The sequence below is a fragment of the Aphelocoma coerulescens genome, chromosome 20 (genome assembly GCF_041296385.1).
Source record: "Aphelocoma coerulescens isolate FSJ_1873_10779 chromosome 20, UR_Acoe_1.0, whole genome shotgun sequence".
Lineage (NCBI taxonomy): Eukaryota > Metazoa > Chordata > Aves > Passeriformes > Corvidae > Aphelocoma > Aphelocoma coerulescens.
In genome coordinates this window covers 5,751,122-5,823,210 of record NC_091033.1, presented here as the reverse complement: position 1 = coordinate 5,823,210, position 72,089 = coordinate 5,751,122, and the positions used below count along the sequence as shown (strand labels likewise).

At 42.6% G+C, this 72,089-nt stretch overlaps 2 long non-coding RNA genes across 6 annotated transcripts; one reads left to right on the top strand and one right to left on the bottom strand.

Moving 5' to 3' along the window:
• Positions 1-19,416: 19,416 nt before the first annotated feature.
• On the top strand, positions 19,417-23,228 carry LOC138120925 (uncharacterized). Its single transcript, XR_011155991.1, has 3 exons — positions 19,417-19,482; positions 21,253-21,345; positions 23,098-23,228. It is a non-coding gene; the product is annotated as an uncharacterized lncRNA (long non-coding RNA).
• Positions 23,229-49,616: 26,388 nt separating this feature from the next.
• Positions 49,617-71,444, bottom strand: LOC138120948 (uncharacterized). Of its 5 annotated transcripts, XR_011156006.1 has the most exons (5): positions 71,217-71,444; positions 71,001-71,111; positions 70,743-70,898; positions 60,374-60,569; positions 49,617-49,680 (listed from the first exon to the last, which is right to left on the bottom strand). It is a non-coding gene; the product is annotated as an uncharacterized lncRNA (long non-coding RNA). The 5 variants fall into 5 exon arrangements; XR_011156007.1 differs by lacking the exons at positions 49,617-49,680; positions 60,374-60,569 and adding an exon at positions 69,347-70,286 and having other exon boundaries at positions 70,981-71,111; XR_011156008.1 differs by lacking the exons at positions 49,617-49,680; positions 60,374-60,569 and adding an exon at positions 69,347-70,289.
• Between the last annotated feature and the right edge of the window lie 645 nt (positions 71,445-72,089).

Sequence of the window (72,089 nt, the reverse complement as noted above, 5' to 3'; positions counted from 1 at the left end):
TTCCTCAAGAGCAGCTCCAAAGTCATCCCAGAGCTGGGTGGCTCCTTTCCTTTCCTGACCTTAATCTAAACAGATTAATGAGCCTGCATGTGGTAGAACTTGCTCCCCAGTGCTTGCAGATAGGAAGAGGGAAAGGTAACAGGCCCATTTGTATCCAGCCTCTAGCTAGAAGCTCAAAGCTGGAAATCTGAGCTCGAAGCTACATCAGCCTCAAGATAGAAATTCTTGAGTTTTGAGCAGCCTTGTAAGTAGATGCCTCTCCTATCCTTCATACTTTACAGTTTTATACCAGCTGTCATATTCATGCTTAGCTGAATATAGAAATTGGGAATCCCCTTACATGTTATGTCTCTCCACACACAGAAATGGTGGTGGGTGACCACAGGAGTCCCCTTGGAGAGAGGCAGAGCTTCATCACTGCTCTATCATCTCAGGTGGACTGACAGAAGTCTTGGTAAGCTTTCCTGGAGAACTTAAATTTAAATTTAATGCTAAATTAAATGATAATTAAGTGTGTAATGCCCCCAAAGGTCTTGTTTCAGGCTCCTGGAAGATGTGGTCACCTGCTTCATGCTCTGATCAGCAACTTGCAAGGAAGGTGAGATACTTTTTTTCTTCAAACAAATGAAATTATTCGAGTTAACATTTATCCTTCTCAGGGCATCCTTGGGTATGGCCTCCCTTGCTTCTGCTTTAATCTCTCCCTCTAAGCAGTCTCTGTCTCCACAAGGAATTTTCTCGGTGTTGGTTTCTATCTAGGAGTTGTACCTTGTCTAGCAGTTTTCTAGTTCAGGTACTGTATATTTTTTCTCATAATGGGTGCCATGGAGCTCCCACCATAAACAAAATGCAAAATAATTTGTAAAGTTTCTGGTGCTTCAGTACTCAGAACTGCGCCTAGAATCCTTGATTTGGCCAGGGACATGGGTGTTAAATCTCAGCCTAAAAATAATGCACTCAAGAGCTCAGCTGGAATATCCCTTCATGAGACCATCTGTCATAGCTGAGCTCGGAGCACTCTGGTACATTGCTGATCTGTCTCAGCGTGCTGTTGTTTTCGTCTCCCCACTGGTGAGGCACATTCTTCTCGTTCTCTTAATTTGTTTCTCTCGGAGCGTTTTTATTCAGCAGTTGTCACCAAGTCAGTGTGACACAGAGCAGGAGGGAGGAGAGGGACGAGTTGTGCCTGACCCATTCAGTGTCTGCGCTGCTGGGGCTGCCCAGCGTGGCTGTGGCCCATTCCTGTGCCCATCCTGCTGCTGTTTCTGTGCTCCCACTGCAGCCCCTGCTGTCTGCCTGCTTGGAGATGAATCAAATCATGACAATGCCTGTTGACAGTGGCTGAAATTTTGTTCCCTTTTCCATTGCTGGTGACTACTGGAGCCCTTCCAGCCCTGTTAGTGAGCAGTTTCATCCAGGGGGTTGCATTTTCCCAAAGCCCTGCTGATCCTTGAACAGCCCTCACTGCAGAACATTGCTGGTATGGAGCTACCTGGAATGGGTTGTACATAAACACACATTTCAGCACCCCTGCATTCACCACTCCATTCCTCCTTTCAAATCCTCCTGTCCTTTCCCCCCCCCTTCTCTGCTCCCTGTATGTCTTGTTATACCTTGTTTCTACATGCCTAAGTCATGCTTTAAATAACAGCTGTCTGATTCTTTGCTTCTTCTCATACCCAGCTAATTATTTTCAATTTATTGATTTTCCACATGGAGATTAATGGGTTATTCAGCTCTCAAAGCCTATATCCACACAGCTGTGAGCTAATGCATGGGTAGGGGAAGGGGTAGAGGGGTATGTGTTTATGTGGCTGATCACCTTTCTGATGAACTTGTGTACCAAACCAAAGGGATTTTTCTCTTCCTTACTCATTATAAAAAGCTTCAAAATCTTACCAAAGAATAATCACATTTCACAGGGAGTAAAAAGTAATAAATAAAAACCTGACAAGTCTGCAGTAAGAAAATTGTTAACACGTGTTTTTCCTGTATCTTTAATTGCACTGGCTAATGTATTCTGGGTGTGAAAGAGCCAGCCAGGCACAGTGGCAAAGTACTACAGCCTAGATGTGGGGTGAGAAGCTCCCCCAGGACCCCTCCTCTGGTTCCACACCTCTGTCACAGCTATTTCTGCTTCTTTGTGTGGCTGCATCAGCCGGTGGGGTGCAAACACACCCTTTTCTTGTTTTTTTCTAACCAAAATAATGTCAGTGATCCAGTGATCCAGCGCAGCAGTTGCACCACGCACTCAGGGTAGGCACAGGCAGCAATGAATTCACTGCTGATGGAAAAGTATCATGGAAGCTTAACCTCTGTGTATGGAACAGTGACTCTGATCTTACTGGTTTATCTGACCAGCGAAAAGCCATGGAATTATGCTAATATAAGGCTGTGGATTTGAGCCTCTTTATAATTAATTAGTAATTTGAGGGGTGGGAACTTTTAAAGGGTTTTGTTAACTCCTCTATTGGCAGTTTTCACACCATTTTATGTTGTCAAGTCAGGTGTGAGTGTGACCAGGCTCGATTTGTAAGACAGTAATTGCCAAGGGACTTGGGGGAGACGTGGCAATAAATGGCTAAGAAACGCAATCAGCAGTTAAAGAAAAAATAAACAGAAACATTGGCAAAGTGATTATTATTTTGCAAGTCTGGGCTCAATATTTCCTGCTTTCCTGGAGCCTATCAAAATGGTAGCCCAGATTCTCTGCCTCATTAGGATCCCTGGCTTGTTGGGCCCTGAGCTGCACATTTATAGTCGATAGCTGAACGTTGCAGATTTCACTATTTTCAAGGCACATTCAGAACTCTTCAAAAATCAACCCACTTATGTATGGTTTGAGATGTTCAGCTTAAAAAAAAAAAAAAATTGCCTCAGTGAAGTCCTTTTTAAACCTCTGACCTTGACTTTTATTCTTACTCCAGTAACACCAAGGCAAAAATTACTTCTGGACCTGACCTTCCTCTTGCCAAGGCTGGATGGATCAGCTGGGTTCTGGGCAAGGAGTTCCTCCCTAATCTGCTACGGCTTTCTTGTGGCCACTGCTCTGAGAGGCCTATGTGTATTAAAATTGGCATGTCCCTGTTAGAACCACTGGGGAGATTTGACTGGAATAAGCTAGAAACAGGGATAAGGATGCTGGTTTAAAGCCAAGATTCAGGAATGAGGGGCTTAAACACAGGAGATTTGAGGCAGAGCACGGAGTAGTTCGGACGAGGGAAACATGGCTGAAGAGCAAGACAGAGCTAGACACGGGTGCTTACTTTTATATGAACCAGTTCAAAAAGGTGGGACAGCTGAAATGTGTCAAAATAATATTCATTTTTTCCCCAGTTAATTCCCAACACAAATTAACCTCAGTCATTTTCCTCTTCCCTCTTAGACACACTCTATTTGTCAAGCCATGTTGCCTTAACACTTCCCAGCCATCTGGGATAAATTTAGCCTGCCCAAGAAAAAAGTGCAACATGGCAGCCCTTGGATGGAGGAGCAGGCAAGTCTCTTGCTGACTGCAGCCTCTTGTAGGTCATTGCAGCACACGTGTGTCCCTCTCCTCTTATGACTTTTGTTGAAAATGGCTCAAGGTACAAAAAACTGAAGCTTCCTGTTGGGCTAGGAATGGATCAGTGTGGGTAAGGTAGCGTGGGCAGGAAGGCATGCGAGCATCTGGTTTGAATAGCTCCACACATGTAAGATCAGCCAACTTTCTCTAGGTTTCACGGGTTTTGGGTTTTTATCCCAGAGCAGTGGTGGACCCCACCCTTCCCTGCACCTCCCAGGAAGATTGTGGGGAGCTCATGGACAGGGGGTCAGCCCCTTCAATTGCAGGAGCCACTGACGTTAGAAATAAACCCGAAAAGCTCGGATGTGCTCCGGAAGGTCAAGTGTCTCCTGTGACACTCGGGAGGCAGGAGGACCTGGTGCCTTGATGTGCTTCTGATGGGAAAGCAACATGTGAGAAGACAGGCAACCGAGTGGCCTGCAGGATACACATTCCTAAATGTCACTTAGCCATACAACCTGCGAGGGCGGAAGCGTGGGCAGATGGAGAAATAATATTTTCATTGAAAATTCTCTACCTCTAAAATATTTCCTGTCAGGTTCCTTCCAAGGAGAGCTGGAGCAAGGAAGGAGGGGGGCTGAGGTGGGATGTGTGGCAGTGGATACAAGTTTGTGATTCCTCAAGCCTCTCCATTTTGAGAGCATTTGACTCAATCCCCTTTCTTCTCCCCCTCCTTGAGAAAAGGATCATCCTAAACATTGCTGGAGCCGGAGGCAGTTTGGGAAGTGAAATAAACACCTGACTGTTAAATGCTAAATGTTTACTCAACCAAAAATAAAAATAGTTCTGGTTTCCTCCACGACACTCTAGAGTTACGTTCACCAGTGCACATGAGCTGGAGGTTTGCAAAGGGGGAGTCTTGGAAGGTTGAAACTCTTTGGAGGGGAGAAATTTGGAGGCAGTAAGACAGGCCTCCCTCTGTCCTGTGAGAGCTCTTCTGCCATGGAGAAAATGCTGCAGCTGTTTGCCTGGTGCAACTTAAAAATAAACTCCCTCCTCCTTTCCTAGCTGCTCGTATCAGTTTCATGGGTGCCATCCCAAACCCTACATGTCAAGTGCAAAGGGTCAGAGTCCAAGGGTGGGCACAGACCCCTCTGTGGGATTTGATGAACAGGAGGGAGATGTGCCTTGGCGCCTCAGAGGAAATCTCCAGGAGTTCAGAGCTGCAGTCACAGCAGCCTCTGGGTGCTCAGGAACTGCAAGTGCAAATGGTGCAAATGGTGCAAATGGCAAACCCTTCAGCTGGGCAGTGAGGATGTGCCTGTGTGTGGATGATCCCAAGACAGCAGAGCAAAAATTATGGTGCAGACAGTGACATTAGGAATTCTCACTGGAATGTTCCTTCCCCTAGCTCTCCCCATCGAGTTGCAGACATCACGTTGCAATGGGTGCAAAATTATTCTGCTTACACTTCACCTCCAAAATCCAAGATGGAAAATGCTATGTATTACCAGAGATATTTATTGGGCTTGATTATATATGACACATACATTTGCAATATGTTTCCTTCAGTCAGGTCATCCATAGATGGACTAGGAAATAGCATTTAACACGCATGAAATAGAGCAGATTCCTTCCCTGAACGATGACTACTTGCTGATTCCCAAAGCTTGCCAACTTGTAAAGTAGCCCAGAAGGGCTATATATGAACTAAGCCATCCTTCAGTAGCTACTGCACTGTCTTATGCAGACATTCTCTTTCAGGTAGCAAAATAGATTATGACAACTGGAGAAAAGGACACCCATTTCACACATATTCAGATGGGGGAGGAAAATAGGGTGATCAATGGGAGTTCAAACCAGCATCTCTATTCAAGCCAACACCAATTGCTTGCTGAAAGAAGTCCCCATCTTTCCCTTTCTTAACTGAGAGGAAGCAAATTCATGGGGTCCTAAATGATTTAGGACTCCCACATAGGTAAGCTGAATTGGAATTACAAGACTCCCAAACTTGAATTTGGTCCTGAGAACAATTTCTTTGGAAACACAAAGAGCAAAACACCCAACCTGAGCTGAGGTAAAGGTGGATTAGCATAGAATTACTGTTGCTAAAATGAAATTTGCTATAGTTAACCAGAAAGTGTTAGGATAAAAAAATTATAGAACAATTTGGGCAAAGAAAAACTAGAGCCACCTGTTTAAAGTTAGCCTTTAACCTATTCCCTCTGCCTTCCCTTTTGCTTTCTCTCTCTTTCAAATTTTCCCAGTATCTCCTCTTTCCATAGAAGCAAATCTTCCCCAGGGAAAGTCAATTCTGAAGGCAATTTTCCAAAAACCATTTGGCAGAATTGGCCGGTGCTTCAACTGCAAACATGAAAAGGCATTTATTCCACTAACTCAAATGTAGTTTGGAAGAGACATTACTGAACTTGTTTTAGGAATATACTTTGACTGCATCAGTTTTATTGCTTCTTGTATAAATGTCAAAGTCAATTTGCCTTAAAGCAGAAAAAAAGTACATGGTAATGTATATATTACATACAAAAAATGGGGGGGGGAAAGTGTTGTCTCCATGGTAAACTCAAGCCTATTCCATGTTAATTGTGCTCATCAGATGCACTCAGTACCTCATCAGTGGTGAGAAGAAGGAGTGGGTGTGATCCAAGACTGTGTGTGTAGTATTGTTGTAAACTGGCCAGCTAATAAAGGATCCTGAATTTCTATTAATTCTTATATTTTGGTTGCTTAATTTTGTGGCCTAAAACTTTCTTGTTCATCCCTTAAAAGGGTTGCTTTCTTGTTGTGAAAAGAACTTGTGCACCATCAGCAGCATTTAGGCTTGCACTGTTAGCACATCAGCTAACACACATCACATTTGAGATCCAGGACACCCAGCAGCAAAGGATTTTTTTCTTGGAAAGGGGGGAAGAAAAGAGCAAGGCTTCCAAAATCCTATTTCAATCAGCACTCATTGCCAAATTTTCTAGCGAGAAGCGAATTGGCTATTTCAGAACACTTTGTCTCAGCAAAACTATAGTTGGAATTTCTTGGGGGCTAAGGAAAAAAACACATCTTTAATCCAAGAGTTGTCCCCCTGCTGAATTTCAAAGACTTGCTGCAGACAATGTGGGATACAGAGCTTCCAGGAGAAAAAGATTGGATTTTCTTTTATAGTAAACAAAAGGTATTAAGCCACCTAAATTATCTGCTTTCTGCCCTTTTATTGTACAACATGATTTGCAGTAATTTTAGGTATTAGAATGGGCTACATATTAGGTGCTGCCATTCTTAAAATATTACTGGGAACACACTGGATTTTGCAGTGTTTTCATTTGCATTTTAAGGTCTGATCCTGCAAAACCATAACTTTCCTCACACGAGGAGCTGCAGTGGCATCAGCAGTGCTTCTTATCTACATAAACTTAATGTCTTGCACAATTATTTTCAGGATCAGGACATAAGGCTGAAAATGCAATTACTTTGTGAGTTACAAAAAAGAAAATGCTCTTTGGAATGATAGGTGAGATTCTCTGCTGGAGTAAATGATAAAGGACCATTGAATTCAACGGAGCTATCCTGATTCACACCCGCTGATATGGCCCATTAATTTTAGTGTATGAAAATGAATCTCTGCTCTAAAAATACCAATTAGTAATAAGCTTTGAGAAAGGAGAAAAAAAATCAATTTAAATTCATTTTGTGTAATGCACATTTTCTGATGCTATTTTAGTTAAATTATTATTATGCATAATAATGGCAGGGCAATAGGTGCTGTCACCTTAGGAATTTGCAGCTGTGATGTGTAGTATAAAAGTTAGTGATAGGGAAATTTCAGAAAAGCCCATCAATTGAGTACAATTGTCATCATTATGATTTGGATTAGGGTACTGTGAACACATAAAAAGACATTGCACCAGCTCAAAATAATTTACAGTCTAACTAGAAAAATAGAGCAGAGAGGAAGGAGGGAAACTGAGGCTACAGAGCTTCCATGAGTGACTGAGCTTGAAGTCAACCTCCTGCCTCCTGCCTGATGGCCAGGTGTGCTATTCAGCACACCAGGCTGATCCTCAGGAAGGTTGTTTTTTTTTTTTGAAGGGCATGTGCAAAAGTGAATATGTACTTTGGCACCGAGCCAGTTTCAGCATTCAAATTCCCTGGAGATAGGCATGCGAGCAGGATCCTGTGTGAACACCCAGCTCTGCAGGCATTGAAACACCAGTTGGTGCATGGGGTGATTTGCATGCTCATTTTGCTTCTATTCAGCACTCATCCCACATGCATTTGTGCAAAGAAGATCACACTCCTGCGCCGGAAAGTTAAGTGTTGTCTCTGTGTATTGCCATTCAGCGTTGGTTTTTCATGAACAATAAAAGCCTTTTGGGATAAGTGGCTCTCAAAAGAGGATTCAAGACCGGTTTCCTCATATTCCAAGCAATCCTGCCATACTAATGAATCGTAGTCATAGCTGGATTACTCACTGTTACTCATAAGAGTTGAAATTAAAGGGAAAAAAAAGTTTTGGTTCATGCAGTGGATTATTGAGGGGTGAAACTCACATCTGAAAGTACCAGTTGGTTTAGAAAGTGATTTAAATCCCAGAGGACAGACACAGCAGTGACCATTAGACATTATTTTTGCTAGCTGCAGATGAGTAGAAGTGGGGAGGATGTGCTGAGGGGATCAATACTCCCAGCTTGCCTTGTTCATACTGACTTTCCTCTGCCATGTGCAAGCCAGTACTGGGCACAGGACCATCATTTCACCCTGGTACAGCTGAATAAGGCCACAGGTTGGAGTTTACCCCAGCCCCTGTGGTTATGACAGCCAAAGCCCAGTGCCCACCACAGCATTCCAGGAAATTTAAAGCTGTAGATATTCCAATATGGAGGGGTATTTTTTGTAAGTAAGGCAGTAAAAGCAAATCACACGAGTGTATCCACTCTGCATTCTCATGGAGTTTTCCAGGGGCTGCTTTGGAAACCTACTGCTCTGTGTCTGTGAGTGTACTGACTTAGCAGAGTTAAATCCATTTAGCACTTCTTGGGATGACGTTAAAGTCATATCACAACAACCAAGAGTTCAGGGTCCAAAGCACAGTTAGCTGCTTCCTACAACCTGGGGGTGCTCAGACCCTCCAGATATGAACCCTAAGATGTGGAAAATTGTTATTCCATCTAATCTTCAGCAGCTGTGAGATCAACAGCAGCAGTTCACAGAGCCAAGTCATCCTCAGAACAGCTCCCTTCCTTCTCTCCCACCAGCCCCTGTTAGTAGTTTCACCTTGTTCTGCAGTTATAAAGTTGTTTCTCAATGGCAGAGACAGGAAAAACACCCACCCTCAACATTTCTTCCTCTAAGAAACCTATTGACAGGCAGATCCTGTGGATTCCTCCTAGTACAGCTATCTTTGAACTGAGGACTTCTTAGTGAAGTTGGGAAGTTTCCTGGGGTTTTACTGTTTTTTTCCTAAATTGATTGTGGAATTTTTAAACAAGATTGGTGCCTCTGATCTTTTTCTCAGCAGCTGCAGAATCTGTTTCTCCCCCCACAACTTGTTCCACAGAAACCAGGTATTGGGAAAATTAAAGGGGGAAGGACAGCAGCACCATTTGCAGAGCCAACTCAATTGAAACAAGGATCATCTCTATTGCTTTGTGAACAATAAAATATCCAAAAGGGCTTTGATGAAGTTCTGGGCTTATAATATTTGTGAATTAAGGATAACTGCAAAAGTTGACTCTAGATTTTGATTTGAATATTGGACACTCCTACAGATCATTAATCCCCACTGTTTGCTTCAGATGTCCACTGTGAAACACAGATTTCTTGTTATTTCTTGTGTGCAGACTTTATTTTTCTAAGCTTTCAACAAGAAAATGTCATTTGTAGCTTTCCAGTTTTTTCAGTGTGTTTTCCATATGCTGTTCTATATGTTTTCATTATAAGGATGCTGACCTCACTTGCACAACACTGTCTGATTTCAGTGAAGTATCACTGGACCTGGCCCGGGATGTTTAATGTTGGTCTGTCTATAGTTACACACAGTGCAATTACGTTGCTGTGAGTATAAACCCTTTCCCAGGCTGGAAAACCCAGTCAAGTGTGGCCATAAGAATGAGAGAAACCTGGGATAAAACAACTGCCAGATGCAGAATGGGACATTTTTTGGAGTTATATTAAAGAAAGAGGGGTAAAAACATATGCACACGCACGCAATTTAATTTTGGGATGTGTTATATTGTGTTTCTTGCTAGAACAAGCAAAAAAATCCAGATGAAAAGTTTGTCTTAAGAAATTGCCATCTTTCTCAAAATCAGCGAAGTGATGAAAATCTATGTAAAAGTGTAGCCTATGCAGGGTTCTAAACTCAGTTTGGCTGCCTTAGGACAGCCTGATAAAGCAAGGATCAGCATCCAAGTACTTAGGTGGCTTTTTACTCCAATCCGTTTGAGGGACGTCTACACCAACCCAATCCCATTTATTTTATGCTCAACCTTTCCAAATAATGTTGGAACCAGAAAGTTATTTATGTGACCTGCTTAATTGAAAGAGCATTTTCTGTCAGTGATCAAATAAACTATTATTGATCTTCAGCATTGGAGGCTACTCACACGGAGCATTCTGGTACGTATTTTTCATTAAGTCACTTTTCAGAAAAAAAAAAAAAGATCAGAACGCAAGTGCAGCAAAAAAAAAAAAATATTCCTGTAGGGTACTGAGAGAAAAAAATCAAAGAGGTTTGAGAGTGACTCCAGAGAAAAGAAACTGCAAAGCACAAAATAGCAACACCACCAATGGTTGCACAGAAATGTGAAGGCTCCAACACACACAACATCCTGCTCTGAACTCCCAATTCTTCACAAGAAAAACTATTTTAAATCACAGCAGAACATCTTGGCCCTTTGTTTGGGAAAAAAAATGAGTCACAGAACTGCAGGATGGGTAAGGCTGGAAGGGAGAGCAGTGGTCATGTGGTCCAAACTCCCTGCTCAAGCAGGATCATCCTAGACTATAAGAATCCAGGCTTTGTGTTCATGCCTTGGTGCTTTTACTTAGCAGTACAGATGTAGGATGTAACAGTCTTCACACTCCAGCACTTGGAGCTTTTCCACCTTTTTGAATTTGAAAGTAGAGACTGAGACACAAGGGGTGGTTATTTACAAAGCCCCTTCTGATCCAAAGGTGGTGTATAACTGAAGAAATCCCTAAATGGTTAATTACTAGATGGTGAAAAGTTATCATTCCACACAGTGGAATGAAGCTTAAGATATATTTCAATTGTGACTAATTCTGTGACAAAGCTGTTGCTTACATCATGTCTGAAGACAGGGAAATACTTGTCCTACTTTTACAGCTGAGACCAGAGGCTTCTGCTGTGTTTTACTTCTTACAACTTCTGATTGTGCTTGGGAAAAAAAAATGCTTAGAACTATGAAGGCATCAAGGTCAGAATTATCTTTCTCTCAAACTATGAAGGCGTTCACAGCACTGGAGAGCTGCTGAGCTAATTATTTTACCCATCTTAGGCTGACTATTCACCAGGCTGTAGATAGGGTGTAATTTTGCCATTCTCAGGGGGTGGGGTGGGGAATGGGTGGGGTGTTCTATTTTTAAGCAGAGTCTTATTCAAACTTCATTTTTCAGCAGGATTTTTTCAGTCTCTCAGATCAACATACTTCGTATTCTTCTTACTCTGTTATTAAAAAAAAAAAGAGATCAAATCATGACTACACTCTCTGACTACAGCCATTTTACTGGTAGAATTACACAGCTCTAAAATATAAGGCTTATAATGGAAACACTAACACAGTCTTGACTCTGCTCTAATATAACTGAACTTCCTTTGGGGGTGAAGCTTTGCCTCAGGAACCTTAATTATCTGATGTGGTCAATTACTCCAAGATAATGATGATTTTATCAGGTATTACTGCTCAAATATTTTACGATAGACAGGCTATTTAATTGCATTTCTGACCTACCAAAATGCTTACAGATGACTCAATTAAACACTAAGAAGAGGTAGGGGGAAGGGAGGGAGGGAGGAACAACACTTAAAATATTGGCTTATAGTTCATTTGGAGAATTTTGTTCCTCTTGAAAATCCATCCATCCATCCATCCATCCATCCATCCATCCATCCATCCATCCATCCATCCATCCATCCATCCAGGTTGCCCAGGCATTGCCTGGACAGGAGGCTTAGATAAACAAGCTCAATATTAAAGTACAAATAGGAAAGCATGTCCAGTCTCTCTCCTACTGAGGGATTAGGATTGGATCCTGAACAATCCCTGTGCTGGATTAGCAAAGGCATTTTAACCTCCCCAAGCATCCCAGAGCACGATGAAATACATTTTCCACCACATTCAGGTAAAATAGAGTTTTAAAGACAATGAGGAAATGTCTTTATTGCAGCAGTCTCTGAGGATAATCTCAGCTCCTGCAAATCCCTCAGCTGCCCAAGTGCAATTCACCCTGGAGTTGGCTGGTCCATTTTTCTCTCCCTCAGCCTGGCATTCCTGGTGCTGGGCTGGCATTTGCCTGGCAGGTTGAGGTCACCCTGAGGACTGCTTTAATTGGCATCTCTGCTCCAGTGGCCCTAATGGGCTGTTTCCCAGGCACAGAACTGCCCTGCCTTAAGAATGCTTTGGCTGCACAGCCTCAGCCCTGGGTCCAACCCTGCCCTGGATGCTCCTGTTCGGGTGGCTCGGACCTGGGAGCCCTCATGCCCTGAGCAGAGCAGGGAGCTCCTCCCAGTGCCCCCAGACAGGGAAAGAGGGGGATATTTCTCCTGCCAAGCAATCAATTTGTTGCTGGTGAAATGGGAACTGTGAGCAAGATTTTGAGGGTAGATTATTTTTCCCTGCTGCTTACAATAATGTTACTGTAAGATTTTCAGCAACTGTGTCAAGGACTCAGCCAAGATCCTGAGAACAATGGCCAGGCTGCCCTTCCTTTCATGGCTGCTGGAATTCTGCTGCATTTCTCCACAAAAGTCCATTTTTCTTTCCATTCTGGAAATAAAGTGTATTGTTGCACTATTGTTGGAAAAACTGGCAGCAAATCCTCCTGGGCAAGGAATGTGGTTACCCACTATTGCGTGAGGCTAACAGGAGGAGAGATGACATTTTATGGGGTTTTACTCAGAAAACTTTTCATGAAAATATTATTACTATTTTATGGGATTTCTCAACAGAATTTTCATGGCCAGCATTTTGATCACTTTCTGTTATGTTTTCAGCCTCACTAATACTCTTTTCAGTCACATTCCAAAGCACAGCATCCACAAATATTCCCAAATAGATCCTAAATTGCCCAGGAAGGAAACAATTTTTCTTTCTGAAATTAGAGAAAAATATGATTCTGAAATGTCAAATTTTAGCAATCCCAACTGCTGCAGCAATTGGTTTGGATAAGTGAAAACAGTTCAGTTTGACTTTTAAAAATATTACTATCATTAGTTCTCATATCAAGATGAAAAGCCATATTGAAACTACTGTAATTCTTTCATTATGAAAAAGAGTGGCTACAGTCAAAGAAGAAGAAAAGGCAGCAAAAATCTTAAGCATCGTGTAATCCACCATGATTTTGTTCAATATTATGTAAGCAATTGCAATTTTTGGTGGGTGAAATGGTGCCTGATGACATCCCCATCCCCTGCACAAACCCAGACCCCTCTGAGCTAAGTCACTTTCTTGCACCAGTTTCTGTAAAACCAACCTCCCCCAGAACTTATTCCAAATACTGCAAATCAAATTTTTATGCCTGCAATGCTCGAGCTCCTTTTTACAGTACATACATATTTCAGACTTACCACTTAATACAATTATAGTTCATTTAGCCAGCAATTACAGTAATAGGAAGACTGGCAACCACTGTCATTCAGACTGGAAAATCGATGTTGCACAGAGGTACTTTTATTCATTCTATGGAGTGCCTCCTTCATTAGATGCACGAACTCTGGAATCACAGGGAAACTTTCAGATCCCTCTAGTTTTTATTATTTTTTTTAAACTTATCCATATACTATTGGGTTTCTAGACTGAAATATAGTGAATGACATCCTGAGGCCCTCTACTACCTGATTTATTCTATGATTCTGTGAATTATTGGTCCTGTTCTTTCAGCAGATCCATTTTCTGTTGCATTTCACCTGACAGAGGACCTTTGACAATCCATTTCTTAGCAGAGGCTCAAATTATGATTGTCCATGGGCAGTGAAACAGATTCTTTGGAGTTTTTCTTAAACCTTTAGTACAATGTTTGCTTTTAGTCCAGATTCCATAAACTCATGTCCAGGAAGGCATTTAAATAGGTGTTTCAGTTAATCCTTAATTTAACAGAGTTCTGAAGAATCCACGTAAACATATGGCTACAGTTAAGCATATGTGCACTAGACAGGAATGAAGTGCTGAATTACAGATGTAGTGCTTCCAAGAGAAAGCTAAGACTATAACCATGTGTCCTGAGTTTTAAAACCTCTCTCAGTCACTTAACCATGCTGCAGCAAACCTACTTTGGACTGATGGTTTAAATAGCTGTTATATTTGCATTTCATTATGTGAAAAATTAGGACTTGCAGAGGACAAAAAGGATCTGTAATTTTACCTGGAATGCTCAGTCCCAAAAACGGTGGCTAGCAATGGGAGGCTGCCTTCATTGTTCGAAAAGGAAAATCTTTAAATCACTGCCATTACTGCAAGGAGTTGTTTCAGCAAGGAAAATAATGATATTTTTGCAGGTTGCCAAACTTTTGCTGTAGAAAACCTCTTGGCAGCAGATCCACTTGATTGGATGAGCATTACTGAATTTCCTCGTTGATCTGTTTGTCCCTGCATGGTGCCATCTTTTGACGGTGTTACATTATAGCCCCTTGTACTTATGATAAATTATTTTAATCCATCACCAGAGCACACTCTTGCTCTGATGATGGATTAGTGCTATGCATCATCAGGGCGAGGAGCATTGATAATGCACCATACAAACCCCCACTGACAGTGGAAAAATCTGCCAAAAGAATTAGTTTGCACTGCACCAAACTAAGACCAGAGATGAAGACACCATTACATCCCACAGTGAAAATTCCATAACTGGGATAAAGATTCCCAAAGGTCTAGGAGTGCTATGTGGGTTCAGTGTCCCTAAATGGTGCCAGAGCAACTCATTCTGATGCACAGAGTATGGGGAGACCTGAATTCTTTTAGGGATATACAGGAAGCTTATAGAAACATAGAAACTCAGGATGTTTTGGGTTGGAAGGGACCTTAAAGATTATCTATTTCCAACTAGATGCCATGGGCAGGGACACCTTCCACTATCCCAGGTTGCTCCAAGTCCCATCCAACCTGGCCTTGGACATTTCCAGGGATCAGGGGCAGCCACAGCTACTCTGGGCACCCTGTGCCAGGGCCTTCCTGTCCTCACAGAGAAGAATTTCTTCCTCATATCTGATCTGACCCTACTCTCTTTTAGTTGAAAGCTTGTTCTACTTCTACATGCCCTTATCCAAAATCCTTCCCTCCTTCTCTTGGAGACCCTTTAGGTACTGGGAGGTGCTATAAAGCCTCCCCAGAGCCTTTTCTTCTCCAGGCTGAATCTCCCCAGCTGTCTCAGCCTTTCCTTATAGGAGAGGTGCTCCAGACCATGGACCATCTTCATGGCTTCCTCTGGACTTGTTTCAACACCCTGCTTACATCCAGGGCTCCAGACAGCCTGAAACTCTGCTGCCTGCCTCACAGGTAGGTGCAAATCCTTGGTGCAGATAGCCCCCATTGAGCTCCTTACTTGTAAAGCCATACCTTGTGTAAGGGCTGTGATGATAAACATCAAGAAGACATTGAACATTAAAGAAAACACACAAGAAATTGAGCAGACTATCACTCACCTTCAGGTAAATCCATAATACAGAACATTAAACAATATTGGCATCATCAGAGGCTGGGCTCAACTCATCCTGTAATTTCAGCAATAAAAGTGAGTGAGCCTATTGGCACCTGGGTTCTCCAGGGACTGCTCTGCACAGCACATCCAAAAGTGTCTGTAAGTGCCTGAAGATTGTTCTCAAACAGAGAATTTTCCACACTTTTAAAGTCAAACCACAGAACCCAAGAACGGGAGTTGAATTTGTGACCCCTGTACATGAGGCTGGTACTTTTGGATCCAGCCATCTGCTTGTCTCTGTCTAAACTGTCACATTTGCTCTCCATTCCAGCTCAGCTATGTCAGCATTTTGCCTACCCAGTTTTTCTAAGGGAGGTGGAAGAAACTCTATAAACAAGCAGTGATGGAGAAATCCGCTACGATTTGCCAGATTTGGGAATGGGATTAGTGTTTTAGAAGGAGTTTTGGCAGGGAAAGGCATGTCCTGATGAACAGGACTACTAAACAAGTAGTTCTGCATTAAAGCTAATGATTTGCTGTGGTTTTGGAGGAAGAAAGGCTTTCTTCTCATTAACTAACTGTGGCACATGGGTTAGCCAGCCCATGGAGGTTACTGAAGCAGGGAAGTGTGAGAAGAGCAGCTGTTGGTGTAAAACCCCTGTTCCCAAGCTGCTTGTCTCAAGCAGATATTGAGGATTTGGGACCACTGATGACATTGAGACATTGTCATCAGCTTTGCTGAGCATTTCCTCAACTTACTGAATCAGCACTGTGTGTTCATCCCATGTCACTTTTGGGTTGTGCGGAGAATGATCCCAGGCAAGTACCAGGATTGCAATCAATTATTCATGTAGTGCACTAATGGATAGTTGGTATAGGAACTAAACTTCCTGAAGTATATAATAATAACTATTATATTTTAGTGCATCCTTTGTAGAACAAGTCTGAGCACATCTCCTGTCTGGCATTTCATCTGTAGTTAGTTCCTCACTGCTGCCTTTGACCTGACACCTGGAGAGGATCCAGAGGGAGATTTGACCACGAAGGGGAGTATGACATGGAATCTTCTTGACTTCTGATTGAAACCCCTGTGCCAGCCATCCCGGGAGTATGCCCCAATGGCTGTGATTTATTGCTGTGTTATCATGCCTGTCTGCCTCATTACAGACTATGAATTTTATCAGGCAGCTTGTCCTCCAGTGTCTGGTAACCAATTACTGTGGTCTGCAAAGAAGCCTGAGGTACTTTGCCAAACACTACTAATAAACTGGGAAAGAGCCTGAGCACAGCTTCAGGTTGCCTTAAGGAAATTCCAGGGAGCACTTTCCACTTTATTGTCTAGTTCACAGTATGAACTGGGAATTATCTCAAGGAGTCATTCTTCACACAGAACTAAACTCCCCTTTAAAGACCGTGCCACACTGGATTACTGCACATGGACTTGCCTGCCTCCAAAGACTGCTGAACTCAGTAGGAGTCTTTCAAATGACAACAGTGAGAGCAGGACTCAGCCCACAGTCTGAACCAGACAGTTCAGAAGAAAATGAAAAAAAAAAAAATAATAATACTTTATTCCTTTTTCTGATACTGTAGCTAAAGCTGGAAGGAAAAATCATAATGGTCAAGTGCCTGCACTACAAGGGCAACATGAACCTGTTGCTTCACACTTGTGAAAAAAATTAAATCTTAATGGATAAAATAATTAATAGTGCTTTTTGCAAGTCCTCTGCAAGAAAGTGAATGTCACATGAATCCCTAACATGTGCTTTGCTATACATATTTTAATATTTTCTTTTGAGGCTGGATTGCCCTTCCAAGGAGGAATGTGCTGACATCCATCCTGCAGAAGTGACCACCAGCCACCCTCCCATGGACACAAAAATTCTCTTAGTCCTGCTTATTTCTCCAGCACTCTAAAGGGTTTCACCTGTGGTCTGGCTGCTTCAAATGGCTTTGGTGTAAAAGGTGAGCAGATTGGGAGCCCTGCTCTCTGAGAGGGCTGCTGGGAGCTGCAGACTGCCCTGCTCACATCCCCATGGATACACACACACACACACACACACACACACACACACACACACACACACACACACACACAGAGTTTCTCTCTCTCTCTAATTTTTACTGCAGGGCAGTTTTCTAAAAAGTTTTTTTCTTGGTTGTAAAAGATCAATTCCATAAAGGAATGGCTTAGTGCTACAATGACATGATTTGTGGCTTCCAGGCTCCAAAGCTGTAATTTATTCAGACAATTAGCAGCAGCCCTGTATTCTTGACAAATTCTTCACTTGTGTGCAGCTACTACACAACAAGGTGCTTTTAAGAACTGTGCCTTATGGATTAAAAGACTCCCCCCTCCTTTTTCCTCCTTATTTGACAAGTTCTTTTCACAGTCAATGGAAATTAATACAGCAGGTTAGAGAGGTGATATACAATAATCCAGCCAGCCAAGAAAGCATTGTCCAAAAAGAGCAAGTAGAGAGCCTACAGGAATGTTCAATACACAAAAGGGAACGCTCCAGCATTTGCCTTTTGGTGAAGTTATTTCACTCTGTCTCACGTAATCCTCCAGAGTTACTGTACCAGATGTCACCGTGCTGCTGTTAATAAGTGTAAATGGCATTTAAGTGTGGGTTAGCTGTCCAAAATCACACAGCTGAACGTCTGCCCCAGCACTCAGGTGGCTTTACCTGGCCCATAAAGCAGCCAGAGCATCAGCTGGCTGAGCTCAACGTGCCTGAGCAGAGCCCCCCACACTGCGATGCTGAGACTCACAGAGGGGCAGTATAAATCCATCCAGAGCCTTTCTCACACGCAAGCCTGAAGTCAAACCAGAGTTATAAAATCCAGCCCCAGCTCTAAATCCTGCCCTCCTCCAGCACTGCTGAAGGCCAGCCTGGCTGGATGAAGGGGTTGGGTCAAGGTCCAAATCCTGTTCAAGCTGGGACCTTGTCTTTCAAGAGCAACAACCCTGCTGGAACCAGGGCTGTACTTCCAGGCACAGTGTGCACTATATTTTTTCTGAGGGTCTGTTAAAGCTACCACATTACTGGCAGGATGAGCAGCCTCTCCTCCAGCTCATTCTGACACCAACCTCCTTCAGCAAAATGAGGACAAAACCAATCAGATCATGGTGGACTTGGGCAGAAACTCTTTCTGTTCATTGCAGGGGAAAATCCTGAGCTGATACTTGGACTAGTTTTTGGGGTGATATTCTCTCGCTCATCTCACTCCAAAAAAGTTAGATGTGCAGTGAGACCTCTGCAGAGGGCTCTTCCCAGCCTGCCTTGTGCTGTGGCACAGATGGGAAATGACATTAATGATCTATACTACCAATTTCACATTATGCTATATAAATGCCAACAACTTGTTAAAAAATGAGGCTTTGGCCAGACTGAAATTTGTTAGCATGAAATTTTGAGCAAAGTGCAAGATGATAACAGATTTTTTTCACTGACTGTGGGCAGAGAAAAGGAGGTTTAACAGGCCAAATATTCATAATAACTGATTCATCTGGAGCTCAGTTGCTGGTGTGAATGGGTACCTTAGAAATATTTGGAAGGTTACAGAGATGTCCATAAAATCTGTAAGACTTGGCCCACTCTTGCTTTTTCTGTGAGTTACAGAGCATTCAGCTCAGTAACAGCAGAGCTTCACTCCACAGCACAGGAAAATTCAAAGTATTTGGCCTCATGTGGCAACACAAAGTGTTTGTTCAGCGGAACTAACTTAGGCAAATTCCTCTTAATTAATAAACAGATGTATTTTCTTTCAACAAAAGAGAGATTCTATTGAAATATAATGAAGATCTTTTTAAAGATCTTGTCTTGTTTAGGAACGGATTTTTTTTTCACTACACTAAAAGGAAAAAGATACAATAGAACAATGATTGAGTCAATAGATCTGTTAATTGCAAATAATTTGTAGTAGTGAGTCAAGATACATTTTGGAAGATTGCATCAGTAAGTTGAAAGAATGAATGGTAAAAAGAGACACCTGTGGAAAGAACAGCTCATTGATGCAGTAGGCTCTGGTGCTTGTCCTGCCTTTACCACCTCCCAGGGATGTGTGCTGTCCCTGGACCTGGACCTTGTGTAAGTGGCTGTAGTTACACTGATTTTAGGGGAGTTGTGCTGATTGATGCCTGCTGGTGATACAACACCTCGGTGTGTAACCCTCAGATGTTAACGAGGCTCACAAAGGAAAAACAAGCCATTTTCCTTGCAAAGTTAATTTGTAAAGCCACCAGGATACAGGATTTCAAAGTGTTTGTTATTTGTTTAGGAGCCCACCTAAATTGGCTTCCCTTTTCTTTTCTCTTTTATTTTCTTAAAGAACAAGTTTCCTCTCTCCTGTTTCATTGTCTCCTGTCTTAGCTACCACCTTATTTCGGGTTAATTTCCCTAAACAGAGACATAAATACCATATCAGATTTTCCCTTTCTTGGCTGTGAGTCAGGCCTGCTGTGCTGTGAGTGCTTGCTGGAGTTGCAGAACCTGTCTCTGCAACAGCAGCTGCACTTTGCATTTAGAAAAGGAGGCAGGAAAGACATACCTTTTTTTTAAATTTTTTTCCCCTCCAACCCTTCATTAATCTTATAGCTTAATCGGGAGAAAAAAATTAAAAAAAGGTAAAACAAATTAAGAAACCAACCAAAGGGAAGGGAGGGATGGGATGAGCACTTCTCATTTCTTCTAGCTTACAACATGTCTTTATTCTCTCCAGTGAAAAAGCCACCAAAGAGCAGGAATGTATGTTAGAGAGAAAAATCTTAAAAGACTGCTGTGACAGAAGTCTATAGAAGATCTATCCATTATCAGCCCAGATTTCTGGTGGGACTACCAAGGAGTGGAGTACAGGGTTTTTTTTCTTTTCAGGCACTGGCAGGACCCTCTGGGCAGCATTTGCCAGGAAATAGGGAAAGGGGATCTTATTCAGGAATATTTTTGGCATGCATTACTAAAGCAGAGAACATTTCATCCGCCTCTGCTTTCCCCCAAAAAGGCAGTAGAGCCCCTACAGTGAGGACTGTTTATTTTCTGCTCAGTTGGAAAGCAAAGGTCCCATTACCATTACAGGGAGTTACAAGTATTCATCAAAGAAAGAAATGACCCATAAAGGCAGTTAAGTTAGTTTTATTCCTGCTGCATAAGTCAAGCTCTTTTCTATATATAAAATGATGGGGTTAGAAAAGGATATTCATCAGGCAGTCCACTGATTTGATTGGCTGCACTTCCCCTAGTAGTTTATAATTTGCAGTTATAAATAAAGATGTTTTTAATAATCAATTGGTATTTAAATAACATACAATAACTGTCTTATTAAATCCCACTTTTTAGAATGAATAAGCAGTTAGACATTAAAGACATGGGTACCAAACAGCCACAGGATTTCAGACCATTTTCTTTTTTATATACAAGCCATAAATATCACTATGGAATTAGCTGGTTAGCCAAGGCCCTGGATGAAGCCAGCAGATGACCCAGCTCTCTGATGCTGCCTTTAAGTGATCATATACTTTTCTGGTACGATAACTTTTTAAACAATAACCACACGTTATTTTCTTTGGCCACCTCTTACAGTTTGAAAAGGGCGGCCTCAGACTCCAGAGCTGAGGTAAAGTAATATATCCTCAAACCAGAGCCCCAAAAGCATCTAATAGCAGGTTTGAGATGCTTGGTCTCAGCTGGGTCTGCACTATTTCCAGCAGTGAAGTTCATGCATTGCCTCAGGAGGGGGAAAAACTTTTCTTAATCACTAAAAGAAGTCCTACATACACAAAAGTGGTTGGCTTTGTCTTTCTTTGATGAGGACACACATAAATACAATCACAATCTTTTCCCTTGATGTTGCTTTTATTTTAGATTTCAGAAGGAACTATTGTGTGCTGACTGGTGTCAAGTCCTGCTGTTCCGTCGAGGATTTGTCTGAAATGGGAATGCAGAGCCAGGAGCAGGGTAAAGCAAACCTACCCTGGTTTGGTATGGGGGCACCTGGCCCTGGGTCAGCTGCAGCACCTGAGTCCATCAGCGCTGGCTTTCTCTGAGGAAGGGAGGTCCCCCACAGGGCTTTATCCCTGAAATACCACCTTTTTCCCTGGATCCCTGCTGGAGACAGACACCATCCTGCACAGGATATCCCTCAGGAAGCAGCTGCCACCATCGTGGTGGTGAAGTAATTTCTGTGTTTCAGGCTGTCTCAGCCACCCCAACTCCCAAACATCATCATCTACCTCCAGCCCCTCAAATCCCTTCATGTGCCACAGGAATAGGCTGAGGTGGGGTCTTGGCATGGGCTCTGCAGGTGCAAACTGGGGGAGAAATCCAGCATGTCTGAGAGGAATCTTTGTAGTTTGACCTCTTCTTGGTCAGAGAAAAGCACAGTCAGTGTTGTGAATTGGAACAGTACCCTACTCCCATTCCCAAACTTCATTCTCTCTCCCTACATTCAGCAGAGGATGGTGCAGGTCTTTCAGGGCAGGCAGATGCCAGCACCTAAAAACCCCTGTTTCAAGGTGCACCTGAATCTGGTTGGGAAGAGATGCACTTTTTGGTGGTTGTGAAGGGGCAGGTGTGAATACAATGGCAGTGGGTCCTGGGGGCAGATGTCCATGCAGGACAGGCCATCCCACGAGTGCTCCTGGCCCTAACCTGCAGTCAGTCCCTCACATCTCCTGCTTCAAGCAGCTCACCTGGCCCTTGCCCTCTTCTTCTTTCCTTTTTTGTTTTGTTTTATTTTGTTTTGGTGGTTTTTCTTTTCCTTTTAAGCCCCTGCCTGAGCTGAGATTAACTCCCTGGCACAGAGCCCTTCTGGAATTTATCATCACTTCACCATACAGTCAACCAAGGCTCTGGGGCTGTACCACTGGTGGTTCCATGCTGGACCATGCTCTGCCAGCTCTCACATCACCTGAGTCCCCAACAGCCTGGCCCAGCAAACCTGCACGGCTCCCAGCCACCTCATCCTCCCTCCAGAAGACACAACCAGATCACAGATAAAGTTTACCAGCATTCTTGCTCCAATAACTTTTCCCATCACACTTTTTTTCCCCAGTTATTATTTTTTCAGCCCCCTCCCATCCCCTTCCCCCCCTCCTTATTTTATTTTAGGCGCCTCTGAGAGTTCAACTGTCGCCTGAGGCTTCAAACTAATTTTCTCTTCAGAAATGATTGCAGAAAGCCGCATGCATAATAAATCCCGTTATTGCTCTTGTTATTAAAATAGGTTGTTAGGGATGTGGACTTGGAGGCCTTTTTGTCTGATGACAGCAGTTCTTCTTAGCTCGGTGCTTATGGCTTATTGACTAAGGCTGCCAGGTTCAAAAAAAAAAAAGAATAAGAAACGAAAATCAAAAAGAGAAGAAGCTGCAGCTGCTGTTTAATAGTGAGAAAGTTGGGATGATTTGAGGCAGTTCTTTTAATCATGTCCATGGGCCCTGTTTGAAAGACAGGGAACTTCCAGCAGCTCCGAGGCTGTACCGAGGGCCCACAGACAGTGTCTGTGGTGAGCTGTTTTCTGGAGCAATGATTAATTAATATTTCTTTGACATGATTTTTTGGAATGATTAATTAATATCCTGTGACAGCCAGGACTGCAAACCCTCACCATGCTGGCCCAGTGAGAACCAGAGCCTCTGATGAAGAATCTGAAGGGATGAACAGGCTGAGGGACTGCAAGGGAAAATGAATAAGACTGTTCTCCTTTTTCAGGTGAGGAGCTGACATGCAAGGCAGCAAAGTGACATGATCAAGGGCACCCAAAGTATCAGGACTACTAATTGAAGAAACCCTTGTAAGTTCCTGCATGGCATGTTGACCATCAGCTTCCTCACCTTGTTCCAACAAACAACACATTTATCCAGCAACCTGGAAGCTTTAGCAAACCAGACCAGAGCCCCTTTAAAAAGAAAACGCCTGTGAAAACATATTCTTAAAACAATAAAAGGTTTTCAAGCAGGTTTGATAAAGGAAAGTACACTGCCCAATCATTAAATGGAAACATTTTCTGGTCACCACATGAAAATATGCTTCATAAATCACTGTTGCCCTGTGAAACAAAAATCTAATCATAGATGAGGCCGTGCACTTAGCAAGTTTCTTATGCATGGAAACTATGAAGCAGAGTGTGTTCCTACCCAGGGAAACCAAACATGTCACATCCCTAGGGGAGCCTGTGCCCGGATTGGCAGGAGTCTCACAGGGAAACTTTTTGCTGGAGGCACAGGGGATGCACACACTGCCTGCACAGGAGCACAGCATTTCCAATGTACTTCCAGTGCAGACCTGGAAAGCAAAGTGCACTGCTCTGAGACCTGAAGAACAGTGCATTGCTCTGGGCTGTCTCCTCTGCAGGAGCCACTGGCATGGGGTGAACAGAGGGGACATATCCCACAGACAGTTTGGTGTCTGCCTGGCCTTCGCTCCCAAAAGGAGGACACTGCTTCACTGTCAGTGCTGACTCTGACATCTCCCCTTTAATGTATGTATAGATGATGTTATGCACAGTTTGACAATTAATTATTATTTTATCATCAGAGAAATATGGGTGGTTTAAATAATTTTTTCATGCCCAGGATCAGGATAGCTTTTATGCAGTAGCACTCCAAAGAGGAACCTCTGGACATTTTGCTGTCAAAACTGTGATACCATGGTACTCCAGGCCTTGCTCCCGGTTTCAAGTAGTGGGAGATATCCATTCAATCAGTGACCTCACCCTCTGCAGCAGATGATTCCCCAGTCAGCACAGAGAGCAGCCCCAGGCACACCATAGGTACCAGCTCACGTGTCCTTGGAAAAACCAGATCAGGTCCTTTGGCTCTGAGATATGGAACCACACTGCAAGCTCTAGGGAATGAGGATTTACCATCTCATTTTCTGGTGCCAATGGGCAAAGATTTTGCTGGGGACTTCAGTGGAGCTGGGACTTGGCCTGCTCTTTTCAAGAACCATGTCACTGTTTAGGTTACTCTAAAAATAGGCGCTATAGACTAATAAGAAAACTGAATGTAACAGCACAGAGGAAGGAAAAAAGCTAAATCTAGGAAACACTGTTACCCAGAGAAGAAATATGGTCATTCAAAATCTGTCAAGACTAGCTAAATTCAAAGACTCCTGTAGAAAATAGAGTCCGAGAAAATACAGACGCAATTGCATATTTAACAAATTGAGAGCCCCGATTTGTAGTTCTAGATCAATTAATTTAGGTTATCCATTTGAGTGTGGAAGCTGGCAGTAGATGTGAGTAAATGAAGTTGGACATTAATACTTGAAATGCCCTAATTGAAAACAACATGCTTGGCTTCACTGAGGAGAAAGAAAACCATGCAGAGCTTCCTCGCCCGTGTTCCATTCCTAGGTGGGTTTTAAAGAATGCAATTCATGCCCCAGCAATACAGAAGCAATTACAGAAATGGAAAATGACCAAGTCATTCTCAGGTATTCATAGAAAATTGGCATCTCCTGAATATTGAATTGTACTGGTCCCAGCTTTCTATAAATACAGAAGATCAATAATTATCAGGGAAATGCTTTGCTAACGTCTCAAAGCTGGCAGGACTGAAATAAGAAATGCCATTTACGTGCTACTGCCTGAAAGAGAGAAATAGTCTTTCCCGTTCTCTTGATGAATACTCCACTTGGCCTCGTGATGAGGAATAATTATGGGCTGCTCCATTTGCACACTCAGAAAAGGAGAGAATGAACAAATGTTGGCTACAGCTGACTCGTTCTCCATGATGAACATTACAGAGCTCCCAGCCTTGAGGGCCTGCAGGGCTGCTCCACCACACACCTTCATGGGGAGATGGTGTGCTAAGAACAGCTGCTCTTGAGAACTGCTTGGAGAGTCACTGAATAACAGAAATGTTTATTGCTAACCATCCAAAGGTCTTGGGGCACTTTTCAAGGCAGATAACATCACCAACCTTATTATATAGGGAAAGAACTCACTGAAGCTCTTAGGAACAGGGCAGGATGTGAATTAGTGTTGATGCCTCTGGACTCTCAGCTTCAGATTCCTGCCTCTTTACTTTCTTTGCTTCTTTCCTGCACCTTTCCCTCCTGGGAATACTGCAAAGGCAGCTGTGCAGTCCAAGGAGTGTAAGTTCCCCCTTCCCAAACACCAACATCTTTGAGTTTTCTTCACAGCAGCAGACTTTAGAGTTTGGGAAAATAAAGGCAGAAGGGAATAAATAAGCTAGAAAACATATCATCATCATTACAAACATAAAAAGCTACAAATCTGTCACACTGCAGAAACTCTCACTTCATTGTTACTGTGATTTATTGGGGAGCTAATTTTAAACAAGTTTTCTTTTCCAAAACCACAACACAAAAACAAACTGAATAAGCAAGCCAGAGGACAGAAGCTAGTTGCTACCGGACAATTTAAGCAATAATCTCATTTGCTTTGTAGTATAAAAAGCAATAAAGGGCTGTTTACTGAGTGAATAAACACTGAATGAATCACAAAAAGCTCTTTATTGCGATTATACTCCAAGGCAGAGGAGATTATTGTTATTACACAAGAAGGCACAATGTGAAAATTTAACTCAATGCGCCAGATTTTCAGACCGTTTCAGTGGTACAATTGTGTTCGGGGAGTACATTGTGTCTAATCTTAGCAGGCTGTTTTGACAATTCTGCATGCAAATCAGGTGGTGGGGTACAAATGCATTTAATTAACCATTTACAGCCAATTTATGCAAGCCTGGTGGCTGGACGCGTGTTTTGCACAAGCAATGGCATGTGAACTGGGTCGAGAATCAGCTGCCCTGTGTGATACATTCAGCCCTGCAGAGGACCCATGGGTGTTCTGCAGTGAGGAGCCTCCGACATGTTCAGCCTCAAGGTGTCCTCCTCATGGGGCCAACCTGCACAGCTCCAACGTAAAATAAGTTTTAAGGAGGTGGACAAGGGCAGTGTAAGCTGTAAGAGCTACACTGATGAGTAGAGTGTCTTTCTCTTCTTTTCTTATCATGTGTTCTTAATATGTTTTCTTTTTTTTCTAGTCAGTAGTTCTGACTTGCAGTCCTGATAATGTGGCTGTGCTGAGAAAAGTTAAGTTAATCCATGCAGAGTTTTTTTTCCCCCTAATTTCCCCTACTATATTCTCCTCCTACTGTAAGATCAGTAAAAATGGAAAGAACTCTGAAAATCTGACCTCTGTCAGGGACAAACTGGTGCAGTTGAGATGTGCAGTGCTTGGTGCTGCAGGAGCCACCAGCCTTTGAACGTCTGTGTGCCAGGTGTGTGCTCACACTACAGGGACATTGCTCAACCTCTTGATGTGCCCTCATGTCTTCTGGTGCACTAATGTCCTCTCAGCTCACACAATGGACATCATCTCCTTCAAATAATGACCTTTGGGTGATGGGGTTCCCTAATTCTCCACTGGAGCCCTTTGTGTCCTCATCCTACAGAAGGATTTGGTGAGACATGATCTTTCATTGCTGCCTCGTATTCCAGTGGAACCTGCAGCCGTGGCAAAGGCATTGGCATCTGCACTGGGAAATAGCAGGAGAAGATACTCCCAATTACAGAATATGCTCTCAATTAGAGAAGTTTTTCCTGCTGGGACTGTTCCAGATTGAAAACTTGTACAGCTCATGCACAGAGCTGGATTATTAGCACTTGATCACCAGCTAGTTGTTGTTGAGTGAGAAAAGTGGGTTAAGCCCTGATGATATGATGACTCAAAGCTTTATTCTCCTTTTATATGTAGCTGGGAAGCTGCTGGGAATCATCTCCAGTATGGCCTGGCTGGCATGAGAACTAGTTAGGTAGATATTTGAATTCGCCTTTTTTTCCTCTTGGTTCCCATTTTTAAGGTGCTCTGGTGTTTAGGACTAGCTGTAGCCACTTGTGGGCATGGAAGAAAACCTAAGTAATGCAGGGGCCTTCCTGTTATGTATTCATTAAAAAAAAAGAGAAAAGGCCCATAGCAAAAATAATATACTTTGTTAGAGAGGAGACACAGTTAAAACATCAGGCTGCAACTCCCTTTAAAAATATGCTTAAAAAGGTCATTATGGATTTCTTGTTTGTTTTTAATTGCTCTTGGTTTTTGTTTCCTCCTCCTCCCTACCTCCCATTTGGAATGCTTCAGCCACACAAGGAGGGAACAGAAACAACATAATGTGATATTGGCAATCAGTCTCATCAGACAATAATAATCAAATCCAACTATTTGGATGCAGCAGAAAAGCCTCATGATTTTTTCTGGAATTGTAGGTCTGCTCTGTATATTTGGTCTGATTTCTGAACTATCCAGTAAGCAAGGAATGAGCTAAACTCACAAGAGCAATTTGGAGCAAATAGTTCAGATTTGCTGTGGTGTTTGTCCAGTTTAGGGGGCAATTAAATAGATCCCAGGAATTTGTTTTTTTTTTAATTTTCTAATGAAACTTAAACAGCCTCCTGATGCCACCCTTTGTGAAGCTCAAGTTGAGCTAATAGCACACGTAGCAGGCACTGTAGAAACAGTCTTAGTGCTGATATTTGAAAATATGGCCTTTTGGGTCTTTTTTAAGCCAAACCTCCCATGTGGAAAAGAGGCATCAATTGGGACCACTCAGGTAAAGAGGAGGCGTGTAGGAGGTTTTGTCATCAGCATTTCCTCACCTTGCCTATCTTATTACCAATATAAGTAAAAAGCAAGAGCTGTAATTGCCAGCAAGAGCAAATGATGGTTAAAGTAAAACAACAAAAGGAAAAAGAAAATATAGAATATTATGGAAAGTGTACATGGAAAAATAACACCACAGACCTTAAAAATATCCATCGCCTGAGCTCAAAGCAATGGATTTATTTTTTAAATTGTTAAATAAACATGGGACAGGAATGGAGGAGGCTGTCATGGATGAGAATAAAAAGTATTTTGTTGCTGATAGTTCTAAATCTCCTTTGAAGGTTTATTTTGCAAAGGCCAAAGCTTTCAAGATCCTGAATTCAATTCCTTTGGGCTCCTGGCCTCTGTAAACACTTTCATGGACTACCAGTGCAGAGAGAGGAGCTCTGGCCCTGGAGAACAAAGCCTTCATGTTCAAGACACGATTTCTCTGAGTAAGATGTGGTTTTTGCTGTTCTGTTGAAACCACTTACACCTGGTTTACTTCAGCAGTGCTGGGCAGGATATGGTAAAAGACCTGGAGTGTTAGGACCAAGCATACCAGATGTTCCTGCACACACATTCCCTGTTGCTGGAAACTCCCAGCAACAGCCCTGTGCCCTTTTTCATTCCCTTGACCACAATTCAACAGTCTAAACAAAACATTATTTTTGAAGTATACATATTTTTCTTCTTCCCCCCTCTGATTGCCATCACCCTTCTGGCCGTGTCAAAGTTAGCTTTAACTCTCCTTAGCAGTAGGGCTCCTGTGTTTTTAGCATTTGCTACGTTGGATAACTCCTGGAATATTTTTGCATCCAGACCAAGAGTTCTCTTCTGACAAAAGTCCGGGATAAATGTTGGCCACCCGGTTTTCCAGTGGTGACAGGTGGGTGTGACAACCCTTCTGGGAAGGTCATCACAAGTAGGGCCTTGCTTGTCTGGGCTCCCACCAGGACATACGAACATGGATAAAAGTGATGAGCAGGGGAGGAAGGATTTGCATTTCTGAATAAAACCCTGTCAGGTTAAGTAGGGAAAAAGCTAACATTCCCAGTGGATCTGCCTAAGGTGTCATGCTAGTACCTCCTGAGACAGGGCTCCAGGAATATCAGGCTTACAAATCCTCAAGCTGTTCAATATATCTCCTTTAGTAGGTACAAACCACTCTGTTTTGAAGACACAAGGAGAAGTACGACCTCCAAACCTAAGTTTTCCTCTAGATCAAGAAAAAATGATAAACCATGGAAAACAGATTAAAAATCCATTAAAAGACCCCACACCCTTGTCAGAGCCAGTGCAGCAGCACTGCCTTCAAACTGCCTCTTCCCACCTCTTCCCCAGACCAGCAGAGAAGCTACTTCACCTTTCCAAGTGTCATAACCCAAACTCTTACAGCAACACAGAGACAGCAACCACTCGTTGAGGAGTGACTATGGTTGGTAAGGCTGAAGATGTGACCCACAGGACAGTGATGGTTCTCCTGCCCAAAGGAGCAGCATGGAGGTGTAGACCTGTCCCTGGAGCTTCAACCCTCCAAGAAGCAATGACAACAGCTGGCACTGAAGCTGCCCAGGCTTACTCTGTTGTCCACCTTCCTACTCAGCAGAACACGAGCAGATTGTTGCTGCCCATGTACATTTCAAGGTTTTTTTCTTTGTAAGATTTTAAAAATCTTTTTCCCTGGCACCAACTTCTACATCATCTTAAATTCTGATTAATCTCAGGTAGCTGAAACTCGTTGTAGATACATTTAAATGGAGAAAGAGATGAGCTGAAATAGTGCCAATACTTCCTGCTCTTCACTTTTTCTGACTTGTCCACCTCTTCAGTGCACACTGGGCCCTCCCAGGTTAGGGTTGTGTAACACCTGACATTTCCCTGTTGGTCTGTAGATGCTACACTAATACAAGCAATACCTGACAGTGTTTAAGTGCTGACATCTGGAGTTCACTTGTTGAGAATTTTATAAGGAGAAAGAAAAAAAGCTCGCTTTATATGTAATTTTACATGTCACAGCTTTGTTTTTCATTTCCAAATATCATCCCATTCCCTCAATTAGTCGGCCTTCTGTTGCATGAAATGGCTGTCATCTTGTGAATGTTGTAATTGCCTTTTGCAAGATCAAAACCAGGTATAGGACTAAAAAAAAAAAACCCAAAGCCCAACCACCTAATGGGGCAAATGCTGCAAATATAGCACACATATCTTTGTTTAACTTCAGAGGTGGTGGGAGTGGACTGGCTTGAAAGGAAGACTGCTCTTTAGGAGACTGTTATTGTAGAAAAATATTTAGGCCCTGCTTTGTGATTTAAAAAGTAAAATCCTCACTTCTCTAGAGCTTTATCACAAGTCATTTCAAAGGCCTTCGCAGCACAAGCAGAAACTCTTCTGCTCCATCCTGAACAGCAGCCAGCCCTGGGGTGAAGCAGCAGGGCTATTTAAAAGTGATTTACAACATGAGGTTAAGAGGAGCATTTGATGCAAACGAACTCACTGGATGATTTCTGATGGCCAGCATGCCATTAGCCTTCCTTACCTCAAGCCAACATCTCAGGCTTCTGTGAAAACCACCATGATTTTCTTAATAAAAGAAAAAATATAAAAGCTCAAAGGGCTTATCCACATGGAGCTGGGAGAGAGGAATTGAATTTCGTTCGTGAGGTGCTCTCCAGGTGAAATTTCACTTACAAAAGAAGGCAGTTTTAAAAAAATAACCCGTCTGGGTGGGACCTGGCAGAAGTACCTAGACAGGGGACTTTCCCTGCTACCCTGCACTAACTTGTTCCATTAATCCTTCTAATTTCTGTATTCATTTTTACACAGCTTAGCTTGTTTGCTGCATGCCAGTACAAATCATGTTTTGCTCCCTCTCCTCTCATCATGCTCCTCTCTCTGACAGGGCCTGGCTGCTGCTGCAGTAACTCATGTGCTCTGTCAGCTGGGCCATTGGGATGCAAATCTCTTCTTGTCCCCTTGGGGTGCCTTCGATACTTTATTAAGAGTTTGCATCCCTCTTTATCCACTGAAGTGATGGACTAACTGCATTTTCCTTCCTCTCTAGTGGTCTCAGAGGACAATAAATAAATAGATATTCCCTAAAAATGCCTAGTAAATAATGGCTGAAGGAGAATCAACTCATAATTTATCTAGGTTTCCTTAAAACTGGAATTTGTTTTTAAAAATGTGTGCTTCAAGTATCATTTCCCCCCTCTTTTTCCTGAAGCCATGTCATAAAACAAGTTAGTGATACATAACTGAGATTTGTTTGCACTGAATATCCAAAACTCTGTCTGAAAATCCAGTGCATCCACACATTAGATTTTGCAGATGTAGTCCCTAAACTATATTTTACTGGGGACATGATTTGGATGTGATAAGGCCTCCCTTCTGTGGGGGATCCTTGGAGCTATGATTTATTTTGAGAGCCAAGTTCTAACAAACACCTGAAGAGTCACCAAAGCTTAAATTGCTTAAATTCACCCAAACCCATGCTCACTCCCTCAGGATGGCTATGATACACTTGTGCTTAATCTGAAGTAAATGGCAGTGAAATCCTCAGAGAAACTTCTCATTATATGCAAAGCTAAACACATACTTTGCCATTCTTCTGAAAACACAGAAAAACATTGTTCTGAAGGCACAGCAGCATCCTGAGTCGCTGGGGCACACGTGCTGCAACACGGCTGGTCACCCCCTGGATTTCTCCAAAGCCCTCTCAGTATTTTGAGGATAAAGGTCAGATGCTGCTCTCTGAAAGAGCAGCTCCTCCATACTCTATGCTTCCCCTGCTTAAACACAGGGCCCCATGCACTATATATGGCACATCTTACAAACCCTTCATCAAGTACAGAATTATTCATTTCCTCATGGGCTTTTCAATAGGCTCATCAGGACAGCATCCAAATGCTTCTCAAATACCCACGGATGTTTCCTCAGAGCAGTATGATGAGGATGGGAAAAGACGAGGTCCTGAAGGAGGAAAACTAGGACAAGTCACTGAGGTCCTACAGGATGAAGACTGGGATAAGTCACTGAGAGATTGATGTGCCCAAGGTGAAATAAGAGAGACACGTTGTTTTCAGAGCTGAAGTTATTGGCACTTCTTAGCTCAAGGCCCTGCTCCAACACCTCCAGGCAGGTGAGGGCCCAGCACCCCAGTGACATGGGGCACTGCAAACCTCTTAGACCAGCCCAAAATGAGCTCCATGGCAGAGGCTGGTCCCGGAGTGCACCCTGCTGCCTCCTCTGGGAGAGCTACTTCCCCCTTGCTGCAGTTCACAGCTTTACTCCCTCAGTGCTTTGCAGACTAATCAAGGAGAGGAGCCTGGGGTCCCATGGCTTTGTGCTCCCAGCTGCTCTTGGCAATGCTTTTGGCTGCAGCCCACTCACTGGGCACTGATGGGATGTGCCTTTGGTCCACTCTGCACTTCTCTACTGTTGGCTCTCTTTATTCTGATGGAAGGTAGTCTTTCCCAGACTTGGCTGTAATTGTTCTCCATCCCCCAGTTTCCCTAAAAATATTCCTGGGTCCATATTCCTGAAAAAGCTGCTATTTCTATAAAAAGAGTCACTGTTTTCACCAAAACAGTCCACCCTGTTTGTCAGCCTCACCTTGCTTCACTCCCTCTCCATCCTTCAAGGCAGGAAGACTTAAGAATAAGAAAGGTTTGTTTAGCAAGTTAAACTCCAGGATGACTTTAAACAGAAGGCTATGAATAAACAGAAGACAAAGCACAGGCATTTAGCATTGCAGTTGGATCACTCTCTAATTGCCTTGTCTTTGTCTAGAATTCAGCAGGTCTTGCCCTGCACATCAGAGTGCACATGGCAACGTTTTGGAGATAAATGCAAATATTCAGCTTGAAACCTGGTGTTTCATGATCCCCTGCCACATGCCCATGGGGGCGAAGGCTGTCCCATTTCCTCACATCATGTTTTAAGCAAATGTTTCCTTCCAATCTGCAATCTCCTGGTTTTGTAGAGCTTGTTTTCAGCACCCCACCTCACAGACACCCAAAGTTACACACACCATGTTCACAGTCCAATTAGACTCATTTAATTTCCTACGGAATTTCACGAGTACAGTGACCACAGACTTGTGCTCCACACTACTCAAGGCTCCAGTGCTGTGCCCCATCAGGGACTCTTGTCCCAGCTTTCCCAGTTGCCAAGGAGGAGAGATGCCAGTAGTTCAGTGCTTCTTCCACACCTGCAGGCCACACATGCTGCACCTTCCAGCCCCTTCCCCCTGGGCTGGATTCTGGCACTTCACAGTCTCTTGACCTTTGTTCCTTTTGTAGATGGAGCCTGGAGCAGGAATATTTGCTGTGCATCTTTTCCACTTCCTCCAGAATCCCTTTTTGAGATTGCAACTGCACCTCCCCTACACCATCTCTTTCCTTTGTACATGAGCACACATCAGACACAACACCTTAAGACTCTTGATTAGCCTCTTCCTAATTACCCTTACCACAGCACCCATGCACCAGTAAAGTAGGAGCAACAATGGATGTAAATATACTACACAGGGCTCAACTTTTACCCTTGTAACTCTTATCTCAATTTCTCCAGGCAGTATTCTCTTTGAAGAGTAAAATGCTCTCTTTTCAGTCTCACTTCTGATACTCTTATTCAGAACAGAGGAGTCTCACTTTTCTTTTAGTTAACAGTAGTTTCCTCAATCACCTCCCCATCTTCATAATAAGATGTAAAGCTTCAGTTCTGGACAGGTTTAATGCCAATTTAGGATCCCAAAAAGCCACAGTTCTTTTGAAAAAAAGTCAGGAGAACTTTAGACATTAAAGAACAAGTTTGACAACAGTTGGATGATTGAACCAATCCTGACTTGAGCCATGGAGAACTAGATGACATCTTAAAGCCTCTTCCACCCCATTGTATTATGAGTTTTATTTCATCCAAGATGATCAGAGAACATATTTTCCATTGGCATTTCCCAGCTTTTGAGAATTTGCAATCTTAAGAATGTTCTTTTAAGGGGAGATTCTTGCGCATATGGGCACCCTTAATGGATTAAAGAGAAGATAAAGTTGTTTGAACACTGTCCTGCAATCATTCCATCTGTGGCAGGTTTGTATGAGACGCTGTCAGCCGCTGCTTGGAACAGGAGGATCACACAGTCTCTGGACACTGAGGACCCCCACGGGCCAGCAACTCCCCCCTGCTCCCCCTGTGCCTCGGCAGCGAGGCAGTTAACAAAGCATTTTTGTTCATGTGAAAATACAAAGCAGCTGCTCAGTTCTACACTTGGCAGAAGACAGCAGCCCCCTCTGCACTCCTTGTCTTCTGCTGCTCTTGGATCATTGCAGACCTAACCAGCTGTTGCATTCCACATGCCAGTTACACCAGTCCGGGAAAGCAAGGGCAGGGATAGCTGTATGGCTGTATGAAAAGGAATGAGAATAATACACTGCTGAACTAGAAAGGACAATATTTATATAATAAACATTTTCAGGAACATAATGATTCCTTTGTCGTCAAAATTCTGGAATGGTTAATTGCGCGCATGAAAAGTGCACCTAATCCACACGCTCAAAGGCAGTTAATGTGTTCCCAAAGTGGCTGTGCACTGCAGATCTGGCCATCTGCACAGCCCTCCCTGCACTAGCCCTTGCAAAATAGGGTGGGCAAATGCACAAACACTTCTGAAAATAAAGTTGCGTGTATGATATGCCTCATTTTTTATGTCTGTGAATACGCAGCTTGGGTGATTTTGTTTCCAAGTTTAAAATTAACACTCCAAACCGAGCATTGGGGGTTTATTGCAAAAAAGTTCACAGTAGTTCTGTGCTGGAGAGGGTGTTCAGGTATGAACTGCAGTTTGGTCTTGTGATATAGTGGACACAGTCACAGGTATCAGCTGCAGACTGAGATTCTGAGTCAGAAGATGTCTGCTCCTTCAGATGGGACTCGAGTTTACTGAGTTCTGTTTCTGACTCAAATTTAGAGCAAAAATCTATGTGAGTCAAAACAGGCTTAGTGTGAAAACTTTCCTGATACTGAGTCTCTAGGAGTCGATTTCTTAAGTTTGGTTTCTTGGATCTCCAGCTTGTAGCAATGTTTGCCAGTAGTGTAAGTCCTCAGTGGCCACCACCACATGGATTCCCAAGCTTTTTTTTTTGAAATGCAAACTAAAAATCTTTAAAACAGAGGAAATACAGCCAAATGTAAAACCGACATTAAATGGCATCCAAGCAAATGGTACTTGAGAGAGAAGGGAAAAGTTTTTCTTACATTCAAGACTTCTTGAAATTTCTGAATCACTTCTCTCAACAGATTTTTGTTTTAAAAGGAAATATCTCAAACCTTTTCCTTTTGCCATAATAAATTTAAATTATACATACCATAATGATATCAGGTCAATAGAGATATCTAAAGATTTAGAATATTGCTATTTCATAATTGGACTATTTCCTATCTAAAGAAAAAACTATTCCAATTACAAATTATAAAGTCACTTTCAAATGAGAAACACAGCTTTCTTTATGAAAATGTTGAAAAGTCCTCGTTCAATAATTTCTTCCAGAATTCCTGAGAATTCACAAAAGCTGGCCTTTCTTAAAGAAATGGGTAGATTTCAATGAAGCAGCAATCACGTAATAAACCAAAGTCCTTGAGCGACAGCAAAATGCTTTATTAAAATAATGAAAAAAGCCTTTTATTTCCACTATAGCTCAGGAGGTGAGCTCAGTGAACATAATGAGGTACAGTGCATGGTTGTCTACTCTGGTTAATTTGTTATATCCTGCAATGTACAGAGGTTGGAAACTTGACTTGCCTTCCAAACAGCTTTCCTAGCACCTTCCTTCCCCATCCAGCCCAGGACACAGAGTGACCTCGACAGAAAAATTCCTACAGGATACCTGCAGCTCTGCTGCTCCTGGCAGTAGGATTGACTGGGATGCTGGAGCTACTCCTGGGGGTGCCCCATTGGGGCAGGATTAGATAACTGCAATGAGTGCTGGGTGCTGAGTGATGCTCACCTGAGAGCTGTTGTTTGTGGGATTTAGGATAATGGCTTACTAGGTCAGGCATCCCATCTCCAAAAGAACCCTTTTATCTTCATGGTGGAGTGAACTGTTATTGTTAGCTAGTGGTGTGTGGGATTTGTGCTAATGGCATTACTGACTGAGTTAGCAGCGCAGTGATAGTGCCAGGCTGTTCATTAATCACTTTCAGGTGCTTTTGGTATCGAGGTCTGCCTGTGATTGCAGAGATTTGGGTCTCTCCCTAACAAATTGTGCCGGGGAGATTTCAATTGGATATTAAGGTTGTCAAGCACTGGAAAAGGCTGCTTAGGGCAGTCACCATCCCTTGAAGGATTTAGAAGATGTGTAGAAGTGGCACTTGGGAACATGGTTTAGTGGTGGCCTTGGCAGTGCTGGGGGAAGTGTTGGACTTGATGATCTTAGAGCTCTTTTTCCAACCTAAACGACTCTACTGTTCTGTGAATGGCCCTGCACTCACCAGCAGCGGTGAGTCACTTCAGCAGGAGCTCTTCTGAAGTTATCCCTCCTGCATGTCTTTTCAATATTACCTTTTAAAGAAATGTTCTCATTTTTGAGTGCTACACATCAAGTCCTTAAACTTGGTTGTGCTTCCTGAAATAGAGGAAATAACCAAGAATCCCTGCTCAGTCAGGACAGATCCCTTTGAAACCCTTGCTTTACAGTTTGCATGAACACCAGGAGAGCACAGAATCCTCCACTGCTATTTTACAGTGCTGGTTTTTCTGTGTAAGTAACCTGCACTTTCACTGGGACTGGAACACAGCTCTCCTTTACCCAGGGCTAGTGGTTATTCCAGAATTTATTCCTCTTTGATACTAGAAACCTCCCCCTTTATTCCAAAAATTTGTTTCAAAGAACTGGCATTTTCTAACCCAAAGACTTTTAATGACAAAATTCCTAAACAGCTCTAATTATACCCTATGGCTCAGTCTGAGGGATAATATTTTTACCCTCTGTGAACAGCCATCCAGCATCCCATTACGTGTCCCTAATCCTCAGGAGCCTGGAGGGAGGAGCATGGGTGAGAAGCACAGAAATTTGGGGGGCTGTTAGGTGAGTCCACACTGCTTCTTTGGCTACCCTGGGCAAGTGAAACCCTACACAAGGGATCAAAGCTGGGTGGAAAAATTTTACAAAACCAACTGCGTGCATAGTGGGAAAAAAAGACAGACAAAGGATGTCCCCACCTTACCTTCAGCCCCAGCTGAAGGGAGGTGAACATCAGCCTCCTGCTGAAGGCAGAAGCTCCTGGGGCTCAGGCTCCAAGTGCTCCCCAACACTGGGGCCACGTGAGGGGCCGTGCGTGGGCAACGATTCCTTGGCACGTCTCCAGCTCTCCCCTCAATTTTTAAAGCACATTGCCCAGCTTTGGAGCTAACGTTCTAATGAGGATAATTATTATTATTACATGCCTATATATATGTGTATATATATATATATATAGCCCCCAGATCCCCGTGAGGTTTCTTCAGATTGTCCCAGAAAGAAAACATTTTCATTGTGTGGGCTGTGATTGGGAACACATGGACCCGCCGCACCCCACTCTGGTACTAATTACAAGGGGAGAAGAGCCCAGTGCAGAGGTTTCTTTAATTCCTTGGCTTTGGAGACTCAGCAATCGAATTACCTGAGGAGGCTGGAATGTCTCTGGGGTGCAATCAGTCATGCAGCATTTGGGTTAGGCCAGGGTGGGTAATATATACAGGCTGGCAGCACTGTACAGCCACCCAACTGGGGAAAGAGGAATTTCTCTTAATTAATGGCGTGATGTATGACACCTTAGCAGCAAAAACTCTTTAATAAACCCCGATGCCTCCTTTTACAGTTCACACAAGATGAAAGCTCGCCGGGGTACCTGTAGGGATGGGGCATTCAGAAATGCTGGCAGGGCAGCTTGTGGTGAGGGAGCTTTAATAGCTGCACATGGAGCTTTTGATTCCGGAGTCGATTTCAGGCAAAGATGCCTTGGAGCAAAGGAAGCAAGTTTCACTTTCAACCTTGCCCAAGGCTGCTACCCAGAGATGAAGATACCAGTGAAGAAGACTGAAATCTTAATTTAATTAACTATAATTCCCAGTAGGACAAGCTTGGGAGGTTTGGTTCAGAGCATGTTTACCTGAATCTGAGCTAAAGTACTGGCTTTCCAAACTCCAGTTCCAGTTTCTGTTTGGCACGGGACTGAGACACAGACTAGACGTAAAGCTCAGATTCACTCAGATTTGCCCAAAGTATGAGGGTACTCAGATTTTCAAAATACATGTTTACATTTAGAATAAATTTGGCCTTTTCCCACACTAAAAGCTGTTTATTTAAACCTCTCATTTTGGTCATGTCTTTTCCATCTTATATTTCTTAGACTGCTAGGTCAAAAAGTGAGTAAATAGGTCAAGTGTTTCATAGAAAATGGAATACAGAGGCGGTGTGGCTAGGACTTGGACTCCAGAGCTCTAAATTAAGCATATTAGCAAAACTGCTATGAATTACTATTTATTCTTATGCTCTTTGATGGTCTTTGCCTCCTTGAAGACCAGTTTTTGGTTTCAACCAAGAAAGGGTAGGAAATGAAAATGTCCCAGCTCTTGGCAACTGTTGACATCCCTCAGATGAGACCCTGGAAAAAAAACCTCAGAAAGAGAGAGATTGGGACCATAAAAACAAAATATGAAGAAAGAAATAAAATCAGGGCCCACCAAATTCAGCAGAAAACCCAGGCATGACCCCTACGGCTCAGAGAAGGGACTCAGACCCCAGGGTGCAGATGTGACAGGAAATTTCAAACTTGTGTAATCACAAAAACAATTTTAAAAAGCATTTCAGGACCCTTCTGTAAGAAACTTTCAACAACTTGTGTCACCACAGTTAAAAAAGGGTGACAGATGTGTTTGACTTGAGACCAGGACCAGGGTGTTGTGTGACACTGTAACTGTCCAACTCCATATCCATGAGATCTGCGCAGGGCAGGCTGCAAGGAAAGACCCTGCAGAGCAAACACAGAACATTGGCCTTATCTCTGCATCACACACCACACACCACAATCACTTTGCCTTTCTTCCATGGCTCTCTATAAAGGTGAGAAACAGGAAAACTCTCCAATGAGTGAAAAAATTGCATTCCCCAAAAAGGAAAAGAAAGAAGAAAGACTTTGCTCCAAACCTGCTGCTTCATTCTGCTACAAAACTTCTTTATTTTCCCTATTTTGTTTTTTTCTGTTTTGAGAGAGAGAGAGAGAGAGAGAGAACAATTTAGTGTGGCAAATAAAAGCCCAGCTAATTTTTAAATCAGCATGTAGCCAACTCAGCCACCCAGTAGCTCTGTCCTTGGGCAATATTATTGAAGCACACACAATCTATACTAAAGCGATCAGCTTCCTTCAGGCCTGCCAAGGGGATGCGTTAGGCGAGCCCAAAATATGACAGAAGGAAATTTATGTGCAACTTTTACACATAATATCTCATTATGACTCTCCCCAATCTTTCAATTTTAAAAATAAACGGCCTTTGTAATGATTTTACCAGGAGCATGTTGGAAAGGAGATTGAAAAAGAGAAAGGAAAGTGGCTTTGGCCACAGTTATTTCTTTTGCTCTTCTTCTCTCGGGTTTTTCTTTAATTTTCCTGAAGATGTTTCCACTCAATTTAGGAAGAAATGGAATTTCCCCCTCCCTGCCATCACTCTTTTTCTCTTTTGCCCACGTTTTCAAAGAATGGAATGGCTGACATAATGAAGCCTATGTCAATAGCAAAGTCATTTTGACCAGTTGGTAAATAATGAAAGTTTCCACTTAACGTGCAAGCCAGCTCACCCAGGGGACGAGGGCTTGGTCCCCTCCCAGGCCAGCAAACTGTCATCCCTTGCACGGCACACACAGCTGAGAGCTCTGCCTTGCAGCAAGGAGAAACCAGAGTTCAGCTGAGCCCAGAGCCAGATGCTGCTTTGCCACAAAGAACATGCACTTTTGGACACTGGAGTGCTGATTGCACAACCACGTCAGCTGGTGCTTGCAGGATCAAGCCCAAAATGGAATGGAAAGAAGCTAGAATAAATAAGTATGCACAAATAAGAGGGGGGAAAGCCCCAGTGATGATTGATCTGCCACACACAATTGCCAGAGCTGAGCTCCAGGACTTGGTTTGATGAAGAAAAGACAATTCTGGTATTTCTCCCCTGAGATGCCAATCCTTGCATGACTTTCTACTGTTTCATTGTGGGCACCAGCAGGAATGATGCTGCTCATACTCCACACACCACAGCTTGAGAACCCAGGGGAGGAACATATACCTGAAGTGAGAATCAGTTATAAGCATTTTCGGGAACTACCTCCTCCGAGTGGGGGCAAGGAAAACAAACAAAGCCAAACTCTCACAGCTTCTGCTGGTAGCAGAGTGGGATGTTCTCAGAGTGGGAAGCAGAATCACTGCCAATGTACACTGACTGGTGGAGAGAGTTCCCACTGTGGGCTGATGGGCAAGGGACCATTGTCAGGCAGAGAGAGCTGGAGCAAATGTAAAAATATCCTGATCTGTACAAAAAAAGCTTTCACTGCTACACAGTACCGTACTGTGTTTCCTTTGCATCCCAAGCATCTTCTGAGGAGACAACATTCCTCATGTCTGTTGCTCTCTAGTTCATCTCCTCTCTGAAGGCCACGTGCTGGGACAGGGTCCTGCTTTTAACCATATTTTCTTCATTCATTCATACATGGCTGCTTAATTTTGTATATGACTCCACACTGCTTGGTTCTCACTTCTGATGCACTTGTGAGACCAGCAGTAAAGTTTTTGGCACCAAAGATCTGTAAATATCTTCCAGAGGACTCATTATTCTCCTCATCAAACCCACACCCCTCTGGTGTGTCCAGCACAGCCCATCAACATCTGCTCTCATGGAGTTCGTGGGTGATCCCTTCCCTCAGGTGGCTTTCAGCCACATCTTTGCTCTCAGGGATGAGCTATGAATTATTTGTGTAATTCTGGACAAACCACAAGAAATATTGGGGCTGGGAACTGAAGTAAATAAGAAGAATGTGTGTATATATATTTAGTAAATGGCCATGACAAAAATAACATCAGAAAACACAGACAGTGGAAGAAAAGATATATATTTTGGCAAGAAAACTGTGTATTTTCATTGTATTTATGACGTATTAGTTGTACATTTGAAGACATCATTCAGTTTAGGCAGGAAAATTTCACTTTGTTTACTCTTTTCAAGACACAAAAAGAGGTCAAAAGGCTGATCCTCAGTAGCTTATTCATGTTACCTAGAACAAAACAACTGGAGGTGAGAACTGAACAAGGATCTCCCCAGGGTGACTCTACAGACTAATTCAGCTCTTTTAACCATCCCACCAAAGCCTGGAAAAAAATGTAACTCATAGAAGGAGTCTCCAAACAGAGGGATGAAACTGAACATACTGAATTTAGAAATATTTAAGGCAATTTACCAGTTGATGGTGGTCAGCAGGGGCGGGCTGTTATAGTAGTTTCACTGCAATATTTGTTTTGTGAGGGAATAGCTGCATGAACTTTGGTACCATTAGTATTAGTGGCATAAAATGTCATCAGATGAATAGGATTTAGGAGAGAGTGGCATAAAATCATCAGTCTGGGAGTGCCTGTGGGCATAATGCAGTCAGTGAATTCTCTGGACCTCAGTTTTCCCCACTATCAAACAGGTACAGTCCATTAGGTTGGTGAGAACTCATTTTTTCTCAGATGCTGCTTTGAATTTGGCATCTGCCATGGACACGCAGTGTATGTGAAGAATGGAAGAATCGTAGAATGGTTTGGGTTGGAAGGGACCTTAAAGATCTTTTCATTCCAATCCCCCCTGGCAGGAACACCTTCCACTAGACCAGGGTGCTCCAAGCTCCATCCAGCCTGGCCTTGACACCTCCAGGGGTGGGGACTTCAGACTGAGCTCATTTTGAACATCCCTGGCACAGGCTGGACATGAAATATCTGGCAGTAAAAAACCTGCACACTGAGCATCCAGAGGGGAATGCTGCAAGGCCACTGACTGCAGTAGAAATGTGGAATCATGGAGTGGTTTAAGTTGGAAAAGACCTTTAAGATCAGTGAGTCCACATGTTTGTGTTACACCATAATTGCTCAGCTTGTAAACCAAACAGCACAACAATTAGCATGTGGCTGTTCTGCACACACCTTAACATCCCCTACTCCACTGAATCCTTTATATGGAAAAATTTGCCTCTTACTTTAAACATATTTAAAGCAAATTTGCCTCAGATCTTTCCATGCTTGCCACATCTCCAGGTATTACCTGGCAATGCTACTGCTCTCACTGAGCAATCTGAGGCTAAAACCCTTGAAGTGAAGGCACCTTTGTTCCACCACTGGATTCTTTGGAAGTACAAGGCATTGGAAACATCCCAAAACCATTTTTCCATTTGTAGAATGAAGAATCTTTTCTACTGAGTTGTTATAACTGGATCCACCACTACAGAAGTTGGGAGTACCTTTGCCATATTTTCTACATGGGGTATGAACACATATTTCTTTCCAAACACATTTATTTCCAAAAGAACAGACTGACTAGAAAGCTCAGGATTTAAGAACATTAAAAATGACAAGAGGCTGGGAATGAGGAGAGCAGAGTACACTGCAGTGGGGCTATTTCAGCCTCATGTGCTCCTCAGGAGACCTCCTGTCCCAAGCCAATGTCACATTTTGCTCCCAGCAGGGTGACCACAGAGGAGAGGACCTGGTCTGGCCACTTGGTCACAGCTACCTAAGGCAGTCAAAAAGTTCAGTGAGTGCCTGTGGTTTCAAATCCCAGAACCTGTAAAGCACAAATACAGGTTTCAAATGTGAGGCTGTGACCTCTCCACTCACCAATAAAACATGCCCAAAGTCATAATAAATAAAACATTACAATTCAGGGTGGCAAGGCATAAACCAGTCATATGTATTTTCTTTCTGGCCACTTAAGCAAATCTTAGCCTTTACCAAAAACTACCTCGGTGAACTAAGTTAGCAAAACAATCCTGATTACAACATAGGTTAAAAAAAATAAGTCAAATAAACTTAACCTAGAGTTTCTCATGGGATGTTTTATGTTCTTGTTGTTGCAGAGTGGAATATGGGCCAGGATAAACATGGAAGGGACACAAGTGTGATAATATAATGACACCTTTTACAAGCTCAAAGACGAAAAAAAGAATAACAGAACTCTAGATAAATCAAAGGCCTTTTTTCTTCACTTTCAAGATGCAGAAAGGAAAAACCACAGCTTGTATATTCCTGACAGTAATCATCTTGTCAGGAGCATGAACTCACGTTGTTGGTTTTTCACATCTCTGGATAGCCAGTGAGGGAGGGGGAAGGGGAGAAAAAGAGTGGCTTTGTAGGAATTGAAGGAACTGACATCTGGTTATACAAAGATACAAATTTCCAGGTCATACTTAACAGCATGAATAATAAACTGCAAAGAGTTGCTGGCTACTTTCAGAGTGACACTGTGGTAACCTTGTTAAGCTGTTTTCCCTGGGCTACCAATGGAGCCCCAGCCCATCGCAGCCAGGGCAGGAGCAGAGGCAGAATTTTAGGAAACACTTTTGCAGGAGATAAAGATGGGCACTCCTGTGTATCTGGGGCTTTTCACAGAGGGGACAAGATTCAGAGCTGCTGGAAGGAAAAGAACCGAAACCAAACAAACCCAAAAAACCCCCAAACAAAACAAACAGCGCCCAAGAGGAGATAAACCCACGGATAACAGAGATGTGCTGGCAGTCTGGGATCTGCTGGCTATTATCAGAGCTGGTGCAGTGAATTAATGATTTCTTTTCCATCCTCTTACATCTTTTTCAGCCCCTACCATCATTTGTTATAGCATCCTTACTTTGTTACTCAGATTGACAAAAGGGGCATAAACTTTATCCTGCAGGTGTTTTCAGGAGAAAAGGTCTTTTCCCCAGGGACTGGATACTAGATTTAGTGAGTAATAGCTATTCCTCCCAACAGTTCAAGGCACTGTAGTAGCAGGAGCTTTTTGCCTGGGTATTTCAGATAGGCCCACCTATGTCCTAAACAATACTGGTCTCCTGTGAATATATATTTTTCAATGTAGGAAGTATTTTAGAGCAGTAGGCTAGAAAGTGTATTAAAGGATCTATCACTTCCGTTGACTTTAAAGGATTATGTTTTGACATCTTTGGTGCAGACAGACCAAGAAGCTTAAAATGTATTTACACACAAGGACCAGATTAAATCCATTTTACCCTTTCTAAGTAGATCTCAAACTTCCTTAGCAATAATGGCATTTTTTTTCAATTGGCTAAAAAATGAAAAAAGGGATTAATAGGATTTAGGATGACTGGAAAGAAGAAGCAATCTCTAAAGGAAATTTCTGGATACAGGCAAGGGAGATGGAAAGAGGGGGCTTTCCTAACACTTTGCTTCTTGTTAATACCCTTCTACCTTCATTTAGTGCAAAACTACAAATCATTTCTTTCCCTCAATGTTAGTGTACAAATATGAAATATAGTTATTATTTATTACATATGTTTGTGGTTTCAGACATGCAAAGAGGGGAAGCATGAGGAATGCAGGGAGATATTTAGGAGGCAGCCAGAGAAAGGCTGAAAGGAGCAGGAGAGAAATAATCAACTAATCAGCTTTATCAGGATGGGTTCAGCAAGTGTTTGAGAGGGACAGGGAGAGAGACTGATCCCATGCAGGGATTGCAGCAGCTGACAGAGAAGCCACAGGCCCTGGTTTGGGCTGCAGCACTGGCTTTTGACCCCGTGTCTCTGCTAAGCAGCATTTCATAGAATAAGACGTTGCATTTTAAAATTTTTGCTCCAACAGCATTACTCTGAAACACAGAGGCACAGTAGAAGAAGGAGAACAAAAATCTTTATTTATACCTGGAGCAGTTTCTGCGTTTTCCACAGAGGAAGGAACCTCTGGACAAAGTGGAAGGGCTGGGAATGCCCCCACGGCGCAGCCCTGGGAACGTGTACGACCGCACTGCAACCCAGCCGCCGCCGGGCTCGGGCTCAGCCGCCCTGCCGAGCTCCAGCGCTCCAGGAAAAACCTCGATGAATTTTAAAAACGGCTGGAGAGAACATGTTCCATCTCCACAGATTGCCTGGAAGCCTGGACCGTAGCATAGGAGTTACCCCATTTCCAAGGACCGCAGGGAGGATAATTTTGCTGATGCTGGGCGTGCCCTGGCTGATTCAGAGATACCCAGACAGTACCAGGGAGAGTGCCTGGAGATTGGGAGATAGTGGCCACAGTGAGCTGTTACCTGCAAGCACTGCGGGGAAGAAACAGTGTTGGCCCTCAGCTCACTCCCACCCAGTTGCTGCTCTAGCTCTGTAAAAACAACTAGGAGGGGGAACCAAATGGCAAAAATGCATGCCTTATATCCCTTAAAATTGCTTTTCTGCATTTATCCTGGTCTCTGGCCAACCAAACTATTATTTGCTGCAGTAGTAAAATGAATAAATATTAAATCTCTTTAGGGTTATTTTTATGGATTATACAGATTTTAGTTAACAATTACTCTGCCACTAAGGCTAACGTGATTTAGATGTTCTCTTTTGTGGAAGGTTCAACAAATGCAAAAGAAAGAGAAATATATGAGTGATCTGTAGCATTATTTATTGTAGCAGCTTTGGGTCATTCCACAGGTCACATATTTGCTTTATTGGATTAGCAGTGAACACATGTGTGCATCACACACACAGAGCAAATTCTTGTCTCTTTTGGTCTGGCTTTTTGACTAGGTGGCAAGAAAACACCATTTTTCCTTTACCATAGTGAAACACTAATAGAAAGCTTTACCCCAGCACCTGCCAGCCTCACCCCAAATCTCTGCCCAGCCCTCCTTCAGCCATGCACAGGTGTCCCCTTCTTGTCCCACCATGGTCCCATTAACCTGAGCCACTCTTTCAGCCTCCCCTCCAAGCCTTTCATGGCATGTGGAGTGGGCAACTTGCTACAAGTCACAATCCTGGTTTTGTGAAAATCGAAGACAAATCTCCCATTTCTGGAAGGAGCAGCTGCCCTAAATCTCCGTCACCGGTGCAACTCTTTAAGAGCACAGTAATTCTCCACCAAATTGAATCTTCCCTGACAATTGGCAGCACATCAGAGACAATTCACAGGCATATTTTTCCCCCTTTCCTAACAGGAAATAGGGCTTGTGTTACATTTACAGTGACCTGGAGCTCTGGGGGCAGACTAATATCTCACCTAAACAAACAGACAGTATTTCTTCCCCGATACAGGCAGATGGGCTGAAAGGGAAAGCTGACTTGGCTGTGGCCTTCCCAGCTCCCAGCAGCAGTGTGGGAGGCACCAACAACATGCAAACCTGTGAACACCAACACAGGGATCCCCGACACAGCGGAGGATAACGGCTCTGAAAGTTTGGAGCTGTAGGTCAGCTTTTGCACTTGGTCTTTGGTTTTGTTTTTATGAAATGACCATTGTATCATCTCCTGTGGGCCTCAGGGGCCTGATGGTGTGAACTGGGGGGTTCATTGCTCAATCCATGGTAAGGCAGAGAGGACCCAAACAGCCCCCTCTGCTAAACCTCTCTACCTCCTTGCAGTCTGCAGCATTTCCCCAGGAGGTTCCACTTGCCTTTGTGGGGACAGGGAGATAATTCTGGGCTTTATTTGTGGTGGATTTGAAAAAGCAAACTCTAAACTGTGTGAAGGGACTCTGGGGGACAGTAACTTACAACAGATGTCACGATTGTTCAATGTCTGACTGACGAGAGAGCCCTCAGAAATAATAAACGCCTACATGTGCTTGCAAGACAAATAGTATTCAGATACTATTTTTCTTGGATTTCCCTGCCCTGATATACTACTGTCTGCTTTGCCCTGAAGCGAGAGCCTGTTCATCCCTTGTAAAAATCAGAGAAACAAACCCAAACTGATGGGGAAATCTCCCGATTGCAAAACTCCACACCATAAGTGCATCACACCAAGCATGCACACAAAAAGCAGAAGTGAAAAGAAGTTTCAAACCCATTAACTCCAAATGCCAAAGGCAGCAGAAAATCCTGCATGTTTCAACAGCTCACCTATCCCAGAAATGAGATTCACCTCTCTGCTGCCCAAAACCCCACTCAGCTTAACAGGAGCTGCTGTACTGGAATAAACAGGCTTTGCTTCAGATCCTCAGCTTCCGCCAGTGTGCACAGGATCAGGCCTCACGAAGTTCCCATGCCTTTAGATAACCAAGGAAAGCACAGTTTAGAGCTGAAGGAAACATGTCTCCCATATCTCAAATATATTTTGCTTTCCAAAATACCATGAAGAACTAAAAACTCTGCAGCTCCTCCCCTGCAGGTCCATCCCAGGTGGAATGAGGGTGTCACAGCAAGGTGGAGGGACTCCCCAATAGTTCAGGGTGAGCACCCATGTGAAGGAGTCTCTGTGCAACACCTTCCTGGGCCTTGACCCATCCCACAGGATTCCTGTCTGAATCCAGTATAGGAAAAAATGCACTTCAGGCTGCTGAGGGCCAGACAAAGTCTGCCTTTCTAGACAAAACCAGAATAGTGGCGGGAGGAGTGAAATCTGAAGTGGGATAAATGTCTGTAGCAGAAAATATTCTCTCAGGGAGCAGCAGAGAGACGGTGTCAGGCGAAGGAGCGATGCTGCTGGAATGACTGGCTTTGGGCTGTTGTGTTGGCTTTTCAGTGAAACCACAAGTCTGCTCATGTCAGGCACAGGCCTCTCTCTCGCTGGTTATTTCCAGGAATCGGCCATCGGCAGTTGACAATTAGAAGAGCAGCGTGAGAGCTGTGGCTGGCCGGTCTCCACAGGTCTGAGGTTCTTGGTTCACTCTTTTTTGCAAGAGAAACAGCTGTTGACCTTTGGTTTTCTGTGTCACTCATGGCCACGGCGTTGGATGGAGGTATTTTAGGATGACCATGTCTGTTTACACCAGCAGTTACAACATAACCCCTACAAATCTCACTGTTAGGTGGACAAGCAATGTGCTAGCCAGCCGTCACTCCTACTTGTCTGGATACTCTCTAATCATCCCCTTCTCCACTTCTGCTAGGCCAGGGCTGAATTTGGGAAAGCAACTGAATTTTAACTCCCTGAATCTATTTTGGGGCCCCCAAAACCTCCTGCTGAAGCTCTGTGAAACCCTATGCCAGCCTCAAACGAGTGAGAATTTTCTGTGACTGCATCCTGTGGTTTCAGCTGGTTTTGCAATTAAGTTTGTGTCCTAGTTTCATTCTGAATTTCAGCTGATGCCATGCTCAACTCAGATAAATCAGAACCCTAAAATGATACTCGACCCTGAGCCTCTTCTCTGAACTAACTGTTGCCCTACACTTTTTTGTTGTTGTTATTCTCTTCCCCACCCCACTTCCAATCAGGTCAAACTCTCCCCCAGTCACTCCTCTTTCCATTATGGCACAAGGTGTCTCTCAGGGTGTTGGGAGGTGGCTACTGGGCCTTTCCTTCCCAATGCACATTAATCAGTGGCGTTGCTTTCAGTCTTCATGCACTGCTGGAAACATAAATGCAAGCAGCTCTGTTCTCCATGGATGATCATGTGCTGATGGGGTTTGAATACTGGGCCCAGTATCCCCCAGAAACCCATCTGGTGTGCACACATTGGCAACTGCAGCCTGTGCATCAGGAGAGCTCAGCTGATGTGACAGTGTTTGTGCAGCCTGAAAAGCACTTTCTTGCCTTGTTAATAGTCCAGAGCATGAAAAAGTAGAAAAGATAAACAAGCATTAAAATGAAGAAGAGTGGTCAAGTGGCTCACATCTTTCAAAGGCTCAAGGGCTTCATGCCTTTCCAGGAGCCTGAGGTTGAGAAGCTGAAATCTGGGATTTAATCTAAAGCTGAGAAATGAGAGGTGAGGGGGAGCAGGCCACTTGTATGCACCAAAGGTTTGGAGATGCAGTTGTGTGTGCTTTTGGTTTTGCAATCGAACGTGTTGCCTCCATCTGTGTAAACAAGGAGCACAGAAAGTTAACACTACAGCGAAAATACAGGAGAGGGAAAGAGGGCTGAGCAGGTTTTGGCTACACAGCAAAGAAACTCGATGGGATTTCAGCTTCAACTCAGTCATGTCCTCTTTCCAATACAAATGATGAAAAAAAGGGGCAACTGCCCAACAAAAGGGGGAAAGGGGAAAGACCTTTTGAGGACTGTACCAGCCAGGCCAGCAACACGACCTGTGAGAACTCACTTTATGTGGTGGGAAGTGTGCCTGGGACTCTAAATAATGCTGTGTTGTGTGGAATGTTACACAGAATCCCAGCTAGATGGGGTCCTGAGTCGACACAGCTGGAGGGAAAACGCTGCAGGAGTCCCATGCAAATAAATAAATAGATATAAAAAATTCAGCGCCGTTTGGATATTTATAGAGGTTTTGTTATTAGGTACATGAAAATAATGCCCAGCAGCCAATAAAGTCCTTAGCTGTGCTACCTTTGTGTAACTAGTGATCTTTTAAGTATTACCTCTATATAAATGCATACATTTTTTCTCAGCCTTATCCTGATCTGCCTTGCCCTGCCCAATATTCCCCAGCATTCCCTTTGTTCCCTATAATTTTTTTAGAGGTTCTCTCACCTGTACTTTCAGGTGCATCTTATCTGCCAGAAGAACACTGAATTTGTTCATTTTGCTAAAAAGCTCCTGCCAAAAAAAAAGCATTTGCTGAAAGCTTGTCATGTATTAATAAAAAACTCTGCCTAAATAGGTTGTAATCAGAAGTGTCACACAAAGAGTTAATAAATTTTTAATAAAGCAATTTTTAAAAGTCAGATCATCGAATCCTGTGAAATCTGTGAGTATCTCAGGATGTGGCTAGATTGCAGAGAAAAGGTGCCCCACTGCAAGGTTTGCATGCCAGGCACTGTGGTGCACATCCCTGTTGGATTCACTGCAGATCCTTTCTGGCCTGTGTTTCCTTAAGCAAAACTTGGTTGGAGGGAGTCAGGGGGAGCTCTGCTCCAGCAGCAACTTCCACCCAGGAGCTGCAGGGGCTGGGGCTCATATCTCACCCAGGGCTACTGGATGTGCTGCAGGCTGCCACGATGGAGTTTGGCCAACAGGAATAAAAGTAAAATATCATTTCACAGTATTTTTTTAATCCGTATAAAGGAAATATTAATGATGGATAAACAGAAAATGTATTCAGTGACTAGAACAGAAAGATTGAAAAAACTTTAGGAGCTCTTACAAGCAGCTGGCATTGGCTCAGGCTGTCTACTCATCGAGATACGAGAAATCTTCGACAATAGAAAAGAAATCAAGTTGTGGAAAAGCTGGTAAGTTTCATTTTCTTAGCTTTGAGTGTGAGCCCATATATGGTTTTAATTTTTTTTTAAGCTATCAGATAATAACAGATGCACAAAGCTTTCCCTGTGACCCTCTCCCTCTCACATACACCCCCCAAGTCAGATCCAAACCGGATAGTGTGGGCAGAAAAATGGGAAGCAGATAGCATCTGGAGCTGTAGAACTAAACACAAAAGAAAGGAAGAAGAAAAATCACACACCAAGTGTTCAAGTAAATGTCTCCTTCCCTCTTCCACCTTTTTTTTGTTTGTTTTTTGGTAACTTGATGGAAATTCAAATCTCAAAGCAGACCTTTGGGGTGGAGAGCCAGGGCAGGAGAGGAGGAAGGAGATAACCTGCACTTTCCTAACACCAAGTCTGCTGCCTTTTCACACAGGTAATTTGTTGAGAGGAGCTGGGCAATGTCTTCTCTGGACAAACCTGCACTCCCTAAAATAAAGAGGAACACCTGATACCATCCATGGACTTTGATCCCACACTTAAGTGAGGTTCTTTACTATTCAATATCAACAGCACTTACTATTTTTCTGCTTCAAAATTGCTGGGCAGTGAGTCACAGAGTGAAAAAGAAAGTGATGTGATTTCTATGACTCATCTTGTACAGGCAGTAATACAAAAGGTGTAAACAATGTATTATTGCTGTCATTCCTGTTGGCATATTATTAAGAGCATTATGGAATCCATTGGATTCCTCTATCACATCCCAGTACAACATCTTTGTCTGTAGAATATATGTAAATTATGAAAGTACCTGAAACCAACTTAAGGTCTTTTTTCTCTTATCTTTTTTACATGTATCAAAAAAACAAAACCAAAAACCAAAAAAAAAAAAAAAACAAAAAAAAAACAAAGCAGATTCAATGAAAACTCAAAGGCAGCTTTTGAAAAATCAGAAGTCAAAATGAGATTAAATGTTTCACACCACACAAATACACGAGATTTTTCCTGCCAGCCTAACTACGTGAGGAACCAGCCCTGTGCTCTACCCTTTTTATCCCTCTTAGCTGTGTAAACTACTTAAAACTGGAGGGCACATGTCACTTACACTGACATGCAAATCATTACTGCTTTGTCTGCCAGGAAATTTGTGTAAACCAATGCTGAGTTCAGGTTCATTATATTGACATTTTTACCAACAAGTAAATTGAAAGGTTACATTGTTGACATACCAGATGTTATGCAAACTGCTTTTCAACCCATGGTTTTCATACATCTCTATAAATAAATAAATTAGACACTTACAAATGGTGTGTGAATCAATATATGGTAAATCATCAATTTATATACACATAGCAAAAACTACTGTGTGTAAACCCCATATTTCACACAATGTCAAAACCCCCTTTTCCACCCAGTACTTTTCATTTTCCTGAAAATAGCTGTCATCTATGTAAATGTTTTCCCTCAAGACCAACTGTTCTTCATGGTAAGAACAGTACACGGAAACCTGGGTGCCTGAATTAGCACATGGTGTTATCAATGGGAGTTAAGAATCCAAGCGAGAGTTAGGCTACAACACAGCTTTAAGGATTTGAGTTTATGTAGTGAACAGAGTAGATTTGCATGTGATAATTTCAGGAACACTCCTTTTTTTAATATGGATTTGCTCCAGTTTGGATTTTGCCTCAGGATATTTTGACCCCCTCCTTCTGCATTTTTTCCTCCCTTGACTCAAATAACAAAAATGAGCAAAATGCTATTTGTCCAATGAGATACTCATGTGAGACTGTTCTCCCTTCTTGGTGATGCAAATGACCTTGGAAATCCAGCTTCTATGAAGTACATGAGGCTCAGAACAAAATCACAAGGGTTTATACTGTGATTTTAAAATGGTGCCTCACTCCCTCGGTTTCAGGACTAAAACCAAGAGGGCCTGACCCCAGCTTAGCTTACAGAGGACTTCAGGCACCTCAAGCTCCACTACTCCAGCAGAGAAAATGGTGTTTGGTCCTTGTTTGGTCTCCCACTGAGATCATTATTTCTCTAGAAGTCCCCTGCAGTACCTGTGATTTCTTGCCATGCCCAGTTTCCAATGTATGAATTTATCGTGGTGTAAATCAGGGCAAAACAGATTGATATCCTAAATCTCCAGCTGCAGAGAAACAAGTTCTATTGGAACGATGGTGCTGCCTTCTGCTAGTTGCCTCATCTCCTGATCAGAGCAATGTCATAACAAATCAGCTTTTCTGTAGGACCTTATATGCATTCAACATACAGACAGAGAATGGTCTCAATACACTTCAAAAGACTCCTCCAAGCTGGAAGAAGCCTTGATCAATGCAGACCCTTCTCAACCAGCTGTGACACAGGACTGTGTCTTTCCCACTTTATAATTCTTTGCTGAGTGCTCATACTGAAATTGTTTCATAACCACATGAATTTGGAGTTTTCATTTCGCCCTTGGAAGAAATGTAGAGCCTGGCACACTGACAAGTATAACAGTGTGTAAAAGCACAATTAACTTATGCTCCCACCCCATTTTTTTACATTTCTAAGGAAGCCCTGCGATTTCAGAGTGATTGTTTTCACTTCAGAGCCAGCAGCACACGCTCACTTCATCAGCAGTGCCGTGCAAAGCCAGCACGTTCGGCCACCGGCACGAGCCCCTGGCCCAGCGCTGGCTGAGAGAGCTCACAGCACATCCTGCTCCTTCCCCCAGCAACAGGCATCCCAAACCAGGGAAATGGTAATTAGAAAGGCCATGTGGAGTTAAATACGGTGATAACACACTTAGGCACCATAATCCCTAGTTTTTTTCTTAGTATAACCAACTTTTTCATTTCAAAATGTGGATTTGTCTATACATAAACAAATAGCACCTTAGAGACTAAAGATCAAACAAAGTTTTTCAGTATGTTTAAGTCAGGTTATGCCCACGGATGCTGAAGTTATCTGCTTGCCAAGTATTTTGAGATCTTGAATTCTCAACTCATGTTGATGAAACAGAGACAGCTAAAAAGAAAATGGTTCCAGTCACTCCATGTTAAGATCCCAACACTACAAATGTTCATGAACTTGGTATTTACCTGCTTTCCAAAGACAGCTTGGGAGAGCAGAGTAATTGTAAATGTTTGCAGAATATGGCCCCTTTTTTCTGACAATGACGAGCCCTGTGACTGAGACAGAGCAGTGTGTGAAAGTGGAGCTTATTAAGGCAAGAAACTTTCTAATTAGTTTGAGGCTGTTGAATGAGCAAGGCTGAAGATCCCTGTGCTGAACATGGGTGCTGTATCAAACCACTGCTTTGAATTTGGTTCCCTGATGACTTCAGCTTTCTGCCACTTGCTTCCCCAAGGTCTCAATGACACTATGTAGAGCATCTCACTAGCATTTCGTCTTCTTCCTGATGAGTGTAGACTCCAAAAACTCTTTGTTGATCTCCCAATACATCTTAGTATTTGCCTATTTTCCTTTTAATCACGCTGGTAGGGACCTGTCTTTGGCAGCTACATGTAGATATCTCACTAGTAGGTGGTGCTAACACAGATCAGAGAAGCTTTCAGATTTAACCACCCTCATATTCGCCTTAATAATCTCAAGTCAAAAAAAAAAACCCCAAACCAAACCTCCAAAGTTCATCTGTCTTAAATTCTCTTAGAGTTTGCTTTAGATATGCACCAGACTTGTCTCTTCTAAGGAAAAATACTTTAAAACCACTATCAAGCTGACTGTCACTTCAGAACCACCATCTCTTGGATCATGAACGGCGTGAGGCTCCAGCCACGTCTCACGTTTCCAGCAGCATTCGATAGCACTGCACATGCTTTGCCTTTAGCACCAATCCCATACAGACATTCTGCCAGACACAATCATCTCTAGCTAGCCTGGCAACTTGCAAACTCTCCCAGGCACACGGTCTGGAGAGCCTGGCTGTTACAAGAGGAACGTGCAGCTGCAGAGCAATGGATAAAATTGCACCTAAAAGCAGAACAAAACACCACCAGGCCGAGCCTTTGCTAGCTCTCTTTCACAAGCCTGTGCCCAGATCTGTGCAGGGTTGTAAAACTCCATTTAAATACGTGGATAAATCAATAAAAGTATTCTGCCACTCCCAAAAGTTGCAAGGGTCACAAATTAAGAGCAAAACACACATATATTCACGGGAAAGGCAAAGAGGACTGGGTAGTTTTATACTGTGATGCTTTGCTCTGTGGATTCTGATTATTTTTTAAAAACGGATTGTTCATTTTTAATGGAGATCTAATGAAACACCCTTAAGCCCTGCGGTGGTTTGCATCTATGGTTAGCAAGCCAAATACCAGCATGTTTTGTTTCACAAGTAGCATTAGAGATAAGAGAGGGTAAGATCGTGCCCTGGTTTTACTAGGCTGTAAGAGGCACTTAGGGGCCATACAGTCTCCTGCTTGGCTGCCTAAAGCCCACTCTGGTCATTAAATAATGTGAAAGGCTTATAATACCAGCTGGTGACTAATCTATTCCCTTTGTACAAATGTTTTACATTTGTCACTATAACCACTGCAGAGAGACAGCTCTGCTCTCCTGAAGGCTGAATCTTGCCCAGAATTCTTTTTATTTACTCAAAACTGCACCCTTACAAGTCACCACTTGCCAAATATTATCACATCATGATGAGAGCTCACAATCTGTAGTAGGTATAATCAAAAGATTGTAGTCACAGGATCTTTATGATATCAAGGTAACATAAAACATTCAGCAGTAAGAAGGAGCGGGAAAGGTGTTAAAGAAACTCTTTCTTTAAACTACTTGAAACCACACTTTCCAACAGAAGCTCTCCTCAGTTTGCAAATGGAAAAGAACCCCTCAGTTTTGTGTGCAGTGAAAAAAATAATAAAAACAAACCAGTAGAGCACTGGGAGTAGAGATGCACCACAGATGCACCACAGCTAAAGTTCTCTATTGTTCAAGTCACAGCTGAGGTCTGTCAGACACTGACTCTGCTTTCCAGACACACGGATTCATTTTTTCCCATATTTCATGGTTTTAACAGATCACATATGAATTGCACATGAGAAGCACATGCACCAAACATGTCTCTCTGTTGGTTCAGTACCTCTTCCCTCGTATTAAAGAAATAATATTGCATTCTTGGACATCCCAGGACATCCATGGGTCATCCTAGGTGAATGGCAAATTATTTCACTGAATGACTTCTCCAAATGAGTTTGTGACTTACACAGTGAGGTACAGCCCAACAGTGAGTGTGAACCTGGACTTGACCCTGATATCCTGGAGAAGGACCAGCAGCCTTCATGCTCTAAAGAAATTTTAATTGCTCACCTTCCACTCTATGTGGTCATTTATATCTTTTCTACTGGCCTATTTCCAAGTAAAGGTCCAAGTATTAATCTTGCTTCCAGCACTTTAACTGCACTTCTCAGGAATATCAGCCCCACACTGTCCCATCTAACTCAGAGAATACAGATTCCCTTTTTCCTCAGACCCTTTGCCTTCCTGGCAGCAGTATGGACATTTTCATATTATAACCCCTTAAAAAGTTAAAATTTCCAAGTAACAGAGATGGTGACACTTTTCTTCTACTTGTGAAGGTCAGCTTAGGACCAAAGACTCGTACAGCCCTTGTCTTGAGTGAAGCCATGTCCTGTCTTTGCTGGTATCTTAGTATATTCAGGAAGGGAGGAGAGACAAGATTGATGCCTAGAGCTGCTCAAAGTGTTAAAGCAAAGATTTCATCAAAATCTTATTTCTCATCAACCAAAATGTTCCTCAGCTCAGTGTAAGTTGCTGCAAAATCTAGATGTTTAAAATACCCCTCTCAAGCTATAAAACATTTAAATGTTTAGTTTACAAGTTTTCAGAAGGAAATATCTTCATTTTTCATTAATAGTTTTAAAAACGGATTTTTTTTTTTAATTTCAAGCTAAAAAAAATTGAATTAACAAAACCAATTAAATGAACAAAAACTAAATTCAATTTGCCATCTGACCCCAGAAGGAACTGACAGCTTTTCAGTTCACACACTTTTTAAAGACAGATTGTTTTGAATGCACTCAAAATTTCTTCACAAAAAGTTTTCTGCTTGTTTTCAGAATTGTCATAACATAAAAAAACATGGCTACACCAGTAAGTTCCATGACTGTGAAGGACACAGGCTCACGTAGCCTCCAACAGCTGTATTCCATCTACTTCTCCTACTGCAGCTTTAGTTTCCTATTGGTTTGGCAACCCCAAAGGTCCAGAATATCTGTGGACAACATTAGGCATGAGAACATAGGTAGAATTTAGTCTGCCTGAAAACAGCAGTGAGTTCATGGACATTTTCCATCTCCTGCTGGTCTTCCGGGAATGGTGCCACTCTAACCTACCTCTTCCTCCTACCTCTGTGCAGGACTCTGTTCCAATGGTACACTTGGGCTCTGCAAATGCATAAACGTGCCACAGTGGTGCCAAGGAAGAAGCCAGGACTGGCATCAGGTGAAGGGAAGGAGAATCTTGCCAAGGCAAAAGAAACCTAGGAGGGGTGAGTCCATTCTCAGAAAGAGAGCACTGAGATGAGGTGGGATGGGATGCTCTGGTGACAAAAGGAGATGTGACTCACAGGAAAGTCACATGAAATATAAACGTTGCCCAATGCTCCCTGCTGTGTCTGGGGATGGCTACGTCCTCACAGAGGTATCACCAGGAGGAAACTCTGCTGGCTGTGTGTGGTCACCTCTTCCCTGAAATCCAGAATCAGAGACTGAAAGAGGAACTGAACAAGATTCTGCGAAATTTGTGCTTTTTCACAAACCTTTCCTAATGTTGCACTCTTTGCATCAAGCTCAGCTATGGAGCTCTCTTTTGTGACTTACACTCAATATCTATTATCATCATCAATTGGTCTCAAATTGAGAACTCCTCTGGAATAAATCTGACTGTTGGAAAAATGAATGCCAAATCACAGTCTGTCCAAGAAGCTTAATATCTAAATGTAGGACAAGAGAGAGACAGAGACAAACAAACAAGAAATAAAAGAGATCTAAAAGAGAACTGTGATAAGCAGGAGTCCCAGCACATCATGTTCCCTGGCATTGCCAGCTCCCTTTGTAGGCATCATGGCAGGGGAAAACTTTACTCTCTTGGTCCAAAAATAACATATATTTTAAAAGTCTTGTTATAAATCTGGTTTGATCAGACATGGGATCTCTGGAATGAGAATAAACACAGGCTATCTTACCAGACAAATAACTTGTTGGGTGTTTATCTTTGAGCCCTTTTTCCCAGTTTTATAATCTACACACACACATATTTAATTGTATGCTTTACATGAAATGGCATTCATGCTGTGCCTTAGCCTCATCATGAAAATACATTTTCTGGATAGTTGAGACATTTCTATAAAAAAGAAGATTTTGTGACTTGTAGTGGACCTGATCTTGTAGCAGTTTCTGGCTTGTGAGTTTATGGGGATCAGGCCTGCACTGCACCTCCTGTGTTATGAAGCAAAGATTTTTCTAATATGAAAATAGGTTGAATTAAAGAAGTCAACAAAGAACCACAAATGACGCCATCAAAAATTATTTCTAAGATAATTCAGCCCAAACTAAAGTTGGTGGAAATTCTCCAAATAACATCAGTAGAGGCAAGTCTTAAATAAAGCACAGAAAATTTTATAAAACAGAAGTGTTGGCATGTTTTATTTACACAGCAGAACTATAATTTTTAAATTCTTTGAGATATTCATATGCAAGGTCCAGTTAAAGTGAAGGCTCTGTCTGTACCTGAATCACTCCTAGAACTCGATGTGACTTGGTCTGTTCCCATGCATAGGAAGCACTGATACTCCAGCCACAGAGGAAGAGGTAAATTTAATCTATTCAGTGCCTTTCTCATCCAAGTCAAGAGTGGAATTACAGGGGAGGAAATGAGGCGAGCCTCAGCTCAGCTTGCTGGCAAGAGCATCTCAGGCTGTGTGGGGTAGGAGACGGGAAAGCAAAGAGGCCTCCTGAGGTTAAACAGCCACCAACAAATTACTGACCTCCCTCAAACTGGAGGAAGCAGGGAGGAGAGGGATTTGAAGGGGTACTGAAATTTCTGCTCAAATTAGCAAAAGGATGATGCAGTTTAGATGTTACCTTTTCCACTGGGCAATGCCTGTGGGCACAATACACAGCACTCTCAGGCACAGGGTGGGATTGCTGGGGCTCTCCTGTGCAGGGCCAGGACCTGCACGTTGATGATCCTTGTGCATCCCTTCCAACTCAGGGTATTTTAGGATTCTATAATTTATGATAACATCTCAAATTTTTTAACTTAGGTCTGCAGATAGATATAGATCTAAAAACCTTCACCTGGCACTGCAGTGAGCAGAGGCTATTTTCAAAAAGGACAGTGGCTCCCACCCACAATGGAACCTCCAGCACCAAAACCATTATTGGAGATTTTAGTTTAATTCTCTATAACCTGTAGCTCAGGACACTAAACCATTTTCCTCTATGTAACCTGTCCAAACCTGGCTCTGAATAGCAGTGAATTAAAGTGTTTACCATTGAATAATAAGAGTTTGGTGGTGGAAATAAGCTGCCAGTAGCATTGATGAGGCCTCAATCAGGCAGAATTTAGCAGTGCTACCAGCATTGCCCAAGGCAGGCTGGAAAAGGACTGTCTGACCACTGCTTCCCTGGGGACCTCCAGGGAAATGAGATGTATCTCATGAGCTTCTCAATCAGCAGAAATTGGAAGAAAAACAAATAAAACAGTTGGTGGTCTCAATTGTGTTTCTTGTGGGCAGTCGCCCATGTTGCAAAAGCTTTGCTTGTGATGGGCATTAATTGCTCTCCCTTGTGAGAGATCTTAGTCAAGAAGTCAGAAGTGAAATTAGAACAGAGAGTAAAGGTCAGGGTGACAAAAGCATTTAGGTGCCTTGCCCCAAACAAGGAGCTTGAACATCCAGCAGAAGCAATGGGAATGCTGGTCCCTACATAGGAAAAGCAACCTGGACTCACCTGATCCACATTTAATCAAATGTAGGTAATCAATACGTTGCTGTTTCAAGGTTTTCTACAAAGGAGGAAGAAAGGCATCTCCAAAATCAGATCAGAGCTTCTGTGGGACACACAGCTTCCCTGAAGGTGCCCATTTCAAACATCAATAGAAAGAAAGATCAGCCCTAAAACCTCAGAAAACTGCCCAATCTGAGGTGTCCTGAACCTTGGCCTGTGTATCTACACCACTCTGCAGACCAGCCCTGATTGTAGGATCTCTCTCACCTCATCCTACTGCCTAAAATACAAGTGTTGAGTTTAAGCTGGTCTTCCTCATGCTCCCTGTTGGGAACCACTTCTCCATTGACCTAGACGGACCTTTCACCAAAATTTGAGGCTTTGAGCTTCTTCAAACTGAGCTTGGTGTTTGCTCTCCTCTGCATGGTCTGTGAATGAACCTCAGAGCTGTTCCCAGGTTGGAGAGGAAGACCTTGAATTTTGGACTTGAGATCTTGATTTCTGAATCATCAGTGAGTTATCAGAGTTATCGGAAGGTGCCGGACTGAGAGAGGTACACACCCTCTCTGCCATGAAACTCATGGAGAAGTGTACAAAGCAGTGGGAAAAAGCAGTTCTGAAACTGCACATTTTCAAAGAAACCAGATGAAACAGGCAGTGATTCTCAAACCCAAATGTTAGTTCTCTAATCAGAAAGCAGGTCACTGCATGTTTCTCATGAAGAATATATTTGTGGTAAACCATATAGATGCAGTTTCTAAATCAAATAGAGTATTTTCATTTCTAGTGGGCTCAGTACATACATATGTCTTTTTCAGTTAAAAATGTGTTTTTTTATTGCATATCTAATCTTATTTTCAATAATTAACATATAATTTTGTTTACAGAATTGAGATTTTTAGAAAAAAAATTGTAGGAAATACAATTTCTTCATGTTTATCCTCTGAGGCCCATATGTATTTAAGAACAGATCCTAGATATTCTTCTCATTACAGAGATATCCTCAAAACTTAATTTTAAGGAGTTCCCAATCAGAATCTTGATCTTGAGGGATCATGGGGAGCTGGCAGAAGGTTCTCATGAAAGACACTGTGAAATGGTACATACCTGATGGCAAGAAAGGGATATTTGGCGTGATGTGGACAAGCCCTTTGAGTCAGCAATCGCTGCAGCTTTTCCCCTCTGAATGTGAGGTGTAATCCTAGGTTTTATTCTTCTGTGTGTCCCCTGCAGGAATAATGTAGAGTGGCAAATCTCCAGGCAAGCAAATTAACAAATGGGCTATGACACACAATGTCAGAGGCTACAAAGAAACAGAAAACAGAATCAAATTAAATATTAACAGTCAGATTAGATATGACAAAACTGGTAATAGGGAATTTTATTGAAATGAGTTTAATATTTCTAAGAAGGTATCTCGTTGGTATCTGGTGGGGATGATTTTCTAATGTGATATTTCAATGCTCAGAAATGCCAAATGTTTAAAAAGTCACCAATGATGGTGCTTTAGCGGAAAATGTTGACATTTTTTCACTTGAACATCACTGATTCTCGGGGAATATTTTATTCTACAAAAGCTTTCCAAGACTTAGCCAAGTCTACATACTACTCTCAAAAGCAGAGTAGAAGGGGAAGGGGGACATTCTTGGAAGAGCAAACAGGGTTTAGGATAACAGGAGCAACTTGATGCTGGGTGGGAAGGTGAGTTTGTGCAGTAAGTGCTCTGATCTGAAATGTAATGTCCAACCCCATCTCCTTTTTAACTTCAGCTCAGAGTGAGTGTCAGATCCCAATGTAAACTTTCCCATCTGTGTTATTCTATTTACTGAAAGGGAAAGGGATTAGCATGTGTACTTGTCATATCTTTTGACCTGCTGCACACTGAGACCCAAGGTAATGTTAAAGCAAACAGCATTCTTCTCCCTCTGCCAGGATAAGCAGGGCACAGGGGTGGCGTTTTGTGAGAAGAAAAGAAAGCCAGACCACGTAAAACAAAGTATGTACCCTGTGCAAAAATAAATCTTGGACGCTGAAGATTTCCAAAGGGTATACCTTAAACAGGGTGAGAGAGAGAGAGAGAGAGAGAAAATATTTGAGAGGAAAGTTCCCTTCCCTGCCAAGCACCAGATGGAGGGCCTTCCCACGGAAATAGCTGCAGAAGACAGATCGCTGACAGAAACCTCTGCCAAGAGAAGGGGGTCCCACTCACTGTGCTGGTAAAAGTTCAGTGGATGAGAACAGAATCCTCTGACTAAAACTCGTACTCCAGAGCAGGGGGGTTGGAGAGTGGCACAGCGCCCTTTAACAGCGTGGCCCACCCCACAAAGGAGCCAGGTTTTGGAAGGATTATATGCTTTGGGGCTTCGTTCCTTCTTTTCATACAGATCCTGGTTTTGCCCTCACTGTGAGTTTGTAGAGCACATGTGCACACACACAGACGTGCCTAATGGCAACAATAATCTGCTTTGCCTCTCCCTTCCCCTGCATTTTATTTCCACAAGGCCTTTGCCGTGATTGGGACAAGATGAAGTGTTGGATGCTGACACTGATAGAGAATCCATTTGGGGATAGAGGGTTTAATGAAGCTGTGCACCAAAAATCTCTTTTTCAAGTATTTCAGTTAACTTGGCACTAAATTATTCATAGAAGAAGAAACTGAGGGCTTTCTGCTCCTTCTGCTTTTTTTCCTGGATGTCTCTGATTCCTTTGTAAAAGTCCATAGGAGTGCATGCACTTTGTGAAAGAAGAAAACAAACTCATCATCTCCAGGACAAACCAGTCAGTTCAGCAATGAGAAAAAAGGCAATTAAGTGTAGTGCTATCACAGAGAGCCAAAGGAATGGGACAGGATGACCTGGGCACAGTGTGCTAGGAGAGAGGCTCTTCCAAGCAGGCCTAGCAGGTATGCCCTGCTACCCCAACATTTGAATGAGAGCCATTATATTACTGTTATATTACTGTTATGGCCAAGGCTTGAGCATCTGATGTCAACAGAGTAGACAATTAATACGAAACATTAGCCACAACTGAGGCCCAGTTCCACTTTTGGATGGTTTTCCCTGCTTACAGTGCAAGAACAACATCAACAAATTAAATTGAGTCCAGCAGTAGGCTATCAAGATAGCAAAACACATGAGGAAGAGATGAGGGAGGTGAATATTTTCAGCCTGAAAAACCTAAAAGTTGAAAAAGGGACTTGAACTGGTGTGTTCTACTACTGGTAGATGGCTACACAGGAGATTGAGTCCAACTTTTCTCAGATACAGTGAAAGGATAAAAGGTACCGATCACAAGTGGCAACAAGACAAATTCCTACTTCATTAAAAAATAAATTGAAAGGAGGACAGTTAAGTTCTGGAATAGGTTGCATAAAAAGATGGTAAAACACCTAACCTGGCAGATTTTTAAAACTTGACAGAACATGGCCCTGAGAAACCTTAGCTACCTTTGAAGTTGGCCCTCTTTTAAGCAGGGGCAAGATGATCTACAAATGCCAGTTTCAATGTGAACTAGTCCATGATTCTGAGAGTACCAATTATAATTTTTGCATTGATATAGACAATCACCTTCTGAAATCCCCATCTCCTACCTCAACCCTAATGTCCTCCTCTAAATGAAAACTTTTCACTCCTACAAACCAGAAAAGCTTTTCTGGAAATAGAGAATGCACCACCTGCCCTTTGTGCCTTCACAGCAGGGTTTTTAATTCTCTGTGAGCATTATCATCATCATCTATGACAAAGAGGTTGCCAGAAAACAGTGCAACAATATTAGCAAAAAATTCCCTTGAAACACAGAGCATTTCCTCTCACTGGCAGAGCCATAACAGTAGGAGTCTATAGAGAAGACAACTAAGGGTAACATGCAACTTTCCCGCAGTGACAATTAGGGGTATCAAAATGAATTTCTCAGGGAGAGACAAAGAAGAATATCCTGATTTTCCCTGGATCATTTTAAAAGGAAATATTTAGCAAAACATTAGGCAATGCTGGGTTAAAGCTATAGAGAAACTCAAGGGAGATGGAGCATGGAGTTCAGGGAGTAACACTGAGCTTGTCCTGTGTTGTGGGGCACCAAATGAGAACCCAGACACTACTGCTGGGATCCGTCACCATGGCTAATGGTGTTTCCAGAGCAGGTATTAGCCCCTCTCTGAAAAGACTACTGAACCAAAGTCTGTGGCAGGCTGTTATAATAAATGCAACCATTTCAGTGCTGTGATTGGAAATGTTTACAGGATGATATTTTGTCAAGACAAAGAAGGCATTTTTGGGAGGCCATGTGGCCTGGGTCTTTGTTTTACTGAAAGATAGAAAGCGATAAGAGCCCTGACACTTAGACTTAGTCTTATCCCTTTTCATGACTGGAAGGACCCAGGCTGTGTTATCCCAAATTTCCTCATGCAGCAGCATTACCTCCTCATTTTCTTCTCAGTTCCTGAATCATCTTTATGGACTTGTCTCGGAGCAGTACATAAACTGCCCCATCCACAGGCTAAGGCTCCACATGCTGTGCAAGCACAGGATGCAACCTTGACACCACTTCCATGGTGCCATCCTTCTAGAAGAGACATATACAGTGGTATTTGTACAAATTTATAGCCTGATACCTCTAAAATGACATTTTCTAAGTTCATTGTAAATGCACTGGCTGACAGAATAATTCCAAACGCACAGTCTTGACAATATCTGTACAGAAGTTCCTGGATTTATCTATCTCCGATATTAGGTATTAAGAGGTCTAATTACCCAAAGCTGGATATGAAGGTGCCTGGGTTCTAGGCTTGATATTCACACAAACAGACTGTCCTTTTTAATCAAGTAAATGGCTTTTTTATAGCTGTGTCTAATAACGTGCGTGTAAATATGCATGCACATAAATACAGAAACACACACACATTTTTGTAGTCCACCAGATAAAGAGGAGCAGGGAAAAACACATCAGGGCCCTGTTTCACATCACAGATTTCCAGTCTCCTGAAACAGACAGACAATACATGTTTTCTCCAGGATTATTCAATCTGTGTACCAAGTCAGTGGCTTTAAAAAGACCCCCAAAAGTTCAACAGAACTTACTAGGACTGCTCAGCAGATTTCCAGTCTAGTTCTGTACTGGACAAATGAGCCACCTAATGCACTTTAAACCTTAGATAAATTTCTGTTGATTTTTTTTTTAATTCTGTCTGAAAAGAATCCTAGTTCAGGGACCAAGTATTTGTAGCCCATTTGGTGGTGTTGTGACACCAAAATGCCGATATTCCCACTACCAGGGCTGAAAGGCTGAAGGATGCACACACCTGTGTGCACACACAGACAGGCACACACCCTCCAAACCCTGCCCTGCTCTGCCTGCAAGAGACACCTGATGATTTGTCCTTATTTAGTAGGAGCAAAGTAAAAGGAAAACATGGTGTGGGACATTTTAATGCTTTAAGCATTTCTATTTACTTGTTTAAATAATGCTGCAGTTTCATAAATCAGGATTGTTCAATACCTTCTTTTTCATAGTCTATTTAATTTAACCACAATTTATGTCTTCAGATTCTCACTAACAATTCTTATAATCTGCTTTATGTCATAGCTGGTGGGGTCTGAGGTCTGTACAGGATGGTGACATTTCTGATAAGAATATCTTCAATTTTTTATTCTTTAGAACAGGTGAACAAAAGGATCACCAAAGCATCACTCAAAATTGTTGCAAAGATAGAGACCTTTCTTTACAGGGAGGAATTCAGATCAAGTCTCTCTCTAAAACAATAAGTAATAGTGAATAGCACTTGTAGGATCACATAGGTTAAAAAAAGAAGGTTTTTTCACCTAAGTTGTGAAGGGTAGCAAACTGCAAATCATCCACTGGCTTCAGTGGAGCTGGGGTTTTACACTGAGTGCTCTGCAGAGCAATATACCCTCTGATTGCCTAAGTGAGAGCAGTACAGGTCTGGTTTGCACTTGATCTTCCCTAATTTTGCTCATCACCCCCCGGCCTTTGGATACGGCTGAACTGAGTGTAGACCCTGTTCTGTCACCATCCTCCCTGCAATCAGTGCTGCCCACACAGTTGATATAAATGTTAAATTAAAAGCAACTGTGCCAGTGAAAAATAATTTCAGATTTGTCTGTCTACCTTACGTGGACATGGGTGTGAATAACACAAAACAAAAGTAGAGTTCATTCAGCATCTCTGAGTTTTGAACCATGACACACCATGATCTAGAAGCAAATTGCTATCACTTTGCTTATTCCTTCCCATTAACAAAGTCCATCTACACCAACACAGAATCCACAGAGAAGTCTTTAAAAGGAAAAAAAAAATCAAGCTAAATCAACTCTCAAATTCCCATGTAAACTGAGTTTAAGAGTGGAAAATTTCTTTTACCTATTCTTTGGGTGGTACAAAAATCTAAAATTCCTATAGCCCTGCTTCCCTGGGCCAAGTCAAACAAGGATATTGTCCTTTTAATATCTTAAAGGCTCTGTTTTCTTGTAATGCCAAATGCAATATTTTTTTGAAAACACTACACCAGAAGTTTCCCAGCTGAGAAAACAGGCTGGTGAAAAATGGTTTCAGAAAACGAAATAAACCATGCAAAAGCTGTTCAGGGTGTGTGTATGAAATGAACATCTGGATTTGGCTTGTTAAACTGCCTCTTTTTTTTACCTCTCCCCCCCCTTTTCTTTTTCTCACAGCTGTTCGAAAGAGTCCTAAGGGCAAAGAGACAGGTCAATGGACTGGGTTACACCTTTTTTCCTTTCCTTTTTTTTTCCAAACCTCTTTGCACCTACGCAAGGAATCCAGGCCACATGTGTGTTTAATAAGTAGGCACAAACACAAGAGAGAAAAAAAAAATATCTCAATTCCTGTTGGTTCTTAGGAGAGACACTGAAGGAAAAATAAACTCCGGATTTCAAATTTTCTCTCTCAAAAAAAGAAACCTTATGGTTCCAATAAAATATTTCTTTAAAAATCCAATGGATTTTTTTTTTTTTAATCATGGTCTTTGCAGAGGATATCTTTTTCTCTGTTCCTTTAGAGAGGAATAGCAATGGGTTAATTCCTCACCTGCTGGAGCAAGAGGGAATTATGGAATACCAATGGCCTGGGTTCACCAAACTGAGTCTTCCTATAGCACACAGGAAAACAGATACATACATTTATATTGAGTGGGTTCTTACTGAATTTAAGGCTGAAACTTCCCCAGTCCAGAAACAAAACAGAGAACAAAAGGAACTGGGAAATGATCTGGAAGGGAGATTTTCTGAGCAGCTGAGGACTCGCCTCTTACTCCTGCCAGGATGTCCCTGACACTGCTACAGCCATGGCCAAGAGCAGAGCATCTTCCAGCTGTGACAGGGCTGTAGGAAGCTCCCTCACCTGGCTCTGTTAGACAAGGTCTGAGTTCTATTAGGTCTGACCTTAGCCTTGGGTCCAATGTCTTTACCACACATCTCAGCCATCAGCCAGGGCTGCTAAGATCCTTCCAGTCTGCTGACAATGACCTGCATGTAAATACCCCATTCCTTTGGGACAGCCACAAGGCCCTGAACCCTCATGGAGACACCCATGGAATGAGGCCGCCCAACCTGAGCAGTCACTGACAGCAAACCCACCCTCTTTATCTGAGGGTCTATTTTCTGCCCAGCTATTAACAATTTCTGTGCTCCCTGTGCACATTTTCACACATAGCATGGAATGATAACATAGTTGGAAGGGACCTATCACAATTATCAAGTCCAACTCCTGGCCCTGCACAGGACACCCCAAAATTCCCACCCTGTGCCTGAGAGTGTTGTCCAAACACTTCTTGAACTCAGACAGGCTTGGTGCTGAGCAACCGCCCCGGGGAGCCTGTTCCAGTGTTCAACCTCTGTAAAAATTTCTTTCCTGATACCCAACCTAAACCTCCTCTGACTCAGCTTTTCAGCTTAGACAGAAGTATTGCACTTGTGGGTTGATCTATATAAATACCCACCTTGGGCTGCTCAGAGGCTTTGCACACACAGATGGAAGAGTTTGTGACCCTTGTAGAAAACCTGAACTATGAATATTTACTCCACTTCCTTTTAGTGTTGCTCCTCTGAATTCTGCTTGGGGTTGGTTGTAATATTGCAGTCCAGTAAGTACAAAAATAAGTCACCAGATCCTTGAGTTTGTTTGAGGAATCTTACTTTGGATAGAAAATTGATGCTGAAAATTAAATACCTGAGTAAAAACCCTTTGCAAAACACAAGTTCTGGTGCCAGGAAAGAAGCTGTATTGCTTAACATTAATGCTATAACTGAGACAAGGCAGTGATATTTCCTGGAAAAAGCCTTTGCACAGTAGCCTACATTGAAAAGCTGGTGCTTGGCAAGAGGGGCTGCCTGTCCAGAGCAGATGAAACACACAGTGACAGTGTTGAGCTTTGGGCAGCTCTTCCACAGAGGAGAGGACAGTGCCTTTAGTTGGTGTAATGACCCTGGATTTGCACTGCGTAAATACTACCAAAAAAAGTGAACAGCAAACAAACAGTACATAGAAAAGATCCCACTCCAACCCCAGCACTGGCTTGCTTGTCAATCCCAGGCCTGCATGGGATCCATGACAAGAAGACAAATCTAAATCTGAAATAGAAACATGCCAGTGGGACTTTTTACAAGGGTATGCACAGACAGGACAAGGGGGAATGGCTTCAGACTGAAAGGGAGTAGGTTTAGATTAGATATAAGGAAAAAAATTCTTCCCTGTGAGGGTGGGGAGGCCCTGGCACAGGGTGCCCAGAGAAGCTGTGGCTGCCCCTGGATCCTTGGAAATGTCCAAGGCCAGGTTGGACAGGGCTTGGAGCAACTTGGGACAGTGGAAGGTGTCCCTGCCCATGGCAAGGGTGGAACAAGATGAGTTTTAAAATCTCTTTCAACCCAAGCTATTCTGTGATTCTATGATGGTTCTATGATTCACACATTAAGCTGGTCCAATGATTGTTCTAGGCCACAATGTTTGGTCAGTAAGGAACTAATTTGCCCATATTTTCCAAGTTCATATCTGCTCCAGTAGGGCTCAAAGACAGAAATACCTCAAAGTCCAGCTGAAAGTAAAGTGAATTCCCCTTCTTTTCTCTCCTACCTTTTTTTTTTTTTTTTTTTTTTTTTTTTTTTTTTTTTATAAAAGACCGTGAGAAGAGCATGGCAGTGAATATTATTTATGGAGCACCTAATAAAAATGCTGTGGGGAAATAATTACTGGAAACATCTGACTGTGTGACTGTAAATGCCTGGGCCCCAGCATGCTGATTTAATGGACCACTGCTCTAGTCTGTTATGCCTTGTGCTACTGACTGCAAGCCCCCTGCCCTCCTATTAAACCCCTCACATCGCTGCTAGATCAGGACTGGATTCTGCAAGGTTTGTGGCAATTTTCCAGAGAGGGATAATGTGAGCAGGGGTGACTGTGTGTTCACAGGGAGGCCTGGAGCCAGCCCTGGGAGAGAAAAAAGTGCTTTGTGAAGAAATCACAGTGAAAACCTGGAGTTTGTGGTTCTGGGACTGAATAATTTTTCATAATCCAGACACCAGGTGCTTTAGGTATTTCTGAAAGTCACTAGTTAGATGTTAACTCTTCCCCTTTTTTTCCAATCCATTTATCAGTCACAAGCCACCAAACGTTTTCATTTTTGGCAGTTTTTTTCTCTTCAATATCCCTTTATGACCTCCTGAACCCAGTGGTACAAAGCCATGCAGCCTCCCTTCACAAAGGGCACTTCTTACTCAGAAATGCTGGCATCCTCTCCACTGTTTCACAGATAGATGCAAAAATGTTAAAATTCACAAAACACCTTGTAAGTGACATGAAAAACACAAGGATTTGAAGTTCCTGCTTTCATTTGCAAAAACAGTCCTGAAGAAAGACCGGAGGGCTATCATTTAACTGCTACTGCTGACTTGCTAAATGAAGAGGAGAAAGTAAAAGGCAGCTCACTGCCACATTGACAGCAAGAATAAAATCACATCCACTCCTTCTGAACCCAGCAGTTAGCACGTTTTTTCGTTTGTTGTTTTTTTTTTCTTTTTTTTTTCTTTTCTTTTTTATTTTTTATTGATGGTTTTAATGTACTATTTAAGTTGGAGCTAAAACAGACCATGGAACATTAAATCACTACCAAATGCAAATTTACCTCTATATCTGAACTCCATTTTCTCCTACATTTACAAAGCAAAATTCTACCATTTGAACTGTAAGCTCCTATTGCATTTAATGGGAGGCAGCAAACTCCAGACATTACTTGGAATATACATGCACTTATCTTGTTGTTACAGGTCTCCCTCGCAGAACTAAAAGAGAGCTTTAGTACCAGACAGTATCTCTCCGGGGTCATACCCAATGAATAGTGTTTTTTGAAAGGATTATTTCAAAGGAACTCTGAAAAAGAATCTAATGACTTGCAAGCTACAGGATTGCAGCATGGGAGGAAGTAGATAATGGAACATGACAGCAATGCATTTTTCATAAACCCAGTGATTTCTATCATAACGAGAAGCCCATCTATAATTCGGAGAGCTCCCCCCCAGAAGGAGACCTGTGCCATTGCAGAAAGTGCACTGGAGTACGAAATGAAACAATAATGATGATGATGTTACTGATGAGTCCCATAGCTCTGTCTTCCCTTCTGTCTCACTGAGGTTCAGGCAAGAGGAGCCATTCCAATCCCCCTCTGCCTCAGCATCACTAACCAGAGAAGCTCAGAGCACACGTCAGAGACCTCATGATAGATGCGAAGCCCCAGAGAAGAGGCTGCTCTTTATCTGCCGAAAGTTAAGGCCTGCATCTGCTCTCAATTAGCAGGCAATTAGGGGAGTTGAAAACAAACCTGTTTACATTGGCTATGAAGTCTAAAATAATTTGTGAGATGTCAGGGCAGGATATGAAGATGTTAATGATCTAGTTTCTGTACTTTGTTGTGTGCACTGTAGTATCGCATCTTCCTTCCGTGGCTCTGCGTACAGCGCTGGATTGATTGACTTCTGGGAGGGAGAGAAACCCCCAGAGGCTGCTTGGGATGGGAGGAGAAGTTGTGCTTACAAATAATGTATATGGGAGACCTCAGGACAAGGGATTCTTTAAAAAAAAAAAAAGGAGTGGATGTTCATTGTGAAATAATGTCATGTCATGGATTACAGCCTTCAGAGGGTTCAACCACAATTCCCATAGTGAAGGCCCAGCCTGTAACCTCCTGTGAGCATCAGAAACACTAAAAAAATCCAAAAAAGGCTGTTTGCAACCCTTTGCTGGACTTACTCCTCCAGCTCTCCCCCCACAAAAGCCCACCCAGGCAGGTGATCATGGCACAGGGAGGCTCTTTGCCCACTGAGACATCTAAGGACAACTGTGATCTCTGAACTTCAACCTCACATCTGAGATAGGGTCCTGCTTATTTCTGTATCATTTCCTCACAAATATCTATTTACACCATTAACTCTTCCAGAAGAAAGTTTTCACCACTGACCTCTCATTTCAGCAGCATCACCAGGGGGAGGTTGCTTAATGTTCAGCTTCTTGGCTTCACTTGGGTCATTTCTGGGCAGCCACATGAAAAAAGGTTTGCACAAACATTTATTCTCCTTGGGCAGAAAATGAAAAGCAGCATCAGCGTCCTTTGTTTCTGAAATCACAGAATTCGTTTCCATCAGCACAATACGGTACAAGAAGAGTGGAATTGATGAGGAAAGTGCAGAAACACCTGCCTGGAATGTGCATTTTGTACCTCATTTAATACAATCAGTACATTCTTACTGGCTGCCCACATTAATTCTGTCAAACTTGCAGCAGGGCTTATTGCCATATTGACCTTATACGACACAGTCATCACATCTATCTTTGATCCACCAAAAAAAAAAAAAAAAAAAAAAATTCTAGTAAATAATCCACTCCAAGTTGACAAAATTAAATTTTTACTGTTCCCACTAATGAACCCTGTTACCGTAATTATTTATGTCATGTAAACAGAGCTCTGAATTCACCCTGCCCTCAACAATTCAAAAAGCCAGAGAACAATAAGTGCACCACAGGTGCCACTGTGCCCTCTTGTGTTCTCCTTTGGGCCATCTCCTCTCTTGTCCTCTTGGCCTTTTTCACCACGTGCTATGGATCCAGCTCTAATAAGAGCCAGGTGCCCAAGCCCCCAGGCTACAAAACAGCTTTAATTACAGTATTAATAGAATTCTGCTAAATCAGAAAAAAAATCCCAAATAGGTCAGTATTTGTGGTTATATTTTTCAATGTCCTGGTGGTTGTTTTCTTTCCAATTTTATGTTTCTTACTGGCATTTATAATGCCTAAGAGACATTCCAGAGGCCAAAATAGAGGTGATCTGATCTTCACATGATATTCCTAACTTTCCACAGAAAGAAATAACAGGAGGAGATCAGATCTACATTATACCAGCCCCAGAGGTACACCCTTGAGTCTTGACCTCCTTAGATGAAAAGCAGAAGAGCTCAGTATTATTAGTATTTATTGTTATTATCTTAATTGCTACTATTATTAAGCAGCCCATGAAATATATTAATATAAATAACACAAACATAGACATTTGAAACACAAATCCAAGCACAAAGAAAAGACACCTCCTATTTACCAAATATTAAACTAAATTCCTTTAATATTTTCCATTAATAACTCCTTCAGATGCATACTGCATGAGTCAGTAAATACTAAAGGTTAGGATGAATGTGGACAGTATGGGAATGCCAGCTGAGCTCCTCCTTGGTGGATACTTATTATTGAAAAAATTTTAAGAAAGGGGCTCTGTTAAAAGGAAAAATATTATATTAAAGTAGATTCTGTAGTTAAC